We start from the raw sequence: 71,082 nt of genomic DNA, 5'->3' as shown, positions 1-71,082 counted from the left end.
CAACATAACCGTCCTCAAACTCGTCCTCTGGATCAGAAAGTTCTAACCCTTGCTCATTACAACTTGGTTCCTCCATGTTGTCATCCGGAATTGACCCAGTTGGCGTTCGCGAGGGGAACTTGCTTCTGAGATACTCCGTTATCGATTCCTCTTGATGGGCCTTTGGAGGAGTAACCACTGTCGCAGCCTCAACTACCTCTGGAACCACAAGTGTTGGTTCTTTGACTGTTGGAACCACTGGTGCTGGTTCTTTGGTCTTCAGCTTCCATTCAAACTATGGCTTGATTTTCTCTGGAACTGGCTCCTGATGGCCTGGCTTACTTACAGACCTTTTTGGCACCCACTTAGATTACGCAGGTTGTGCAACATTACTTCGATGTTGTTTCTGCTGAATAGAAACACCCTGTACGTGCTGTCTGTTTGTTGCTCTGGCGTCGGTAGATGCGTAAGACAACCTATCATGGATTGAAACTCTTCATTTAGGAGCAGTTTCCATTGGTCGTTCAATTCGATTATGAACGCTTTCCCTGGGATATGGCTCCTTTCTGTGATTATTATTCCGGCGAATGTGCACATATGGCTTTAGACTAAGTTTTTCAACTGTCTCTCGCAACATCCAAGGTGGTTGTTCTAGCTGGTCGCGAGAGATTTCTCCTCTGTTATACGCCTCTAACATTCGCTTAGCCCTTCCCCATCGTTTTTGTACATTCCTCTTTTGAGTTTTTGTAGCTTCCATAGCCCTTCCATGCTCCTGAACATACCAGACATTTGGTTTTAATGACCTCAGTGCAGGTGGTATGTATGGCCGTTGTAGTGCCTCACGCGAAGCTTGAGCTTCTGGCACATTCGCCCCAACTTGCTGCCCTCCAAGAACGTTCGCGACCCCGCCAAGACCTAAGTGTGGCCTTTTCAACACTTGAGCATAAGTGTCTATCTGAACTCTAGCTTTCTTGGGGTTCTCCCTCTCGGATAGATTTTTCGGCGAGCGAGGCCTCCGATGTCTTTGCGATTCCTCGTGTCTACCAGTTTATGGAACACTCTTTCTTGCATCGATTGCAAAGGACGTGAGTTTTCGCCTTTGCCACATTTTGTTCCTTGTTTTGGACAACGCTTCTTTGTTTACCCGGGTCAGATTGCTTGGCTCTCGCAACCTCCTTCGCCACGGGCATTCCCTTCGTTGTTGTCTTCATACCTGACTCGGGCCCTGAAGCAAGAGACAACACTCCCTCATCTAACCACTGTTGTACCTGGTCCTTGAGCTGTATACAAATACGAGTATCATGAGTCCAAACGTTATGAAACTTACAATACCGTTTACCTTTAACTTCTTCCACAGTCGGGAACTCAGTCCATGGTACAATGGTTTCACCCTCAGCAATAAGCTTGTCCAAGATCTCATGAGCCAGTGACGCATCATAAGTGTACTCAGCAAACTTGGAAGGGCGATGAGTCTTCAACGGTGTTGTCAATGGCGTAACCTCCACCATTGACACTGTAGGGAAGGAATCAATATCGACCCAAGCTGTAGCTCTTTCAGTGTCTACCCCAAGCATGCCTTTGTTAATCCAGGTCTGCAACAGATCCTTGAGCTTAACACAATCAGCTATGTGGTGATTGAACAAGTTGTGAAACTTGTAGTACTTATTCCCTTCAATCTGCGCTGCGGTAGGCATTACAGTGTCATGCTTCACTCTTCCACTCGTGAACAATTCATCCAGAATTTCTGGAGCCTTGTGAGCATTGTAGGTATCTCTACTGCAGCCACTTCTTCATACTCGGGCTTGGTGAATGCTGCTGTAGAAATCTTGACAGGGTCCCTGGACATCTTCAGAGCCTTAGACTTCAATGCTTGTCTTCCGGCTATCTCTACTGCAGCCACTTCATCATCTACCTCTTCGACCCACTGCTCTTCGTATGGATACGGTGTGTAGAAAGTATCTACATGCGAGTAGATAGTGGAAACCCTCTTAGTTCCGGATGGAACTGCATAACGTGGTTTCAAAGTCCCAGGGTGATAGGATACATGTGGACCTTTTGGAACTGAGGCACTGTATTCCATCTCTCTGAGGAACACTTGGTAGGAGCCTACCTTGTTCATTAAGTCCGCCATGCTAGAAAAGTAGGCATCATGATGTTTGGCCCGCTGACGGGTCTCCAAACCCTTTATAGCAATGCGAATGGCATCCTGGTCCGCGAGCGGTGTTCTGCATGGAGGTCAAAGATGACAAATCCACTTCAGGCTCAACACTGCCAAAAGTCGTTTTGAACATTGTCTCGAGCATGGACCAATCTAAAATTGACCTTGGCGCTAACTTGGAGAACCAAGATAGCGCCGGTCCTGACAGAGATGAACCGAAAGCCCTCATTTTGAAGACTAGTTCAGATACATATGGCCCGCAATCGCTGTGGAAACGCGAAATATGCTTAGCTGCATTCTCGGAACCCTCTCCTGAGAAAGTCTGGAACTTGATTGGTCGATAACCCGACGGCCAAGGACATGCTGTCACCCATTCCGGGAATGGACTTGTATAGGATATGTTCGCGGCAGCATGACCATGAATGGTCCTCACACTCTCTTTGATCATCTTCTAAACCTGCTCTTTGGTAAAGGTCTGACCCTCTTCTATTCTTGCTCAGGCTCTTCTCGATGCTCCTCCCGTCGCTCACGACGGAACTGGTGTTGACGCTCTTGTCTTCCGCCTGGTTGAAGAAGTGCCAATGCTTTTTGTAAAGCTTCAATCTCGGGTGTGTTCGACCGTCTGGAACTTCCAAACGTGAACTTTCCCTTTGTAGCCTTCGTCTTCTTCTTCCTTGTGAGTTTGACAAGCTCAACCTCTGATTTGTCAGCCTCATCACCTCTGGCCTCGTCCTCTTCACCGCCGTCGTCGTTACCGGCAGTATCTTTCTTGTTGGACCTAGCCTTTTTGGTGGCATTAGGCTTGTCATGGTTCTGGCTCTCGTAAAGCCCGGTGACAGTCCGTTGGTTTCCCAACGCCTCTTCGATTTGCTTGAATCGCTCATCCTGTCCCGCGAACTCTAAGCGAGCATTGTTCGCGTGCTCGTTAGCACCCAGAACCAGCTTCTTCAATCTGTCGTTGGTCTCAGCAGACGCTGACCCTGTGTCGACTGTAGTTGCGACACATTATCCAAGGTTCTCTCAACCACGGTCATTCGATTGCCGAATGACTCCTCCAATGACTTGACTACCTTTGTCAACTCCTTGAAAGCTAGTTGCATATCTTCCGGTGTCGCCATCACTCCAAACTTCAGTAATGCCTCAACCGCTGTTAAACCTCTGCAAGTTGCTGTCTTGTGAGGAATACAATGCGAATGCTCTGGTTTCGAGCAAGGGGAATATCCTCGCGAGTAAGGATTCCAGCTTGCTATCTTGACACGTGTCCCACTGGGTGTGCCAAATGTTCGAGCTGGGAAAAAAGATCTTCCTCAGAGAAAAATCAGCAAGCCTCGGTGTTGAACCCTAGACGGTTCTAACCTTCGTTCTCTATTGTTGCTGGCGTGCCAGTACCTTTGAGTTAGGTACAACTCTTGCCTGGTTTGATGATGATTGCGCTCACGTACTGTCTTCGTCTCAAACGATTGCTCCGCAGTTGCTAATAAACCGTTGAAGTTCGAATGACCTATACACAATCGGAGTTGCTAGGTACCTTTCACTCCACCTCAAGTAGATGGCCGATCTTACTTTAGACCGCTTGGGGAAAAGCAGAGCTTATAATGTGTCGTTGATAGCGGGACTCTCTCGCTGTAGGGAATTGCTGACTAGTGCAGGCTTTTGTGTTTGCTAGAAGCTAGGCTAGCGACTCGATGGACTTGACTCTAGATGCCGAGGTTAATCGGACTTGTTGGCTACATGCAGCGCGAGGCGTACATCTGGGTAGCTCCGCTCCGATGGGAGACTTGGTTGCCGAAGCGAATCGGACTTTTACTCCATGTGGAGATTTGACTATGCGGTTGCGCGATAGTTTGTTTAACGTTCTCTGTGCGTTATTCTGCACATTCGACCCCTTTATATAGTAAACACAAATTGTTCTTTCTTGTGGATCAAGTCTTGAAAACCTCCTTGTTGATTTAGATTCACCTTCCTTAATCAACTCAGATTCTATACAGCGATCGTCCCCTAAATCTATTCCAATACGGCAGCTAATCTTACTCTATGATAAATTTTCCCCAAATAACCGGTCCACGAGCCTAAATAGTCTAGATAATACCAGAGTATTATTTTAGGCTCAATCAAAAAGCTTGCATCATTAGTGGGTCCCACCACTGTGGATAAACCAATCTCGCGTTTAAGTATTTTACATTTTTCTTTTTGAGGGAATCTCTGGTTTTCTCCTAAACCAATCTTGGAAGTTCAGAACTTGAGCCATTGGAGGCCATTGGTTTCTATATTTCTTTGTTTATTCCATTTGGGACTGGGAAAATAGTACACTCCAGGAACATTGGCCAAAAAAATGGAAGAAGTTTTCGTGGGAAGATTCTAGAGTCTGATCTGATGAATCATAGTTTTGTTCAGGAACATGATGAGGGTGTCGATCATTGTGAATCTTTCAATGCTTATTTTGTTGATACTTCATATTTTCAATGTGAATTTTGTAGACTTGTTGTATAAATTTTCTAAAGAATGTAATGTGAAATTCAAAATAAAAAGATGCAATCTACACACACTGGGATTCTCTTTTAGTTCACACATCTTCTTTTCTCACAAATAAAAAATAACATAACATACTGACACTACTCCATTATTAGCATGAGTTTAGAGAGTTTTTAGTACGTTATTGAACACAATTTGACAATTGGTGACAACCTTGTTTTGTGTCATGCTCTGATGTTCTGCGAACGTGATATTGTTCTTCATAGGAAAAAATGGTTTCTATGGCTGCATTATTGTTGTAAGAGGGTGTTTATGTGGTGCAACTGGGCCCAAAATCGATCGAGGAAAGGATCTAAAAACGATTTTGTTGTGATTAGTTTGACAGTAACAACAGTGATTGGTTTGACTGTAACAACAACTATTTTCTATCCTTACAAGAGTAACAAAGCTTACAAAGGGGTGTGGTGAGGGAGCGAGATGCCAGTGAGTTTAGTAGAGAGAAAGGATTGCATGATGTTGGGTGGTGATTAAGGTGGTTTTGGTGATGGCTGGGTTTGAAGAGATGAAGCTTGATCTCCTCGTTGAAGTTTCTGGGTAGTTGTTGATTTTTACCAGCGGCAAGGTGATCGGCTTTTATAGCCGAGGTAAGGGAAGAAGATTACTGCTAAAGACCTTCATTTGAGGTAGATGATTGCTAAACTTTTAAGATTGATTTCCTCCATGCAACCAGATTGGTGAAAGGGCTATGGGTCTTTGTCTGAATTGATAGGTTGTATAACGACGGTGCACAGTCTAGGACGGTGGTTTTTGCTTGGATTCTTGCTGCTCTGCCTATGAAAGAATCTGATTCCTAAACATGCTCAAAGAAATTTATGAGTTGGAAATTGAAGAGATTTTGGAAGATGTGGGATGGGTTTAGCTTGCCTTCCTTTTCATGAATTCAAGGATGTTTACTGGATTTGGCCGAGCACCAATCCCAGCAGCAATTTGACCAAAACGTGCTATCTATTTTAAGGAATGAAATGGCTAGCTTGGTGGATTTTGGGCTATATATCAAATAGGTATTGAGCTTCGGAATACATTTAGTGGGCTTTGGGTCGATTTGGCTTGTTTCTCATTCGTCTTCTAACCCACGTAGAGACTTAGGGTTTCGTAAAGCATGAACTTTGGCTCCCAAGCCCAAAATTATTTAGGAACCTTGTCTAAACGATGAGCCTCATAGACTCTGTTACCTTCCACACCACAACCCTTCTTGTAAGCCCCAAAACGTAACTTGGGTCTACGAGAATTGCATGACGTGCTTAATATACGTTTGTCTTGATATTAAGCTTGGCGTGAATTTAGGACCATTGAATCGGATCTTTGTATGCAAGTGTTAGTTTTGGGCTTGTGGAAAGACATGTATCAACATTAGCCCCCTTGATTATGTAGGTCGTAAAAGCATGGAACGAGCTATATAATCAACATATACGGTATATGAATATTGATATGTGCATGTTATCGTATACATATGATACGTATTTGAATATAATTTGTTAGCTCGGCATGTTGCTTGATTGATGATATAAATATATATATATATATATATATATATATATATATATAGTCCTTATCCAGAGTGAAGGTTCACTCTGAAGTTTCAGAGTGAAGTTCTAATTTTGGCACACTTTTCGGTCAAATTTTTTCAGTATAAGCGATTCAATATTTAAGTATGCTATTCAAGATCATCTCTACAAAATTTCATCTAATTCGGACATCGCTAAGGTATTGAAATTAGATTAAATCAATGAATGAATTAAAACTGTTCAACGTGAACCGTTCGTGTAAATCTCAATTTTGAAAGCTCAAATCATTGTCAAATTGGATGAAACTTTATAGAGATGATATTGAATAGCATATCTAAATATTGAATCACTTATGGTGAAAAAATTTGACCGAAAAGTGTGCCAAAATTGGAACTTCACTATATATATATATATATATATATACAGTCTCTATCCAGAGTGAAGCTTCATTCTGAAATTACAGAGTGAAGTTTCAATTTTAGCACACTTTTCGGTCAAATTTTTTCACAATAAGCAATTCAATATTTAGGTATGCTATTCAAGATCATCTCTACAAAGTTTCATCCAATTTTACAATGGTTTGAGCTTTCAAAATTGAGATTTACACGAACGGTTCACGTTGAACAGTTTTAATTCATTCATTGATTTGATCTAATTTCAATACCTTAACGATGTCCGAATTAGATGAAATTTTGTAGAGATGATCTTGAATAGCATACCTAAATATTGAATCACTTATGGTGAAAATATTTGACCGAAAAGTGTGCCAAAATTGGAACTTCACTCTATAATTTCATAGTGAAGCTTCACTCTAGATAAAGACTATATATATATACATGGTACATATGTTATGTTATCACGGGGGAGTCTTGCTTGTTATGCTAGAAAAGAATATGTTGCTTGCTTGATTGATTGTAAAGTCTCCTTAAGTTTGACCAAAGAGAAGACATAGACTGAGAGTCCCGCTTCATGAATTCGCTTTCTTAACCGAGAACAAATTGGGAACAACTCTTTTGTGTGTTGACAGATAACAAATCCCTTCCAATATTTTTTATCATTAAGGAGGTACTTCTTGTTCGACTCGTATCCCTATTCGAGGCAAAGAAACTCATATTCCATGGAATTTCCCCGCAGCTCCTTCATCCTTCTGTAATGAAAACTTCTGGTAAAAATAATTTGAAGCCTTCATCAATGTACTCAACGGAGCAGATATCAATGGCTTTGCAGACCTGCTGGATGAATCTCCATACCTTTAGGTATTAAGATCTTTCTCCAATCTGTCGCCTTCTTCATGCATGTAATTGACAAGTTGTCATCATCCTTAATATGTTGCCGCTGTGTTTCAGCGAATTTGAATATAGTGCTGCCGCTACCGTTTATCTCTTTGAGGACATTGATTTGCCGCCGTGGTTGAATCCGGAAAACGTACAATATGTAAGTACATCTCTCATCTTTAAGCTTCTTAGCACTGGAAACCATAGTCTAGCTCAATTGGAAGCATACTAAAGTGTTTTGCTTGGCAAGGCTTCTGAATCTTGTAAACAACTACATTTCATCTTGTTCAAGTCTGGTTTTGCATGAGACTAGTGGGGTGGGAATTGATCAGAAGGCATGTAGGTGGCTTTGTTGAATCAGAAAGGATGGCAATGTGCTTGTTTGATAAGGATGTAATCAATCAAAGATGTTATTTGATTAAGTAAATGGGCTATTATATATACATGGCCCTTTTAGTGAGGGATTTTGTTTTTGGTTTAAAAAAGAGATAGGTCACTTGACCAACTTCTCGATTATATTTTCACATCTCCACTATTCAACTTCTAGAGTCTAATATATAGATCACGTCTGTAAAATTTCAGCCAAAATGGAGGTGTTTAAGGCATTCAAAACTGGAATTTAAACTTATAAATATGAACGGTTCCAGTTTGACAGATTTGATGCATTCATTGTTTTCACTAAGTTTGATACTTTAACGATCACCATTTTGGCTGAAATTTTACGGATGTGATCTACACATTAGACTCTAAAAGTTGAACGTTGGAAATGTGAAAATGTAATCAAAAAAATTGTGAATGAGATATCCCTTTAAAAGACCCAAAAAAAAGTATCCCTTAGTGGAAGGGCCCTAATTATATATATATATATATATATATATATATATATATATATATGAGATATGAATTGGAGTGATGAAGAGGGCAGCCTATGAGTTGTTGGTAGTTTCTATAGAAGGGTCTCAACAAAGTAATTAGTCAAACATAGGGATATTAGGAGTTTTAGACGACATCAACATAATTAGTTTTGTCAATTTCTTTGGATAAGCATGGTCTGCTACAATAATATAGGGTTTTGCTAGGGCTTTTGGTTGGCAAAGAGGTGGGATAATAGCTTGTGAAATCTATGAAGTGTCCAACCCATGCTGATCTTCTTAACATGTAAGAGCATCCGCCACCGGTGAGCAAATGTGCCGGCATGCTCGAGCAGGAGGAGGGACCAGCCGGAGGAGCTCGAGCAAGAGAAGGGGAGGCTCGCACCGGCGAACAGGAGGAGGCGAGCTGCTCGCCCAGTCAACCCAGCCGCGGTGCTCGTCCGATCGCTCGAGCAAATTTTGCTCCGGCGTTTGCTCGTTCGCCTGGCGGAGCCCACCGTCCGTGGGTGACGTCAGGCACGGGCGAATTTTTTTTATGATAGGCACGTGCAACGCACGCGCCAAAAAAAAACAGCGAGCCAATGAATGGCTGCCACGTGTCTCACTGATTGGCCAACGGTCCAATTGATCTAGGCCTTCCATTTTGAATCAGAAATTTCGATCCAACGGCCAGAATTAATTGACAACGGCTACTATTTGATCATAACGGAAATAAACCCAAAAAATTGTAAAAAAATCCCCAAAATTTTAAAATTCTCCCAAAAAATTGCCTATAAATACTACTTCAATTTGTTATGAACTCACACCAATTTGTGCACAACAAATTTCACATCTTCCTCCATCTCCTCTCTCTTTTCGTTTAGCATTTTTTTCCAAAACAATGGGCACCCATTGGCTTCCTTCCAAAGATTTACAAATGTGCATTTCTTTTGTCCGTCATAGCATTGATGAATATGACGGTAACAAACAAAAGAGGGAAAAATTGTGGGAGACAATTCATGGCGATTATATGCAAAATTGGGTGCTAGCACCGGGTGAGAAACCTCCGAAGGAGCCGAGGACCCGAATCGCGCTCGCTTCTCACTACAACAAGTTCAAGCTACTCTTGCAAAAATGGGGCGAATGTTTGGCGGCATCACGACAACGTATAGCTAGCGGCACTTCGCTAATGGACGAAGTAAGTACATTGTTTTATCATATATTATAATTTTTATTTGATTATATGAATTAAATTATGTAATTTATATCTAATTTGTTTAAATATGTAGCATTGTTTACATATTTAATTATTTTAATATATCTAATTTTGTTTACATTATTTGTTTTATTTAATTTGTTTAATTATGTAGCATTATTTACATTATTTGTTTTAATATATCTAATTTGTTACATTATTTGTTTTATCTAATTTATTTAAATTATGTAATTAAATAAGTACCTAATATAAGTTTTTTACATCAGGAACGACAAGCTCAATCATGTTACTATAATGCCAAGAAGAAAAAGTTTACACACTTTGAATGTTGGGAAGTGGTTAAAGATCACCCATCTTTCGTTGCGGTGCTATCTACTACTTCATCTGCATATGCAAGTAGTTACCACGGTACTCCTTCCGCAACTGAATCATCTCCAACCATCAATTTGGATGACGACCAATTGAATGAGACACCTCAAAGCAACACGGCAGCTCCATCGAGTCCACCTAGACCAATGGGAACCAAGGCGGCAAAGGAATCTAGGCGCCAAAAAAAACAGGGTAAGACTCCTATTGAGCAACGGGTGGAGGTTTTGCATACCATTGCAAGTGACCAAGCATCATGGCATACCAAGAGGCTAGCCCATAATGAAAGTGAGCTTAATTATTATGCGGAGTACATAGACATTCAAAAGCGGAAAGAAGCAAGGGCGGAAGAAGAGTTACGATTGAAGAAACAAGAGAATGACACAAGGATCATGACAATGGATTTGGAGGCTATGACCCCAATCTCGAAAATGTATTTTACCAAGAGGAAACTAGCAATCCTTAATGAAGGAGAAGCTAGTCAAGATCAACCTACCGATGAAACATATTCGGATTGTTATCACCCAAATCGCGTGCTTTTTCCATAGTAGTTATAGTATTGTACTAAGAATAAATCTGGGCTTGGCTCGTCATTTTATGTAATTTAAATTTTTCGAGAAATAAAATGCAATTCATTTATTAAGTTGAAATTGAAATACACATTAAATTAAAATACATACTGAAATTAAACACAAGCTTAATAATTAAACACAAACATCATGAAAACACACAATAAAACATATTTAAAGTATTTCACCGGTTTCCACTCTCTAAATGTGTTTCACCAAGTCTTTCTGGAGCTCTCGATGGATATAAGCGGATTCGAGATCGGCAACACGGTCGTGAAACCGTTGTATATTAGCTCCATCTCTACTGATTGGCTCAAAAAGAACTCGATTCCCTTGTGCATTCACCGGCCCATCATAAACCCGGAAAGCCCTCGATGGGTTTTGCAAGTCTCCTTCTTCTTCCTCATCATCATCCTCATCATCCACATACTCTTCCTCAACAATCATGTTATGCAATATAATGCAAGCTAACATGATGGTAGTCATTACCGATTTGTGGTGCAATGTACAACTATGACGTATAATTGCCCATCGAGATTGCAAGATGCCAAATGCCCTCTCCACATCTTTCCGGTATGCCTTTTGTTCTTTGCGAAGAGCTTATCTTGCGGCGTCTGGGGATTGGAAATTGTTTTGACAAATGTAGAGTACCTTGGATATATTCCGTCAGCCAGATAATAAGCTGTGGTGTACCTCTGTCCGTGGACTTCGTAGACGACAGTTGGGCCTCTTCCGGCAAGGATCTTTGAGAACACATTCGATAGGTGGAGCACATTAATGTCATTTTTAGCTCCAGGACAGCCAAAAAAACTGTGCCATATCCACGTATCATACGAGGCCACTGCCTCTAGGATAACCGTTGGGCGACCCTTTCGGCCCGAGTATGCCCCTTGATAGGCGGTTGGGCAGTTCTTCCACTCCCAATGCATGCAGTTGATGCTTCCAATCATACCTGGAAAATCTCGGCGTTCGGCTTTAGCTAGTAGTCGCGTGAGGTCTTCCGGTGTTGGACTGCGGAGGTATCTTGGACCATAGAGATGAACCACTTGGCTGCAAAACTCCTTTATACATTCCAGGGTAGTCGATTCCCCCATCCTTGTAATTTCAGTACACTGATCTGCGGCTGACCAGTACGCTAGCATTTGTAGAGCCCCGGTCATCTTTTGTTGGGGAAGTAGCCCTAGCAAACCAGTGGCGTCTTCTCTTTGATGCCAAGACATGTCGTGGTTGCAGAGGTCCGTCATGATAATGTTGAATCGGTCTCTGCTCATCCTGTACCTCCGACGAAAGTCTTGAGCGTCGAAAATTGGACGTTCGATGAAGTAATCTTCCATGAGATTGTGTCCCCTAGATAGCCTCTGACGTGGCTTATTCGGTTTTTTACCGCGATGTGAACCGCTTGATCGTGTTGATTCATCATCGTGTTGTGCTTCCGCCATGACTACCTGATTCACGAATGATTGCTCCATATCGTCATTCTCTTCTTGTTGACGTTGTCTCCGCCTGAAAAAATTGTGGAAACTGAAAGGATTCATCAGAGTGATGAACAAGGAAATGTTGCTAAGTGTTTAGATTGAAGGATGAGTTATAATGAGTGATATTAGACGTTTTTATAGCAAATTGGTCGAAAATCTTATCAGAAATTTCGTCCAATTATTTTGCCGACAGTGACACGTGTCAATTCTCTACTAGTCAAAAATCTTATCGGAAATCTGCTCCAATTATTTTAGCGACAATGACACGTGGCAGTGACACCTGTCAATTATCTATTAATCGAAAATCTTATCGGAAATTTTGGATAATGTCAAGTCGATAATGACACGTGGCACATTATTATTGGTTGTAAATATATCTGGTAAAAAAAATAATTATTTCACAACAAGACAAAATTGAATTGCTCAAGCAAATTGTAAATGTGTGTGTGAAAAAATCGATTTGCTTGAGCAAAATATGAAATCGATTTGCTTGAAGCAAAATTTGCTTCTGGCCCTACCATTTGCTTGAGTAAATACAATTTATGGGTGTGGATGCTCTAAATCATGTTTCTTTCTTGCTTGACATATTTATTTGCTCGGTTTCTGCTTGGAGTATGAGAATCATAGTCTGGAAAAGAGTGAAATTATTTGACTATCATTGGTTAATGACGGTCAGTTCTTATATCAGTTGCTTGCTTGGTTGTCAGCAACTTTCTTTATTATTGCGTCTAGTATTGCATCTAGCTTCTGCCACTGTGACTGTAGTGCATTGTGATAAGTGGCATCAGTTGGCTTGGCTTGTTGGATAGATCATTTCTTAGCTTAGCTCGGTCACATTCAGTTTTGCTTGGTTCTTTGTTTGGAGTATGAATGTGTATGTATAGCTTGGCATGTATGCTTGGTTTTATTTTCTTTGTTCAGCTTGCTTAGAGTTATATTAGCATGCAATGGCATTTCTTAGGCATGCACCTTTGGTGGCTTGAGCTTCTAGCCACCTCGAGTATTTTGAGATAGAGAGAGTCAGTGACTGTCACAATCCCGAAATTTTGAATGATAAAAATTCGCACTCGAAGCCATGAAAACTCTAAAATAATACCAAATATATTGAAATCATCTTATAGTAACAGTGTATCAAAACTGAGTTCACAGTATGACTCAGTAGACTTATATAATACATAAACAGAAGAAGGAAACCCTCAGTAATCCTCCGAGTAAGCTCTCCGAACCTGCTAATCCCCACCTGCAGGACTTATATAATACCCTACACCAACAATGTATTGAAATCATCTTATATAATACCATACACCATCGATTTGGTGCACCGGGTTTGTAAACACAAACCCGGTAAGCGTTTCAGCCCATATGAGTAAACCAACATTATAACATACGTCACATACAAAAGAAATGTAACAGATAATATTTTAAGACATGTGTACTTATGAGACATTGGGCAGCCCATCTGGTTACCCAATATCATTTCAAAACATGTGTACTCATGAGACACATGAAATCCATAGGTTACCCCTCATTCAGTACAACGGCAGACAGACTAAAGCTCTAACTGATCGTAACCAACACCCGGCCAAGGCTTGGTTCTGATTTAATGTCAATAACGTCCGAAGACCAGAAAACGTTTTAACAAGACTCAATATTAAAACCACGTACAATATAACAATTCACACATGTTTATGTAATACAACCAAGCGACTCTTGCACAACAATATATATAATGTCACTCCAACAATCCATTATACCGGAAGGTACATTATCTCCCTTTTGGTCTCATCTGCCACAATTAATTGCAAACAATCAAATTTCATAATTGAAATAAAAACCGTAACATTATATAATATAGCAACTCATGTATATGTATTGTATTTACCATTTTTGTACACATACACAACCCACTATATTATATCGATGTCACAGTTCACTCATTGAAGAAATTGTAAATATGAGTCACCGCCAAGGGTAGACTTGTCATAGTGAGATTTACTCACCTTATTTCTTGCGTGCAACTTTACGATACCAAGAGATATTCCCTCACTTGTTTCGTCGGTCACCTGGAGGCATAACAATGTGCTTAGAAATCGACCCGGAGAACAACAAGTGAATATTAATTACTGTTTTAAAAACACTGCTTAACCAACATTGTTCATTAAACACAATTCTAAAACGCTATTCACGCGCCATCCTAGACGACCGCGCGTGGGGTTCACGCGCCACCCTCTGGCAACCGTGCATGGTGCTCACACGCCACCACAGCCTGCCGCGCGTGGTGCTCACGCACCGCCCAAACAACCGCGCGTAAGCTTGCTTGTAGCCACCAATTCCACCCCTCTTCCCACCTATTTCATCCTATCGCCTAACGCCATCTCTCCGCCGCCCCACTTCCTCCCACGCGCTGCCCAAGGCGGTGGCACGCGCACCACCAACTCCTCCATCCAAACTTCGTTAAATAACAAAACAATCAACACCAAAAATGTAGATCACCAGGTGTAGAACATAACCGTACATGCGTTGAGGCTTCGATCACCGGGAAGTGGTCGGAATGGCGCTGGAAAGTTTTGGACGATCCAACCTTTTCTCCGTCGTTAAAACCTCTTATTTGAGTTCCAAATTCGTGATAAACCAAGCTAGGAGGTCGAAATCAAGAAGCTAAGGTTTGGAACTCACCGGCGACGGAGCTTGAATCGTCAATATGGCTTTTCGGCAATGATGGGGGATGGACCACCTCTACGGGTTGGAGCAGCCAACCGTGAGATCCTTGTGAGTCCGGCGGTGATGGCCACGGTGGCCAGAGGTGGGAGATCGGCGCAGCAAAGGATCAGGGTCGGGGTCAGGGTCACACGACTCCGGCTCGTTTCTATTTTCTGAATTTCCTAATTTATGTTTTCCAAAAAAATCCTTATATACCTTTCCAAAATCGGAAACCAACTTCTGTTGTTAACAACTTTCACATACGACATATGTCCATAAACTCGTATCGATGAGCTCTACGACTTTCGTGAAGGAAATGTTTTAAGATGAGTGACGGAATAAAAGTCGACTCTTGAGCCACTGAAAACGTAACGTTTTTCAACCTTAAATTTCCGAAACCACTTTTATTTCGTAAAGATATCGACAAGAAGGTGTAGAATGCAATTTTACTCGAATCACCAAGCATACTAATTGTAAGAAATTAAAAGAACGTAAACTCAAAAATTCGGATTATTACATTCTACGCCCCTTAAAGGAATTTCGTCCCGAAATTCAAGGACTCTGCTCAACAAACAACTGCAGATATCTTGTCCTCATATCCGACTCTAGGTCCCAAGAGGTATCACCCTCATCATGGTGACTCCATAAAACCTTAACCAACTCCACCTCTTTCCTACGAAACTTCTTTGTCGACCTATCCAAAATACGAACCGGCTCGATAACAAAGGTGGCATTCTTCCTCACCTTAATGGAGTTATGATCAATCACATGTGACTCATCTGGTACGTACTTTCTCAACATGAAAATGTGGAAGACGTTGTGAACACCAGACATGCTCGTAGGTAAAGCTAGCCGATAGGCTAAATCTCATACCTTCTCGAGAATCTCGAAAAGCCCAACATACCTCGGAGCTAACTTTCCCTTCTTGCCAAATCTCACCACACCCTTCATAGGGGAGACCTTTAGGAACACATGATCACCAATCTCAAACTCAACATGTGTCATGTTTAAGTCTGCGTAGCTCTTTTGTCTACTATGGGCTGTTCGGATCCTATCTCGAATAATTGAGATCTTCTCCGAAGTTTCCTGGACAACCTTAGGACCCATTAGTCCTTCATCACCCACTTCAGCCCAACAGATAAGCGATCTACATGGCCTACCGTAAAGAGCCTCATAAGGTGTCATGCCGTTACTGGAATGGTAACTATTGTTGTAGGCAAACTCAATCAACCTCAAGTGATCCTCCCAACTTCCTTTAAAATCAAGAACACAAGCTCTCAACATATCCTCCATCACCTGATTTACCATTTCTGTCTGCCCATCAGTCTATGAATACAAATTTAGTTCCATCTAGTAAATGAAAATTTTGCTAGTATCCATCTCTTTTTTGTTCCATCCCTATCCCCATGTTAATTATAAAATATTTTTGTCCCATGCGATAAATATTTGAGGATATCCAATTCTTTAGAGAAAAACTCTTTTTAGTTATGTATAATTTAAATCAGTAAATATTCATATAAGCTTGGCAATTTCGAAAGGAAAACATTATCAAAAGAACGCCAAAATCAGAAGTGGGGACTGAAGCTTTATATATTCAGTTGTGACCCTAAGTGAAGGAGTAAACACATAATATCATACAAGAATTGGACAGACGAGCAAAAGTAAATGATTAAGTTCATTGCAGCAAGTACAATATATCATCTCATCTTTCAAGCTCCTTATCAGAAATCTTTGTTGGCTCAGTCTCTTTTGGAGAATTTGTATTATGACATGAAAAGACCCATTTGGCTTTTTAAGTTGTTTTTATTTGGTTAGCCCCATAATTAGTTTAAGAAGGGATCGTGTCTCCCTAGGGTGAAAAGCCCAAAATTTTATTAGGATCCGCTTGTACGGGGTGTGCTCGGTAGCCTTAATGCGAGCAAAGGGCTCTAACCGGTGATATAAGGATTTTGTGGATTTCGCTGAGATTTTTCATTCGGAGGAATTTTGAACTGTTTATTTACAAAGAATGGAAGGGTTTTTCTAATATTTGAATTCAGTTCCTAAAGCAAAAAAACTTGAGGTCTTCTTGCTATTTTAGTTGGTTTCATGATGAGTATATTGTTTCAACGTTATTGACTATCTATAAGCGACTTTGGTTCCAGCTCATCTTTCCTTGTTGTTTAGTTCTTCGATGAATCACCTTTAGGATGAATTCTATATCTTATATGAGCTGAACTTGATGCTTATGACTAATTGTTCATGTCACTATTTATACTTCTTTTGGTTTCCAGTAGTTTCCTTTAAGGTTGAGTCTACTTGTTTCCTCCTTATATATGATAATGTTCCTTCATATTCCAAGTTAGAATCATTTACTTTTCTCTACTGAGCTTCTAAGGTAATCCCCTATATCTTTTTTGTTGTTTTCAGGTAAGCAGTCCATGAGTGGACGTTGTAGTGACATAACTGAGTTGTCTTGAGCATTACTTGGAGTTGTTTTGTTGTATAGTGTGTTACATTGAAATGCCTATGTTTGAAAGTTTTTGAGCTGCTAAATGGCTAGTTCCAGGAACATTGTTTTTTTTGCTACTGTACTGTAAAAAGAAAAAAAGTTTTGTAGAGGTGAAGTGTTAACCTGGAGCATTGGTGCTCTTTTTTGTGTGTTGTAAAATTGCCAATAAAGTGGCTCTTTTTGAGTTTGTAAAGTTTTTTTACATTTCAGTTGGTTCTCTCATTTTAGTTTCATTACAAGCTTCAGTTTTGCTTTTCTTTATTGACATAATTCCAAATCATTCACTATTATTAAAAAAATGCTCTGCTCTAATCTTCAATTTTCAATTTTAAAGTACCACTTTAATTAGAGATAGGGATGGAACAAAGAGATGGTTACTAGCAAAAATTTTATTTACTAGATGAAATACAATTGATTATACTCATAACAAATAAATAATAATAACAAAAATTAAAGAGCTTACTCAGCTCATACGTGCCCTTATTTCCTGGTGGCACAGGGCAGATGGAAAGATTTTTTTTTTTTTAGAACACCTACCTCTTGGTCAGATTTATCTCTAATATGAACATAGTCAGTTCGAAGAAAAAAGGGACACTTGATATACAGGGATTTGCGGAAAAGGGGGAGCCAACAATAGAATGAGTGGGGATCCGCTTGAAAGTTTATTTTCTACCAATTGGGGTGGCCAGGATGTCACTCTTTTCTGTCTCTCTCTCTCTGTCCTGTCTCCATTTGGACGACCCGGCAACTTCGTTGGCCACGAAAGGTCATCTCTTGACCACAGTAGTCGTATGTTCTAGGATTAAATCAAGAAGAGCCTTCAGGTGAAACTTTTATTAGCCAAGTTCAATTTTTAGTGATACGTTCAGAATCTTAATCTGTTCAATGAAATCAGTGAATTTAGCATTGGTTTATGAGTGATTTTCTGGGTTGGGTTGTTACATTATCAAACCCTCACATCTTTTAAACATGATCTATAAATCACAACTCAAACCTCATATCTGAAAAAAAAAAAAGGAAAAGATAGTAATTGAAGATTACCGAGAGAGCAATTGGTGTCAATTAATTGAGGATTAACGGTTGGCTTTCTGACTATCTTCTTTCATCACGCAAAATACCAAATCAAAAATTGAGTTTTATATGGGTAAACCAAACTTTCATATACAATTAGAGCCGAAAAGAGCCAGAGATACTAACCTTGTTGGATGGTTTCAATTGATCGGCGCAAAGCTCAAAAAACTCAGAGATGGAGAAGAATATAGCTTGATTCCAATGTAACCTAAAGAGAGCGGTTTGAGAAGCAGACAATGATCCCTCTTCAACCCCTCAACTCAACTGCAGAAAAATAGCACACAGCCTACGCTTTCTCACATGTTGTCAATTTTATTTTAATACTCGCAACTGCACAAATCAATTATAGAATAGAAGTGCAAGCACAAGGTCATTCCCCGGACTGATTAAACCAACTTAATTAAGACAAATGTGCTATACTTATATGATTCAAATTGATTTTTGAGTTGTTGTTTATGATAGAAAACTACAAAAAAAAACAGAAATTAAAGATAAGAGATGATGAAATTAAGAAATAAAAACAGATTATGTACATGCTAAAACATTGAATCCACCACCTAATACTCCTACCCTTCTCTCTAGATGATAACCACTGAATTTCATAAATAAAATGCTAACGATTTTGTTACATAAGCCTTATTGATCCAGACAAATGCCTATATTCTTCTAACATATGAATTTCAACTTATTGATCCAGTATAAAACTCAAGTAGTTAAGCTATGATTACTTCACATAATGATCAGACAAAAGTAAACATGTTCAACTCCATTAAACTCACAAGAACAGGGAAATCATGCAAACAAGAATATCGAATATGATCAAGCACTTGTATTCTTAATTCCCAACTCTGTAATCATAAGATAAAATATATGTTGGCACCTAAGAAAACATCTACTCATTGATCATGCATCATGTTTTCAAACCAAATAACTCATAAACAAAACCTAGGTCTTATTGATCCCAAACAAAGATTATGAATGAAAGTTCAATTGAAACAATGATTAAGAGTTTAGCATAAAATTCTGGAAATCCAATGATAAATCAACTAGAAAACGAGGTAGTCATACTAGGGCTTCATCTCAGCCCTAGCTTAAGAGTTTAGAAATCCATAACAATGGTTCCATAACTAGAATGAAAGAAATCATGAAACAGACAATGGAAGATGAGTAAAATTCTGGTTCACCGATGGTGAGAGCTCCTCTCTTCTTTCCTCTGCGTCAAAAGGCTGCCTTTGGTATTCCCTGTGAATTAGGTTTATTTTTATTTTTATTCCTCATGCAATTCCTCCTTGTTTGGGCCTGTTTTAAGTCTCCTTGTCCAACTTGGAATTATATTTCTTTATACTTAATAACTCAAGGTTATTGTAGTCAGCTGAAAGAGAAACTTACACTACGTTCAATCTAATCTCAAATGTGTTGAGAATAATGGACTTGGACTTCACAAGTTTGATTATTGAGAAGATATGCAAAATTCGTCAAAATTAGCCTTCCCCAACCTGTTCCACTCAAACCTTCATAACTTTCTCTAGGAGAATGTGAATTCACTTCTGTAAAGTTCTTAAAAAGCTGACATTTGTAGCTTTCCAATGATGTATGGCTTGCCTTATAATTCCTTATGAACATGTACAGTTTAATCCGTGAAGTCAGTGCACAGTAGAGACAACTTTCTAGAAATTCAGGATAGCAAGCACAGTAGCAATCTTTTGTTACTTTAAGCTCAAATTCCTTCTTTTCTCCCATTTAACCTATAAAATACAAAAACTAAGTAAATGACTCATAAATGACAAGAATGTAGCATATAATCATGTGTTTAAGGGTACAAATATATATGGAATTATGAACCTATCATCACACTATCGTTGGATTTGGCCACAACTCTATATTCAATTTTTGTTTTAAAAGAGACTTATGCCCTTTTTTTTTTGGAAATTTTACTTTTCTGAAGACATCAGAAAAATACTTAATACTATTTTGCTTGAAATACCATTTGTATAAGACACAATCATACAAAAGGATTACGCGTTAAAAAAACAATGTTTAAAAATGTATGCCTTGAGGCACGCTATAACTATAGCGCTCCTTGGGGTGAAATAACAATATGAGAAAAAACGTGGATCCATTGAAGGGTAAAAAATTGTAATTTATGTATTTCTTAATTTAAATGTAAGAATTTAATGTATTTTGAATAATTTATATGAATTAAGAACTATTTTATCCATATTTATTTATTTACTTATTTTATTATAATTTAAATATTTATAAAGCACAAAAGGCTTGCCTCGGCACCATCAGGCTTTCAAGGCTTGAGGCTTCAACAAAACGTCTTGTGTCAAATCCTTCACTCTTTTAAACATTGAAAAAAATCAAAACGGATAAGCCTTAAATAAAAAAAAATAGAACAGTTTATGAAAAATTAAGCCTGTTTTTTTTTCATCTTTACACAATAACCCGTGTGCTGAATGCACATGTACGAGTCTAATTTACACTAAAAACAAAAAGGTGATTAGTCAGATAGTTGTGTAACATTTGTATTTTGCTCTCTTGAATTTCCTCTTAACTCTAGAAGAGGCGGCGACCTGTGTTTGCAAGTGCCCGGTCCGACGACAGGCCTTTTCGACGGCGTTGTTGGACTGGCCATAGTGAACTTAGTGTCTAGTGTGTGGCGGCGCTGGAGAGGGTTTTGTTGAGATGCAAGAGGCGTCGAGTGGCTTCTGTCTATGCTATGCGGGGTTGCTGCAACGGAGAATGGAAGTGGGAGGTGGATCAGAGGCGGCCAGAATCAAATGGATATTTTGATTGGGGTTCGAACCTGAAGAAGATTCCAATGGGTCTGGTAGCCGAGTTGGTGATGTTGGCTTTGATCTTGTTTAGTGTGGTTGGATCCGATCCGAGCTTTCATTAATGAAGGTTTGAGGGCAGGACCAGTCCTTACCTAAAAAAAGGTGATTAGTCAGATCATGATTAAGTAAGTTTAAGAGATTTTTTTCATTTTTGCAGTGCTATCATAGCACCACGTGACAATGCCTAGTGGTCTACCATTCCAATCACAATTTAACATGTAAGATTTAATTAGACAAATTATATTTAAGTTATTTTGTCAAAGATTATTTTCGGTTTCTTTCTAAAACTCTAACCTCTAAACCTAAAACCCTATACCATAAATCCTAAACCCTAAAACCTTAAACCATAAACCATAAACCCCAAATCCCGAACCCCAAACCCTAAACTATAAACTCGAAATCCTAGTTCAAAATCATCAATACCCATGAATGTCATTTCATAAATAATAAAAATATGTTAAATTATAATTTTAGTGTATTAAATCTACGTGTCGAAATATAACAGATAAGGAAGACCACTAGGCATTGTCACGTGGTATTACAGTATCATATACAAAATTTCTTGGGTTAAACGAAGGTTAGAGAAGATTAACGGGTAAATTTATGAAGAAGTGGCTGTAATTATGCCACTAAGACAGGGTGAAGGGTACCCCCCACATACGGATATACCCAGTTCGCCCCCTTATCTGAACTCCATTTGTTCTCTCTCATGGCGAATGCCCTCCGAAGTTGGGCTCCGAGGGCACCATTGAAGGCTCGTACAGCTCTCTCGTCAAACTCCCTCAAACCCTTTTATGCGTCCTTCCCTAGTCACTTTCGATCATCAAGGTTCCCAATTCAGACCCACAAACCAGCTGCCTGGATTCACCCCAGAAACCATCGTGCGGTTCTGCTTGGCGGCATTAGGTGCATGGCAAAGCCGCGCAGAGTGGCAATGGTGGCAAAGCAGATACAGAGGGAGCTCTCTGACATGCTCTTAACTGATAAGGTGTTGCAATACGCTATTTTGCCTGAGGTTTCTTTGGGCGCTGACCGTTATCTCTCTTCTTTGACCACAATTAGTGATGTTGAGGTCTCTACCGACTTGCAGGTATTTTGCCTTTTAATTTGGTTTTGGGGTTTGAAATGTGGTAATTTGTTGTGGGTTTTGTGGGTTCCTGAGATGCTTAGGATTTTAGGTGTCATTGATGTCAACTGTGTAATGTTGTATACACTGTAATGGTTTTTGGGAACACGTGAGAAAGAGAGTATAGAATTTGTGTGCTTGTTTGCCTTTTCCATAGTTGCCCATTTACCGTCTTGCTGACTTTTGTTTTCATTATTGATAGTATGGAGGCCCTCATTTGCTTTCATTCTGTAGAACTCGGTAGACTAACTTATAAGCATTGGTTTTTCGAGAAAGATTTGATCTTTACATTGCTACGATTTTTTGGGGGATGGGTCGTGCATTGTTTACAGTATGAAGCATAAGAAACTTCGACACGAAATGAAAACATTTTTGATTATATAGTAATGAATTGTTATAGCTTGTGCCAATGGAGAAGCTAAGTGGGATCGTGGAGTTAGATTATGCTGAGCTGTTTACCTTTTTTTTTTTTTGAGACAGTAAGATAAATTTACATCTTTCAGCACTATTTCTTCTGGGAATGTGTAATCTGGGAATACATTGTATATTCAGCATTGCGTGATCTGATTTCAACTCCAATCAACGGTTATCTTAGTTATTTTCTCAGGTGCATTTTTTCCAATTTCTTTGACACTGATATGAATCACAATAACAGAATGTCCACAATTTTATCATTAGAACAATATTTCCAGTATCCCTTATTTTTTTTCTGGGAACAGTAGCAAGGGAATGTATGTGTTGCTTTCTAAATGATGCATTGGTTGGTGTACTCTTTTCAATTGCATAGATTCCAGTTTAAGCTCCTAAAACAATCAAGCTAACTACTGATTGATCACAATGATTAAGAGCCCTCAATTATTTATGCAGGAAACTATTTAACTGGTGGATCATAACCCTTGGGCACATTAAGCTGTAATAATATATTGTTGTGCATCACTTTTTGTGAAACATCTACCGCAAGTTTCTGAAAGAATCGTATAAAGCTCCTTTGGGTGCACATTAATAGCTGAAATCCTCATATCCTTGACCACTGTTATACCCGATAACTACTGACAGTAGCTAATAATTAGTGCCATCATGCTTTATGTGTGAATCATATTTTCCTCCAAATTATTCTTCATTAATACTCAAGCTAGACCAACCATAAAATTTCAAATTTACTGATGTGTTAAAGCGTGCATTTGATTGTACGAGTGTTCTTCAAGTGAGTAAGCTGTTGTTTTCTTGTATGCCTTTCACTGATAGCTGATTATATTCTTGTGCCTTTCCAAAGAACATAAAATTAAGCATAAAATGAAATACTTGCTCTAGTATGTAAAACACTTCCAAGGAAAAGTGATAAGATACTCATTAAATCACACTTCAAACACAAAAAATTGTCCTGCCTGCTGCTTCCTTCAATTTTTGGGAAAGAAATTACATTTTTAGTTAGTAATATTTTTTTTCTTTTACTACAGGTGGTAAAGGTATTTGTATCCGTCTTTGGTGATGAAAGAGGGAAGGAGGTTGCCCTTGCTGGGCTAAAGTCAAAAGCAAAGTATGTCCGTGGTGAATTGGGACGGCGTATGAAACTGCGTTTGACTCCTGAGATACGCTTCATTGAAGATGAATCGTTAGAGAGAGGAAGCAGGGTAAATTTAATCATATATGATTTCGAGTATCATTAGATGTACATCCTCACAATTAGAGATATCCCTGGTGTAATTTTTCCTAGAACCGAATATTTAGTTCTTATATGGTAATTGTACATTTATTAGGTTGTCCTTATAAGTTAGTCAAAACATAAGTCAAGTCTTTACATAAAGGGTCAGAACATTGCTTAGTTATGCAATTCTACTCAACTAGGGTAATTGACCGTAATTCTTCAACTGAAATTGTTGTGTGGATCATGTCCTGTCAAACTACAAAACCTAAATAATAAATATAACTTTTGCGAGTTGGGATTTATGATATGGTTAATACATGATAAGGTTATGATCATATATTATTATACAAGTATCGTGTATCATGAATTTCCACTCTTTTTGGTAAACTGTTTCTCCCTTTGAGTGTGTGAATTTTATCCAAAATACCCTTGAGGAAAGTCGGGAGAGTTCAGTTCCATCCAATTCTTTTGTTTCAGAAATAATCAACTGTGACGGTTTCCTTTATTACTTAATGGTAGTGTTCCCCTTGACTTCCAGCCTAGCAAATTGTAGAATAGACTTTCCCTATCTATGTTATTGTTTAATATTTCTGGACATGGGTCTAAAATTTAATTTACTATTATTTTTTTAGTATAATGTGGAAAAGACTTTCCATATCGAGTTTCCATATGGGTTATGAGGTTTGTTAATTTTTAATGAATAAATTTTCGGTTTTTATGTATCTCTTGGCTATCTAAATTATGTGGTGCTTATAGAATTACTTCTGAAGTCTGTGTCTTCCGATTCTGATTTGTAAAAGCATAAATATTGTAGGTGATTGCAATATTAGATCGGATAAAGAATGATAAGAAAGATGGACAAATGCAAGATGAGGAGCAATTGGAATCATCTGACAGTCTTCAGGATGATAAAGATTGGGAGGATGATGATCCTGATGAAGACATTATATACATAAAGTAGTTTGTCTGCTACTTGCATTAGGCTTCTTCAAATTTAGACATCGATTTGCTTATCCTCCAGGTTCGTTTTATCTCCACAAATTTCCATTTAGTGATAGCCATCCATATTAATTCAATCACTGTTGTGTTTCCTACATGTTTTAATGGTTCCTTGCCAGTTCTTCACTAAAATTTAGATAATAGTTCAGAAGGATTTAGCTACCTGAAATTTGGTTGATTGTGGTGGTGGATCTGGATGTGATGTTGGGATTGTTGTAATAAATGGAATTGAGACCTTTTTTTTCAATGTATGCTAGGCTAGAATGTAAATGTTAGCATGGTTCATTTGGTTGTTTCAAGAAGTCGCAGATTTCTGAGCATCACGCTTGTCTTATGTGGTTAATGTTGGTATTTGGGATTGCCTACGAACATGGTCATTGTTTCATGATTTTTATTACAGATAGTAGAACTAAATAACATATTATTTACCTCATCTGATGCAGGCTACTACCAAGATAGCCACTGCGAATCTGGACAGAAGCAACTCTTCCCAATTGTACCCATCATCTGAATTAAAAGCTTCAAGCCTTCAACCACGTCGCACCTTACTTCAAATATTTGTGCTTTTCTTCCAGTGGCTTTTTTTTTTTTTTTGGTTTGTCTATGTAGGTTTATGTGACTCAACTGTGTTAGATAGTCGAGGAGTTTACTCAAGATGCATTTCGTAGGCCTTGAGATTTTCTTCTGTTTTCTGTTGCACTATATACAAGTACTGGTAATGATCAATGAGGCAATCCACTCATTCAATGACTAAACCTCATTGCTGGAGTGAAACTGAAAACTTGGTGTAGGAGCATTTTACCTAAGCCTTCACAGAACACTGATATTAGTATACCCATTATTTGGGTTTTGAAGGTTAGCAAGGATGATTTGAATAATTGATTTGATATATTCCCCGTTAGCTTTAAGGTAGTTGAAATTAGAGGCCCATACGTGTAATGTAAGAAATATATACAGCAATCAAATGCCATTGATCCCTTTGAATGTGGTGTAAACTTCTGCCCAAGAATCGCATTGCTGCTTCTGTGAAACTGAAGCATACTAGAGGATGATAATGCAGAGTGGATAGCAGCAACGCTTGGCTTGTTGACTGCTACTTTGAAGGACATGACCAAAAGTGTCCACAGAATTCATGAAATTCATGTTTGGGTGTAGTCGTCCCTTAACTTTAAGTTTGAATTCCACTAATAAAGGGAAGTAGTGCTCTTTTGCTGAGCTGAAAAGCAAACATAAAGACTTGTATATATGTACAAATACTCTTGTTCAAAATTTGATGAAGCAGTTCAGAGTTCAGACAATGTTTTGAAAAATATGGAAAATCATTTTTCACATTATGCGTCTAGACTATACCCAATTATAAAACCGTTGTTTTAAGCTGCATCCTGAACTATGTGTTTAGTGGCAGGATATAAGTCATTGTGTTACATGACATTTGACAATGATTTATAAAAAGTATTGTCCGAACTACAATTTTCGGACAATGGTTATTTTGAAACTATTGTCTAATTATCTTAATCGGGCATTGTTTATCAATTATTGTATTTTTGACTCTTTTTGGCAGTGGGTGTAGGTTTAGGAGGCCGACATGGGGTGGGCATGTATAGGTGGTTGGCAATTTTGCTTTCATACATCAAAGTTAATGATTGATATGACAATGCAAAGAGTACAAGATTTCCTACTTTTACAAGAGGGATTTAATGGTTTTCTCATTCCACGTCAATAAAGGAGGTCTATCTCCAGAGCACATTGTAGACGCCTAAGGAGTACAGACCATCCATACACTCGTCCTTCCTTTTCTATTCTTTAATATTTTTGTTATTCTTTCCTTCGCTAGATTTTGTTAAACCCAGGTTATGATGATGTCATCATAATTGTTTCTGTAGTTTGATGTTTTATTGATAGAGATATAGTTATTTTATGAAAAATTCTTAGTCACTAGCTATTTGAATTGATGCTTTAAGTTAAAGTTCTTGGATCGATCACTTTAGGGCTGCATCTGATTAAAATAAGCTTATAGTGGTTAAGAGTTGTGAATTACGTTAATGTCGTATATGAAGTAATGATTTGCATGATTATTTTGTTTTCTATTATGTAATGAGTCATTCTTCATAAATTGATGTCGTACTTGGATAAACTGCATGTTAGGGTATACGACTTTTGCCGTACCTGAAGAGTATCATATACTTAAAGAAAACTGTTGTCCAAGTGCCGTATCTATGTTTAGATACGAGGATTGTCATCTAGAGAAACGAAGGAATCTATTAGTTGCATTGAGACATAAATAGAATTGTTTTATGGTTAATTGTGATACCCTAGGTTTCATCTTATTTGTTTATTTCTTTATTTCTTATGTCATTTGTTATTTGGAAACTTAAAATTAGGGCTGGGCAGAAATCGAACAGTTAGCCGAAACCGGCTAGACTGAACTGAAAAAATAAGATTCAATGACTGAATTGAACAAAAATAGTGTGAAAATAAGATTTGGTTTCATATGCTAAGAACATTATTTATCATGATCTTGGTCTCATAACTTTTGAAACTCCTTCCATTCATGCTGCTTAAGCCTTCCTTGATGACATTGAGCTTATCCTAGTGCTTGTTCTTAGTCTTTTTGCTCTTATGTTTGTAACCAAAAATAAATAAAAAATGAAAAAACAAAGTTCCCGATACCCATGGACGGGAGCCCTTCTAATGATGATCCATATCTTGAGGACTAGTTAAAGACTTTTTGGTTTATCCCACTTTTTGATCTTATATTTTCATAACCGTTTCATTTACATATATGTATGAGTAGATCATTTATACAAATTTTCAACGAAATTGAGAATTATGAAGGCATTCATAAGTGTGATTTACTAATAATGAATTTGAACGGTTAATGTTTGACAGATTTGGTTCGTCCATTAGTTTGGTCTAAGGTGATACCTTAATAATGATCAATTTGGCTGAAATTGTTTAGGTGTAATCTACTCATTTACACCTGATGAAATGTTAAAATATGATAGAAAAATAAATATTTAAACCATAAATCGAAAAGTCGTCGATTAGTCTTCATTACGGTGATCCTCATTAGAAGTGCTGTACCCATGAACCATGGTTATTGTTACCATCGGTGGAATGCAGCTGAACCCGTCAAAAAAGTGCACGTCGGTTGCCGGCCCGTAATTATTGTAGGGAGGCGTAGGATGAGAGTAAAGTCATCCGACGGTTGTAGTGAACTCTCAGCGTTTTAGAGCTTTTGATTAGCCCCCGAGGGTGTGAATCTGGTAGCACACACCTACATACCCAGTTCCAGTCTCTTCTCGCCTCCCCCTTATCTCAACTCTCTCTCTCTCTCTCTCTCTCTCTCTCTCTCTCTCTCTCTCTCTCTCTCTCTCATGGCGAATGTCCTCCGAAGTTCAGCGTTGAGGGCACCATTCGCGCCTCTTCCTCGTACATCTCTCTCGTCAAACTCCCCCAAACCCTTTTACGTTTCGTTCAGACGACAGAGGCAGCCCATTGGCACCACTCTCCGCTTCTCTCACCTTCCCTCCCTCCGCTTCGTGCCTTTTGCTTCCCAACAACAGCAGCAGCAGGGTGAAACTGATACCACTGACACCCTCAATGCCCAAGACCTTGAGGAAGAGGTGGAGGTAATAATATTATGTTTTATCTTTGAGATTGTTTATTGTATATGATTTTGATTTCTCTCCGCAAGGTTTAGTAAGTATTCTAAAATTCTGGTATGATATTCATTCAGTTTCTACTACACTAATTGGTCACAAATGAATTAACATATATACAGCTATCAACAATCATTGGGTAGTTCACTTGATGTTCAGATGTGTTTTATGTCTGTCAGGCTAGGCGTACACTAGTGTATGAGATTTGAAATAGTACAAAAGGAGATGCACCTCAGAGCAGCCCAATATTTCCTGCCCAGAAATAGCTAGTGTCATAATGACTGTGTTCCAGTTCTTTCATCTATAAACCTCGCCCAAAACTAATTTGTAATCCTCTTTGGTTTTGGCTGTTTTGGATGGAAAGAAGTAGAAGACATTTTAGAGATTACAGAGGGTTGGAGGAACTTAATAGAATTTTTGTATATACTAGGAAGTTTCATGGGCTGCCATGGATGGAAAGAATTGTTAAAGACCGCAGATCTCTAGGGTTGGAGGAACCTTGACGCAGAGTGAAATACCTTGCAGTTTTATTGGCTTCTGGTTCCGCAGAATTTAGACATTATTTATTTATGATTGACTGGTGGGCTGCTTTAGAGTAGGCTAAATTTTGTTTCTGAGTTTTGTTTGCTTTATTTATGAGCTTGCACTGCTGCTCTTTCTAGCCTTTTTATTTTGTTCCTTATTTTTTCAAATGTGTTTGTTTGGCTTGTGTGACTGAAACGCAGAATAAGCTTATTGGGCGCGGGCATACTCCTATTAAGAAATAAGCCTTTCAGAGGAAGGCTTGGTGTTCTTCTCTTGCCTTGCCACCCTGTATATAAACACTGGGTTTGGCTTATTGTAACAGCAGATTGAGAGTTTTGATTCATAGTGCATTATGTTCACCTAGTTACACAAAATGCTGAAAAGAGGATGGTGATGCCAATATTATTTGAAATTTTTGTAAAACTCATTGCACCAAGAAGTGTCTAGGAACTATAATGAGTTCCGAGACATCTGTCAAAATCACTGCCCCTTTGCATTTTTAGTTACTCTTTTTACTTGCACGATTGAATTTCTGTGTATAGAGCTGGATGATGCGTCAGAAGATTGTTCTTGAGTTTAATGCACGTGTCATGGTTTTGTTTTACATAACGTTTTGGTCAATTTTCATATCACATGACAAGAATGTACATCACAGTCAAATTCCCTAACTGGAAATTCAAAAAGGTAATATTGCCTTTTTGTCATTGATTTTCACATATCTCAGTTGGCATCAGAGCATGTCATTCTACATGATGCAGTATTTGGCTAATGTGACATTTTGTGTCCAAATCTCTGTGTAAGAGGATTGCAGTGATTCGGTTTGCATCTTTTAATGATTTTTGTTTCACAGTGGAAAAAAATTAAAATATGAAGATATTATTTTTATTATTATGATTATCCCTTTTTTCCAAGTACTAACTCTAATAGATCTATGTAACAGGTTTCTTTAGACGAGGCAGTTAGTGTGGATGATAGTACAAGCGACGGTGAAGAAAGTGGTACAAGTGATGATGGGGAAGATGATGACAAAAAACCTGCTTCAGCCGTCATAGCGTCACTGCAATCATACCGAGAAGCTTTAGCCACTAACGATGAATCAAAAGTAGCCGAGATTGAATCTTTTCTAAAATCTATTGAAGATGAAAAAATAGGCCTTGAAAGGAAAGTGGCTTCATTATCTGAAGAACTATCAGCAGAGAAGGTTCGCATTCTGAGGATTAGTGCAGACTTTGATAATTTTCGGAAAAGGACAGATAGAGAACGGGTTTCACTGGTATCTAATGCTCAGGGGGAAGTTGTGGAGAGCTTGTTGGGTGTATTGGATAATTTCGAGAGGGCTAAATCCCAGCTTAAGATAGAGACAGAGGGAGAGGAGAAGATCAACAATAGCTATCAGAGTATTTATAAACAATTTGGAGAAATATTAAGTTCACTTGGCGTTCTCCCGGTGGAGACAGTGGGGAAGTCCTTTGATCCATCGGTAAGTCATTCAGACTACTGTCATGTATAGGTGAAAGATTTGTTTGAAGCTTAATAGAAATGCTGCATTGACATATTGTGAGGAAATTTGTATTTCTTGTGCACTCAATTTTGAAAATTTGAGTTTGTTTACAAGTAGATAAATAGCTGGCTTTCTTGACATGATTAACCGTAATCAATATCACAGGATTGATAGGAGGAATGCACCATTTTCAATAATTTGTGTTCAAACATCAGAACTTAATTGGAAGAATTTCGCCATTCTGATAGTTGACAACTTGACAGAATGACTATTCTATCTTATATTGGGTTAATGCAGGTTAGATACCAAGTTGGCTCGAAATTTAATCAATTACTTGATGAGTTTAATCAAGCAGTTAGTAAATTTTGTTCAGGTTTGATGAAGACCTGGATACGGTTTTAAGTCAGACCAACTGATGATTGAATCGAGCCAATTTGGTGAGTTAAAGAGTGAAAACTAAAGTCGAAATATCCTGTGGTTGCCATTTGTTCCTTGGGTATTTTGTAGCCTATATAGAGGATCACGTACACCTGACTATATAAATTATGTCTTTCTTTTGAATGCATTCTTTGAATTATTAGACAGGTTTTATTCAAATTCTTATTTCTGATATTTATTTTATTATTGAATATTTTGTTTCTTCTTTATTGTAGTTCCACGAAGCAATTATGCGCGAGGACTCTTCTGAATTTGAAGAAGGTATAATACTTGATGAATATCGTAAGGGGTTTAAGCTTGGTGACAGGCTTCTTCGTCCAGCAATGGTAAAGGTATCAGCTGGTCCAGGGCCTGCCGTGCCAGAGCAGCAAGTAGCTCCATCTGAGGAACATGACGCAAGTGAAACGACCAAGGAAGACAGCACAAAAACCGAGTCAGCATGAAGAACACATTTTTCCCATTGAAAAAAAACATAGACCACATTCCCTATCTTCTTTCATTTTTGTAAAATGAGTAACTTTGTAGTGTTCAATCAGTAGGATAGTAATTTTTTATGGGCCTGATCTTTTATGGAGGAATTTTACAGTTGATTATCTATTCAATGTGAGACATGGAAACCACTTTTGACGGAAGTCTAGTTTTTTGTTTGTATAATTGTGAGCAACTATCTCAATTTGTACTAGAGAGAGTCATAGCCTCCGTGCTCTGCTGGTATCTTGGTGAGCCTTCCGGACGGGAAAGCTTCAAGATGCCGGTTAGGAACTTCTGACTGTTCTGAGGGTAGCAATGAGGGAGGAGAATCTTCGGATGGCGAAATCGATCTTCTAATAGGGTTTTCTTCGGAGATGGTATAAGGGGGTGATTCTATGTTCAATTTCTATGCAACATCTTCAAGTTTTCGATTTGCAGTAAAAGGTCTGTCGGCAATGATGCCAATATGTGCTTCGTCAAGACCACCGTAGACCTTAATGGCAGATTTAGTGATTATTGGGATGTGGATAGCGGCGTCGGGATCTGTGTGTTGGAAGATTTGGGCTTGTTTTTTATACGCTTGGTTGCTGCAGTTTCGGGCTTGATGTCTTTGGCCCAAATAAAGAGGGTGTGGTTTTAGACTTTTAGCCCTAATAATTGGTTTTATAATAATCATTAAGAACCCCTTAAGCGCTTTTCAACCCCAAGTTCTTTTAGAGCAAATGCACCATTTTGGGTAGTCCAACTAATCCTCAGCCGGGATTAATTCATTATTCACCCAAATCAGTCATCGGTCGAAGACCAATTACTATTCACAAACTCACGTTCAACCTTGTTCTTCAAATCCGTATCATGAGCATCTCCTCACGTCTCTAACAACCCAAAACAAAATGAAAGATTGCACAAGTAGGAATGCAAGGGAACAAAAATAGAAATAGAGGAGAAGATCAAGAGACTGAGAAGAGGGGCAATGACGATAGTTTCAGTCTGGTCAAATTGCGCAGAGATTGCCTTTTGCTTTCTCCTCTGTACTAGGATTTAGGATTGCTGAATGAGACAAAAAAAAACAAAAAAAATCAATCAATCAATCATGGATGGGGAATATAATATCGGTGCTTGCGTATTCAATTTGCAGTGTTTTTTTTTTAAAAGGACCTCCTTAATGATACTCAGCAAAGAACCCGTATGAGTATTTTGTCCGAGGAACCGAAAGAAAACACTACTACTTAGAGCTAGAAAAATCTAATAGTACGTTTCGGACATACTAAAACATACCAATAAAATTAAAAAAATCCTAATATAACCACCCTCCAAGACATTTAAATTTTTTGAATAAATATAAGATATCGTGGATAATATATTGTAGTGACCGCATCCTTATATTTGTTGACGTACTCCTTTCTCAAATTAAACTATGTGATCTAGTTTGAGGCTAATTTCATAATATTTGAATAAAAAAATTACCTCTAGTAATTCTACAATATGCATCTAGTAAACAACCTTGATAATCACAATAAGTAATGGATACAAAATCCGAATGCGAAATTTTCATGCACATGTTCGATTCTTGCCGACGACATCGATTAAAGTTAATCTCAATATTTTTGGTTATCATGAGGAGAACAAGTGTTCTGAGCTTAGATTGCTTTTGACATATATAGATAGGCCTCATCATGGGCCGAGTCGGGCCAAGTCCTACCCTAAATTTTAGGACTTAGAGTAGGGTCGGGCCGGGCTTTGATTAAGTCAACAAATAATAGGGCCGGGCCGGGCAGGGTTAGGGCTCCGATTTTCAAACCCTTACCCGCCCTAAAGGCCCATTTTTTAGGACTAAGAGGGCGGGTTGGGCCGACTCTCCAAATAGAGCTTAATAGGACCGAAACGGACAGAATATGGCCTTTTTTATTTAACAAAAATAAAAATATTATGTTTAATCTTTTTTCTCAAAACTTATTTATGTGATTGCAAGTATAAAACAAGTCTCTTTTTACAAGTATATGATCATATTATAAATACATATATGCCTTAGATTTAACTTAAAACATCTATAACTTTAAATCTAAGTGATTATATATTAATATCTTATATCAAATTACTCAAAATCATTGTTATTTTTCACAACAAATAGAAATATAAGACATAAAGTTTACAAAATCAATTGCAAAAAATGGTGATGTGTATTGTATATAAAATATTTAAAAATATATTTAAAAATAAAAAAAAAGTAAATTATTATTATGACCTAAACGGGCTAAATAGGGCGGGCTTCTAGGACTTGGCCCTAAAGGGCTTAATAGGGCCGGGTTTGGTTTGCTCAACTCTTGCCCTACCCTATTCGGAAAAGGCTATGGCCGGTCCGCCCTAATGAACGGCTGAGCCGGGCTTCGACCCTATCGGGTAGGGCATGCTTTCGGGCTGGCTCGAACTCATGTGTCAAATGATGACCTCTATAATATAGACTTTTGACATAAAAAAAAAGCAGTAAAAAACGAAACGCTCTACGGGTCCTCAGAAAACAACGTTTTATAGAGTATTACGTAGTGTCGGAAAAAAATAATTGGTTGTTAAGAGCCGTATAGGTAGGTAGTGGTTCTTGGCCTCTTGGCCTCTATTTACAGTTTTTGTAGTAGGCTGGACTTTTGTTAATAAACTGCATACGACGTGGTTAAGTGGGATGTGTTGATCAATGCCACGTTTACTTCCGAATATATGCAGACATCTCCTGACTAAAACCCTTCATTTGGTCCACTCTCTTCTCTCTGTCTCTCTCTATCTCTCTCTCTCTCTCTCTCTCTGTAAGTCATTAGTTCATATCAGAGCTTCATGATTTGTAAGAATAATCTGCTTCAACCGTATTGTTTTTCTTTATTATTTCCGGTGATACATGATACTACTGAGTTTTGCCAGGTAAAAGCTAGAGAATAAACATGGGGGAGGAAGACATAAAGAAGAAGCTGCTGATAAAGGAAGAAGATGAACGTGAACAAGATTTGAGTTTGCAAAGAAGAGTGTGGAATGAAAGCAAGAAGATGTGGGTAGTAGCTGGACCTGCAATCTTCACCAGGTTCTCTACTTTTGGAACAAACGTGGTCAGTCAAGCTTTCATTGGTCAGATTGGCTCTACTGAGTTAGCTGCATATTCACTTGTCTTCACTGTACTCATCAGGTTCGCTAATGGCATCCTGGTATGTGCCCTTTTTTGTACTCCACTTCACAAATAGTACATGTTGAAGTTAGTAGTACGTTCTCTCATGGAAGAACTGATTAGTAGGCATATAACTTGTTCGTTTACTGTACGTTCTCTCATAAATCTTTGCACAACTACAAGATTTACAACATGTCAAAGAAACTTGATTACTACGTAACAAGATGTTTCTCTACTACCCAAATTTCTGTTCAGCTCTAGTATTCAATTTCTTTTCTTCTATTTGCCTATCGAATTCAGCAAATTAAGAACAGTATTGATCAAGTTAATTCTGATTTTTCATATCACTATTCAAATTCATGGGAAGTCAATAGCAGTCAATCCCAAAATTGTGGGTGCAGAGTCACTTTTTTGTGGTAACAATACGCAATCAGTTAATAATTTGAATTATAAATGCAGCTGGGAATGGCAAGTGCGCTTGAAACTCTTTGTGGTCAATCATTTGGTGCAAAACAGTATGACATGCTTGGGGTACATCTTCAAAGATCATGGATAGTGTTGTTTCATAGGAGTACTTTATGCGACGTTATTAACATGTTTTTACCTCAATTTGTAGTTTACTTAGCCCTTATTATTGTACTATTGAGTCATTGAATCGTAGTAAGAGTGTTGTGCGGTATATTGGATGCATTTTTGTGCTTACATAAGTTTGAAATGCATAATTGGTCTAGAGTCCTAGTTTGAGTAGAAATCCTTGTAGGACTAGGAAACCTAGTTGGATTAAAAGTTTTCATCTTTCTACGTTTTGGTCGCATTTGCGATATTTTGAGAGTCCTTCTTACACTAGGAATCCTTGTTAGGTTTCAAAACTAATTATCTCTTACTTATGATTTTATTTTCTTATTTTCAGATTGGATTGAAGAGATAATTAAAGAAAAAGATTGAGCCAAGTCATGCAATAATTAAATAGAAGATGATCATTAAAGGCATAAAACATTACATGATTTATGGAATAAAACATGACATGATTTAAGGAATAAAACATGATATGATTTAGGAAATAAAGCATAGTATGAGTTAGGGAGATAAAGCGTGGCATTATTATAGGAAGAAAGAGGCAAGTTCAAACCATCACTCTTTCCTCTATATATACATGGCTTCACCTCTCAAATAATATCACTTCTCCTTTGCATTCAAGAGCCAAACCTTTGCCAAAATACTACCTCATTTGAGCCAAACCTGTTTGGGACCACTTAATTGAACCCAATTTGAGTCTACATTGAGCATTTTCTTCATCATCTATGTTATCTCCATGCTTAGTATAGTTATCTCTACCTTGTCTAATAGACTTGGCAGAATTCTTGTTGAGATGATGTTGTGATGATGCATGAAATACGTGTGGGTGGAAGACATTTGAAAAAAAAAAGAATCAACAAGCTTTTAAGCAAGCAATGCCGAGAAAAACAAGAAAAAAAAAAGATCCATAAACTCGGCAAGAAAAGAAAAAGAAAAGAAAAAAAAAAGTTATGTTGTCTTCCATTTTTGATTTGGAGTTGAGTTGTAATTGAAGGTCTAAATTTTTTTACTTGACCTTTATCCATGTTTACTTTGTGGTTAGAATGATGATTGTGCCCAACTTGTTATATTCGGCCCTTGATGGTGTGTGGTGTCATAAGGATGATGATTACTCTGTTAAGTCTATCAGATTACCTTGTGATTCCTTGATATTCCATGCTTTTAGCTTAGCCTAAACATTTACCTTATCTAATGATCTTAATGATTCTTAAAATGAGCAAATCTTGGTTTGTGGAGATGATCACAAGAGTTGAGCATATGGTTTTGGTCCATTTGTGCACTTAGTTGTTAAATGAGGTTTTCCTCTGTTATTCACAAAGTGCTTTCATTTGTTAAAATATGCAAGTTATTTGATGCCTTAATATCATTTCTCTTGCATATACTTGTGTGTGAATGATAACCATGAATCTGAGTGAAAAGAATAGAATATGCCTTGTGAGGAGGATTTGATTGACTAAACATGTTTAAATGGTTATTATCTCGTATCTGACTTATTCATTCTATGAAGCATGATTATGAAACTTGTAATTTATGTACTTACATTCAAATGCTTAAACTTGAAAGCCATGTGTTTTGAGATTCTGAGGCAATCATTTAGGGACAATAGTGTCTTGTTTTGTTTTGCTAAGGGACTAGCAAAAGCTAAGTGTGGGGTAGTTGATAAGAGCACTTTGTGCGACGTTCTTAACATGTTTTTACCTCAATTTGTAGTTTGCTTAGCCCTTATTGTTGTACTATTGAGTCATTGTGTCGTAGTAAGAGTCTTGGGGGGTATTGGATGCATTTTTGTGCTTACATCAGTTAAAAACGCATAATTGGTCTAGAGTTCTAATTTGAGTATGAATCCTTGTAAGACTAGGAAACCTAGTTGGATTAGGCGTATTCATGTTTCTACGTTTTGGTCGCATTGGCGATATTTTGGGAGTCCTTCTTGCACTAGGAATCCTTGTTAGGTTTCAAAACTAATTATCTCTTACTTATGATTTTATTTTCTTATTTTCAGATTTGATTAAAGAGATAGTTTAAGAAAAAGAGATTGAGCCAAGTCATGCAACAATTAAATAGAAGATGATCATTAAAAGCATAAAACATGACATGATTCAGGAAATAAAATATGGCATGATTTAAGGAGATAAAGCATGACATTATTATATGAAGAAAGAGGCAAGTTCAAACCCTCCCTCTTTCCTCTATATATACATGGCTTCATCTCTCAAATAATATCACTTCTTCTTTGCATTCAAGAGCCAAACTTTTGCCAAATACTACCTCAAACATCCTTCACAAAAACAGCAAGCCTTTCTCCCCCATATACCAATTTTATCTCCACCGAAATCACCATTGAAGACACACCTCCAAGGTTTCTACAACGTGTGATTTTCGCAACTCATCTCCATGGCTTCGTCTATTTGTGTTAATCTACAATTCTTTGTCTATGAACATTGTAAGTTGTTGTTTATGTGGAAATATTGGTTTTGTATTTGTTTTAGAATTTTCAGATTGTATTTGATGTGTTTTTGAGACTTTACTGAATTGATGGTTTCCTATAATTAATGAGTTTGTATTTTCTATTGTTGTGTTCTAATCATCTTCTCATGCTTTTAGATAATTTTCAGATATGTGCATATGAATTTAGTGTTTGGATGCAGTCCCTAAGATTGTGTTTGAGTACTAGATTCATCAACCATATTGACACAAATCGAATCATGCCCTAAGTAGGTTCGGTTTGTGTTGATTAAAAGTGGTAAAAATTCTGGAAATTTACATGTGAAACCATGGTGGGTGACGCCACACATGAAACATGTCTCCAACAAAGATTTGGTGCTTAAATGTAATCTTGTTTGATTCTACTCTAAGTGTTATTAAATTCGATTGCATGCAAATTTAGATTAGACCCTAAGTCAATCTAAATGTTAATTGAAATCTTGCATGATTAGATAATCCCCTAAGGCTCTAATTGTATTGGTGTCTAAAAAGTATGTAATTGGTCGAATTAGAATGCATGATAGGTTCAAACTTGTAATTATGTGGTGTAATGGTAAATTTAGTTTAAGTTTGTTAAAGAGAAGTCGACCATGTAAATAGTAATTTAGATTTTATTTCAGTAATTAATAATCAATTTCAAACACCCTTATTATTTGTTAATACTAAAAGTTTAGAGTTCCATTCAATTCCCTGGACTGAACGATCCCTGCTTATTCTATACTAACGATGACATTTTACAGGGTTTATTATAGACGTTTTAATTAACGCTCTATCATTGTTCGTCAATGCATTATGCCTTGTTCCGATTTGTATCTTCACTACTCCAATCTTAGAGGCCTTAGGACAGGAAGAGAATATTGCACAAGTGGCCGGATATATTTCTCTCTGGACGATTCCAATCATTTTCGCCTTTGTTTTATCTTTTACCTGTCAAATGTTCTTGCAAGCACGGAGCAAGAATATGATCATTGCTTACTTGTTTGCATTTTCCATTGCAATCCACATCCTTCTTTCTTGGCTTTTGACTGTGAAATATCAGCTTGGGATTCCTGGTGCAATGGTGTCCACAATTTTAGCATTTTGGATACCCAACATCGGCCAACTTTTTTTTCTTACATGTGGGGGATGCCCACAACATGGAAAGGGTTCTCGACGTTAGCTTTCAAAGATCTCTGGGACGTCATCAAGCTTTCTCTGTCTTCTGGTGTTATGCCTTGGTGATATATTTTTCTTCTTTTTACTTTAACTTTATTTAATACCTTCAATTAATCCATTTAGTTCTCAGTCGAATTGTGCATTGCTTATTTAATTGATACATTTGGATCATTGAACTGATATGATTGGGTATTTGAAGAAACATAGGCAATTGAGAATGCAACATAGGCTAAAGCTTGCATTTGAAGAAACATATACATATATGTCTCAGAGATATCTATACTACAGATATATTTTCATTTTTTTTACTTTCATTGTGCACAAGGTTTTGAGGGTTGTTGCTACATATACGTTCAGCTAAACTGTGGCATGATACAAATTTCTGAGTAAGGAAAGGAATGTCGTTATGTACTTCTTATTATGCACAGCTGGAGTTTTCTGAGTGTAACTTCAATTGTTCTTAACCAGTCTGGAGCTTTGGTACAATACAGTCTTAGTTCTGCTAACAGGAAATATGGAAAATGCTGAGGTTTCTATTGATGCTCTAGCTATTTGGTAATCTTCTCAACTTCTGTTTCTATCATTAAATTCTCTTCCCTTTCCCCTCAATACTGATCTAAACTATTTCATCTTGATCTGCGTTCTTTTTACAAATTGTTGCAGTCTGAACATCAATGGGTGAGAAATGATGATATCCCTTGGCTTCTTGGCTGCAGCAAGGTACTTATATATCGTTCTCATTATATTTCATCAGACATTTATCAACATAAGATTGAAGTAGTAGTTACTGATAGATCATTGTTGTTCTGATGTTTGACTTTAATCTTCCAGTGTACGAGTGTCAAATGAGCTTGGACGAGGTAGCTCAAAAGGAGCGAAGTTCTCAATCGTGGTTATAGTGTTCACATCATTTTCCATCGGCCTTGTGCTGTTCTTCCTTTTCCTATTCTTGAGGGAACGTCTTGCCTACATCTTTACCAACAATGAAGAGGTTGCCAAAGCAGTTGCCGACTTGTCACCTTTATTGGCCTTCTCCATATTGTTGAACAGTGTTCAGCCTGTGCTCTCTGGTATTGTTGACATCAGGGGCGGATACACTCAGTGGGCTCTATGGGCTTGAGCCTAGACGAAAACTGTCAGCATATATTACTCATTATATGCGCTCACTAACATAATGTCTGAGGCAGTCCAATTGGTTATGTCTCTTCTCTTGGAAACTTGAGGTCCCAAGTTCGATCATGGTCTTCATTTTTTAGTGCCATTTCTTTTTCTCTCTCTCTGATTCCTTCACATTTCTTCTTCCTCTGTCTTTTTTTTGTTTGAAGGGCTTCTCTCTAAATAGTCAAAAGAGGTTTGTGATCAACCATGGCCAGAAGCTGCTCGTATCAGGGAGAAGTATCCTGACAGAATTCTAGTTATTGTGGAGAAAGCTGAAAGAAGTGACATACCAGACATCAACAAGAAGAAGTATCTGGTTCCTGCTGATCTAACTGTTGGGCAGTTTGTTTATGTGGTTCGGAAGAGGATAAAGCTTAGTGCTGAGAAGGCCATATTTACATTTATCAAGAACATTTTGCCACCTACTGCTGCAATGATGTCGGCAATCTATGAGGAAAACAAAGATGAGGATGGTTTCCTCTATATGACTTACAGTGGAGAAAATACATTCGGATCCCTTTAAGTGCAGCAAAGCTGAGTATCTGCAAATATAACCTTAATAAGTACGGAATATGTATATTCTTTCGACTTCTGCTACTACAACCCAAATTTGAGGTTGTTTTTCTTATAATGCCTATTGAAGTTAAAAAAAATGGTCTTCATTTTTTAGACCATTATATTTTTCTTTCTCCCCTCTGTTTTTTCTCCTTTGTTTAATTTCCTTTTTTTTTCATTTCTTAAAGTTTTTTTGTCCTATTTTGTTAGTATTTCTTGCTTTCTTTCATATATTTTCTTCCTTTTGTTTTCTCCATTTAAGGTATAGTGATGATTACCGTATATATTCATAATTCTGGATTTTAATTTTATCATCTTAATAAAAAAATCCTATAAATGTTATTGAAAAAATAAACTCTCAATTAGCCTAGACAAGACTTATTTCCTGGATCCGCCACTGGTTGACATATGTTGAACTCTCAAACCATATTCATTTAGTATTACCATTAGTTGCCAGACTGAAACAAATTAGTAGAACCAGTGTCAGCATATATTGACACAGAAGGAAAAGAGGAAAAAACAGAAACAAGAAAACTGATTTGCTTTACAAATCAATCTGATCATTTTCCATTGTTATCAGGAGTTGCTCTGGGAGCCGGATGGCAGAGTACTGTAGCATATGTAAATATAGCATGCTATTACCTTGTAGGCATTCCTGTTGGAGTTGTGCTTGGTTATGTTGTCAACCAACATGTCAAAGTTAGCATTCATTTTCACTCATTTAATTCCGACATATATGATCAATTAGCGGTAACATACATGTGCTAATTGTTTTCTAAATTGTAGGGTGTTTGGATTGGAATGTTGTTCGGAACATTTGTGCAAACCATTGTGCTACTGATTCTCACCAGGTATGTTTTCATTTCTACAATTCTACTTACCTTTATTAAAGAAAATATTACTTAGTCTTATAATTGCCAATTAAACACGAACCTTTAACAAGTAAATTGTTTCAAAAGTGAATGTAACGTACTGGTCACTGGTGTGCAGGTAACAATAGCTCGTAATTGTGTTAGAAAGTGGGCCGTTAACGATATTGGGGACTCTAATAATGCCGTATCATAAGTTGCCTCGTCCATTTTTCCCCATTCGGACCTTTTCATGCAGTCTCCATAAATGTTTTTTTATTGTTTTGAAAGGGGTTTAGAACCCAGCGTAATTGAGAGGTTTATCTCCGCACCCGGTTCTATTTATTATAAAATTAGGTAATTTTACAATGGGGTGTCATATAACCTGAATCCCGTGCTATATTAATGCAATGCAAGTGATCCTCGTAAATAACATCATGAATGATAGCAGTCTCCATAATTTCTTGTTATCTATAGGAGGCAAAACCCATTTTTGATTTATTTTCTATTATGGATGTCCCGCCAATATTATATATATATATATATATATATATATTTCATGCATGTAATAATGTCTTAATGTTAAAGTTGAAACAAATGACGTGAAGAACTATTTGAATAGATAAATTATCCATGTTACAGGTTAGTTATTTAGTTAAGTAACTTAATTAATAACGTTCAAGTCATTAGTTCGAATCACACTCATGTATGTAACTTTGTGAGTTATTTAATAATTTTAAAAAAAATAAAAAAACATGCATGTTACATAGGGTAGGCCCCGAAACAAATACTTGATTAGAAAAAGAAAAGCACAAAACATGTAACATAAAAGAAATCAGTATCCTAAATTTTAACCAGTGTTGGATCAGTCATAAATCGAATGAAGTAGCTAATCTTGTTGCTTGTTTGGCTTCAAAGTAAGAGTGCCCTCTTGATTGGATCCAAAATCTTCCGACTTGTTTATTACATGTGTTTTGTTCGGAATTTCGGATGCTGGGCTTTGTTCATGGCTCTGTTTGTTTTGTTTGTTCTAATTGTCAAAAAAAAAAAACAAATCCAAGAAATATATTTTGCCTTTTGCATTTTAGATGTGAAGGAATTATTCCAACATACATTATGAAGTATTCTGATAATGTCTTTATCTTTACACATGGGTCGACTGGGTATAAGTAAAGTAATATCTAGGGATCTCCGGTTCTCCACTTATCAATTCCAACATCTAATCTTTTCCACCAAACATGTAAAATTAAAATAAATCCATCTTAATTTCTCTCTCAACTATGGGTGCCGGCATCTTTTGGGCACAACCCCTTTCAAAAACATGGGTTTCTACTATGGTGGCAACCAGGACGATTATGGTGCAAGGATGATTGCGATGGAGGCGATTGAAGCTTTTGTTGTGGCAGCCATGGCTTGTTTTCTATTGATTTATGATTGGTTCGATTATTCGACATTAATATTAACCCTGTAAGCATCATTAGTAGTATAAAGCAAGAGAGTATCGTTCACAAACCAGAGATCCAACCAGCACATAGAATCACAAACATTTAATAACGAATTCATAAGAGTTTAAAAGTTTGATATACGATCGGTATCAAAACAGAAAATAAAACATAAACTAATATATACATGTGATCAACCAACCAACACATAATACACCACCAAAACAAATCATATAAGGCTAACGAAAATCAGATTCTAGTCCTCATTTAAGAGTCATGCCGAGACACTATCATGAATAACTAAGGTTGGATCATGCACTTAAGGTCATAAGCAGTAACCTAAACACATAGACACTTAACACATTCAACTCTTGCCAAGCGGCATTCATTGAAATTTAACATACTCATCCTACCATGCAACTCTAAAGCCACGCATATTGAATTCATTAAGCATGTCACCTACTTAACCAACAATCATGCAATTTCAAAAATCACATAAAAAAGATAAACATGTTCATAGCACAAGTCTTTAATCCAACAACCTAAATATCATGCTACGTACAAACGTATGCATAACATATAGATATCTAAATCATGCAAGAGTAGTACATGACATAAACCGAAAATCACAAAACCAAAACTTGAAATCGCAACTTTATATAAATCAAATCAAGTTTACAAAGCACAAATCGCATACACAACCAAGAACAAAAAAAAGCCAAAAACCGAGATAAATATAGAGAGAATCGTGGACTTCTTGTGGTTTCTAAGCGAATGGACTTCTTCACGAGCGTATTTCGAAGCTAAGGGGTGATGAAGAGTGAAATCGGATTTAGGGTTCTTGGAAGGAAGGTATGTGTTTGGGTAGAGCCTTGGCTAGTAATTGCACAAGGTTGATGATGATAAACAATGATGTTGTGCCTCTATATATTGGAGTCAAAATTAGGGGTGGCACTCGGTTCATTCAGTTCGGTTTTAGACCAAAACTGAAAACTGAACTGAATTTAAACTTCGGTTCAGTTCAATTCAGTTCGCGGTTTCCTATGGCTAAAACTGAACTGAACTGATCAGTTGCAGTTCAGTTTTTTTTTCGGGTTTTTTTTCCGGTTTTTATTATATATTTATGTTATAATAAATTATAAGCATAACAATTACAGATAAGGATTATAGAGCTTCTAAATTGGAAGTTAAATTACATTTCAAGTTAAAATGGTAGCACAATCATGAGTACTAGTAGAGGATGATTTCCTCTTCAATTCCTTCATTATGAAAGGTCGCTTTCCTCTTCAAAATAGTGTCGGAATACTATGCTACAACGCTTAAAATCTTATCCTGCAAAAGTCACAATAACATTTAAATTACTCAATGAATAGCATTTTGATCATAGTAGCAAAAACCAATTCAACGAACCAACTACTAATGTATATATGCATGTTCAGCACATTAGTATTTTAATTATGGTGGCATTACTAGAACAACAAATTTGAATTAATACAAGAAAGTAAACTGGGGTATAACATATATAAAATAAGTGCTACACAAATAAACACAGCAATCATGGAACTTATTAGCCAAGAATGTGGATTATACCTCAGTAGGGTCTGAGTGACAGAAAGTAACAATAGAGATGAAACCTTCAAAATATTATCTCAGCAATTTGGCTACTCAAAGTAACAGAAATCCAATTCTATGTTAGTACACTAGTCCAGATAATACAAGCAAACATTAAACCTAACAATTCATACCTATAACAAAGCCACAGACTTTATCCTAATTAATCCTACAAGTACTCTATAACCAATGTAAATCAACATTAAATATAAAACCAAACAGACTCCAAATAATCAGTAGACAAATCCCAAAATCAGTATAATCAAACTGACAAACATATCTCTCATTCAATGGATATTATGGACTTGCTCGATCATTATCATCCATCTATTGGACCAATATTTAATAGAACAAAATGGTGATGTTTTTGTACAAGAAGAGAATACAAAATTACGAAACAAAGAGGACTAAACTAGAATACATTGAAAACTTCATACCTCCCCTTTCCATGAGATACTGTAAGTGATCCATCATAATGTTGAAGTAGCAAATGTTTGCAATAGCTTACAATATTGCTCCTGAGAAAAAAAGAAGTAATCAATTGCAAACAATAGTTGCGAAACATAATCAGCCTAAACATGATCAGCAAATAGTCACAAGTTCAACCTATCCCAACGTTCTTCACTCTACCTAACTCATTCACTACAAAACCAACCTCAACATGCTCCACTCGCAAATCTCTGCACCTAGAATTCACATCGTTCACCTAATTCAGTTAAGTATTCACTACTCTATTATATCTTCATTTTACTGTATAAGCTGCAAGTAAACACACACCATCATAGAAAAATATGTGCAGCATATAAATTCAAACATAACCACATCAGAAACTAACATTCACACAAACCAAAATTGCCCAATTCCAAAAAACCCTAATCTTGAGCAACCGCTACTTCTCAAAACCGAAATTTTTCAACCGCGAATTACCCAAATTGAGACAAAATCAAATCCAAAGTAAGTAAAAGGGGTCAGGAAATCAAAGAACTCCGCCAGAAAAAAAAATTCAGAGAAATACCTATTGAAATTAGATTCAAGAACAAACTAAACAACAAAACGAGAGAGAGAGAGAGAGAGAGAGAGGCAACCATACCTGATATTGACTCGATCTGGAACCAAGTGTGAAAGACGATGACTTTGCCATATAGATCTTCAAGTCTCTTTCTAAGATCACCAAATCAGATTTGGATAAGAAAGAGAAAAGACGATTGGGGCTCACCGAGAGAGAATCGCGACCGGACGGCGTGGCGTCAAGTCGTCGACCATCGGCAGACTGAGCGAAAGGGTTCGGCTTGAGACCTTGAGGCGCCTCAGACTCTCAGAGGCTGCGAAGGGTTTTTTCACTCATCATATATACTATGAACAAACGACGCCGTTTTACTTCGTTTTGATATGTTCGGTTCAGTTCAGTCGATTCGGTTTGGTTTGGACCTAGAACTGAAACTAAATCGGATTTATTTCGGTTTTTTCAGTTTTTTTCTTTTGGTTCGGTTTTTTCTTTTGGGTTCGGCTCAGTTTGCGGTTTTTCGGTTGGGAATACCACCCTCAGTCAAAATAGCCTTCATGTCGTCCCAATTAGGAGATAGAATCGGATTGGGAAGCTGAAATCTTCTTTGATATGGACTTTGATTCTTTTACTTCAAATCCAACTTGATGTAGGAAACCAAATCTAATTGAGAAAAACACATAGGGGTTGCACGACATCTCTCCTTCTTCAACTAGGAAATAGCTAGGCCGGCCTCTCCTCTCCTTATCCAACTCGGACATGACTTCCTTGTCTCACTAGGAATGCATTACGACATCACTACTCCTTGTCCAAATAGGATTTGTCTTTCCTGAAAATAAATCAACGATTAAAAAATAGGAAAGAATGAAAATAGGAAAGTATAGTCCTAGTCGTGTAAGGAATCCTAACTCAGTAAGGATTTCTAACACTTAGCACAATTTCATCATCAAAACATCCAAATTCAGCATAGCTCTACTTAGACACAAATAACAAATATGAACCTAAAACAACTAAATAAGAAGTAACAAAACATAAGAATATGATATACATACATTAAGAACGTCACACTTTGTGCTCCTATCAATTTGCCATCAAATAGAAAAAATCTATCTAAATCTGATATTATCCAGTTACGTATCTTTGAACCATTCCTATCATGATTGCCAAGCATATCGAAGTGCCTTGAGCATTCTGGAACACTTATGGTCATACTCTTTCTGCTCTGCTAGAGCGTTTGCTTTATGAAAACACATGTTTTTGAGGGGAGTATACGTTTACCTAGACATATCTAATGTAAAACCCAACTACAGTGTGTTAACAAGAAAAAAGAAGGAAAAAAAGGAATTTAATGGAGAGACACTGCACATGTTCAGAGGCTACCATATACAGGTTAAAATAAGTATTCTTAATTCACCACTAGTTATATTTCTCAACCAGATTTCTTGTACAATATTACATATGGACAGCAATGTTATAAGAGACTTGAATAGATCATTTTGCCAATAGATTGTATGCCGGTAGATCTTTAACGCTGGATACATCTTCGAGGGCAAGCTCACGCTCTAGCTGAGTTCTAGTAGACTTCATTACATCCTGAAAATAACATGACATATGAAATCAAAACTTAAGGGTAACTAAGATTGGGATTGAACACAAAAAAGAAAAGAAAAAGGAAGTGTATTGATTACATTGAATTCCATATACGAAGCACGCTTTGCAAGCCACTGAGCATCCATCATTTGGAAAGTTACACAAAACAGGTTGTCAAATGCCATTTCATCTTCTTCGAGTAGTTGTACGAATCGGATTCCTGCCATTGAAGTTGGCTTTGCTGCAAGATAAATGCAACGAATTTAATATTATGCATCCTTATAACCGAAGAAAATAGTAATCTTTGAAACTTTTATCACCATAAAGTTAACAAAACAAAATATTTTTCATAGATACTTCAATATCAGCAAAACATAAATGAAACATGCCTATGAAAATAAAATGAAGTTGATTAATATAATTCTTTTTCCAAATCATAACACCAAAATGTTTATTCAGGTGCCATAATGACACAACAAGAACGGAAGGACTGACACTAGAACTGCCCATAAAATCATGATGCCAGGGCTGGAGTTCACATAGAAAAAGGGCAAGTATACCAAACCCTACTCCAAGCCATGCCAAAAAGGAGACACCACATTAATAACTTCCTATGGTATGGCACTATGGCAGTAATAAAACTAGGGGGCAGGTTATCCGAGTAATAACGTTTTAGCAAAAATGAGAAAAGAATGAACCATCACAATTGCCAAAAGTAGCAACACAACAAGATATAGGTATAACAGCAGGAGTCCAGCCTTGCCAGGATTAACACTAGGAAGAAAGTCAGCAACAAAAGGAAGACTATGCGCACTGAGAAAAGACTAAATGGGGAAACCAGCAAAACACCGACGAGGCCACTCAGTTTGCCAATCGTGCTGCTGGTGTTCACACAACCGAAATCGTATCACTGATATTTAGACTGCCACCTTCAAAGGGAGACCCTCATCCCATCAACTTTGACTGGAGATGAAAGAAGTGGAAACCACAATCGAGGAGAACAATCAGCACCATACAGCAACTAAACTAATACGACCTGTGAAGGAGCATACCCATGTCTGGAATTCACTTAGCTAATACACCCTAAACTGATTGATATATAGTCTTAAAAAAGACAAAGCCACCTAATTAAAATTAAGAATTGAAGCAACAACTTTCCACACATCAGAATACAATGGAACATAGCAAACTTGCTAAACATCAGATTTCACTAAAATATAGCAAGCCAGCGATCCTGCTCTGAGATGCAAACCTCCCCTGCCAAAGCCACCTTATCAAAGCTAAGAGTTGAACAAACAACTGAACAATAACTTGCACAGAGAGAGAGAGAGAGAGAGAGAGAGAGAGCTTCAGTTGGCCGATAGCCCCAAACAGGAGGAAGGAACCATGAAACACAGCAAAAGGTTGACAGGGCCAAGTCCCAATGTGCAACAGGGACCCCAACATCAAGCATAGGAAAACACAAAACAGAAGAACTGAGTGAGAGGCGACCATTATCGCAGGAACCTTAACAAGGTCCTCGCCTGTGCTTCCAGGACAAGAGAGATAGAGATCTTCAGTTCTAATTTGGTGTTTTACTTTCTGAACTACTTTTAGCTTTAAAGTCTAAATACAAGGTCAAAATAAAGCATTAAAATTTCTATAATATTTGTCCACTCTTAGAAACATCATCAAAATCACAGAACATCAACCATATCACCACCAAACAGATCCTTGGATGAAAAACATAACAGCTCAAATTGCAAAAAGAACAAAAAAAGAAAAAAAAAACTAAATTTTTTTACATAATGGACACTGTAAATTTTACATATAGGTATAAAACTCTGACACTACAATGTAAAGTGCCTTTAAGATAAGTAATCTAACAGAAGATAATCTGTAAATAGTAAGTTCAACTGAGAAAGTTAGCCTGCTACGATGTAAAAAATTTCCTTAGACACACTTATCTTATCTGAAACATTTACAACCTTCAGATAAGCATTTATATATTACCTGATTGAAGATCCAACATTTGTGCAAGGACAAATGAAACATTAATGCCAGCTACAGCAAAAGGATATTCCCACTCAGCTCGGCTACCATCTTGCTTGTGCAACAATCTATGGAATAATTCCTGTAGAATGATAAATTTCGGATATTAGTAACCCTTCATGGCTTGAGGGTAACACAATCTAAACCAAATATTTAATTGGATATCAGACTGCCACTATAGTCTTTCAAGCCTTTTTCCAAGAAAGTGCATGTGTGCATTCTCATGATGCATGTATGGATACGGGGTGCATGATACGGTACATGATACTTGGATTTAAAAAAAACATACGGAATATATTTTGGATTTTTAAAGTATTAAAATAATATATAGTATAATAAACATTAAATAATATTAATATTAGTAAAATAGAAAATGCACCACCAAAAGCATCTGTCTTTGTCATTGGCATTAGCCATGAATATAGTGTGGGACTCCCAGATTATATTGGTGGCGATGCAACAAACATAGAACAATATCTGCCTAAATGGCAAACACCCAAAACAACAGGTAGGTTGACTTGAAGATATGATTAAAACAACAGCTGACACAGAGCAACCATAATAGAATTCTTTTGGAAGCTTAGCAAGCACTCTGCGCAATTAGAAAGAGGCCCCAAGTATTCAAGTTATAGATTGCAGACCAGCACCAATCAATGGCACTGTATATTTATAATTTGTCAAAAAATTTAGTCAGTAAGCCAACATGTGATATGTTACCTCAACTCTGGTGTACCTACCAATATGATACCTCAACTCTGGTGTACCTACCAATATGATACCTCAACTCTTAATCGTACCAATGTGATACCCAGACTTTAGTATTGCTATCATTGAAGTACTTCCGTCAATTTTTTTCAACTTCTCCGTCATCTTGGTGACGTGGCAAGTACTTGAGGCCCACAAAAAGAGTTAAAAGACAAAATTAACCCCATCTGAGAGGAGCAATGTTTTTCCCGCCCTTTACCTTGAGAAAGACACCCAACAATTCCAATTTTGGTGCAAATTTTCCCTCTCTACTCCTTAATTTATGTCTCTTATCTAAACTAAAGAACTACCGCCAACCAGTCGACCACAATCTGATAAAACCTAGATCAATCTCATTTTCTATTTTTACCCTAGCACTTTTTAAACTAACAGAATAAATATAGAAATTTATATGGAACATCTCATTTCCACAATCTCATAAGAATATAGAAACGCATAACTTAACGAAATTCAAATACATTTTTAAGTACCATTAGTTCTTACAAGCAAAAATCATGGCAGATCAACATAAAAGGTGGCAACTAATGGTACTTAAACATGTATTTGAATTTCGTTAAGTTATGCGTTTCTATATTCTTATGAGATTGTGGAAATGAGATGTTCTATATAAATTTCTATATTTATTCTGTTAGTTTAACAAGTGCTAGGGTACAAATAGAAAATGAGATTGATCTAGGTTTTATCAGATTGTGGTCGACTAGTTGGCGGTAGTTATTTAGTTTAGATAAGAGACACAAATTAAGGAGTAGAGAGAAAATTGGCGCTAAAATTGGAATTGTTGGGTGTCTTTCTCAAGGTAAAGGGCGGGAAAAACATTGCTCCTCTCAGATGGGGTTAATTTTGTCTTTTAACCCTCTTTGTAGGCCTCACGTACTTGCCACGTCACCAAGATGACGGAGAAGTTGAAAAAAACTGATGGAAGTACTTCAATGATAGCAATACTAGAGTCTGGGTATCACATTGGTACGATTAAGAGTTGAGGTATCACATTGGTAGGTACACCAGAGTTGAGGGACTGTTGGTGAAAAAAACTCTATGAATAAAAACAACAGATGGACACAAAGTGAGGCATGTAGAATTTTTTTGGAAGAGTGGAAATCGAAGGAGGCCCTTTAGAACACAGACTTGCACCAAATCACTCAACAATTACAGTATTTTATAAAAAAATAAAAAATAAATAGTTTTTCCTATTTTCCAGTACATGGATTAGGAATAAGTCCCTGATATTATCATTCCAGTTGAACTCCTTTTTAGGCAATCAATGTTTGTTCTCATAGCAATGATAGCATCCTATACAGGCACCCTATTCCAAAGTAAATCTTCACAACTATATCATATGTTGTGGCTTATTCCAAGTCACCATACCTCCTCAACACACACACACACACACACACACACACCAGACTTCTCGCATCTATCTTCACATTTTCCTATTGTCTAGGTACAGTATCCTTCTAATTACAGAATCCGCCTACCCCTCCTCGACAGTTTCTAATTTTACTCATCAGACTTAGTACCATTTGGGCCAATGTTGGAATCTGAAAGAGGGAAAAATAATATAACAGCTTAACATAAAATGATTCAAAGATGGCCTCATATCAAAACAAAATTTTGTAATAAACTATACCCTCCCTCTAAGCACATGTCCTAGGAGAAAATACTGATGGACGGGACTGTAGTTTATAAAAAACGGAGTTCCAATTCCAGCCTCCCAGTTAAAATAATACACTGATATTATATCATATATATATATATAATACATACATATATATATATAAATAATAATAATTACCAAGTGAAGAGTTATATAGAATACTCAACCCAGAAATTTTTGTAGCACAAAACTAAGAAGAAAAGTAAAAATATTGTTAAGACTTGTCACCAAAACAGAAACTGAGAAGGCAGAGGGTTAGCTTTGGTAATTTAAAAGACAATCTTGTTAATAAATTTAAACCCAACAACCCAGCCAATCTCAGCGAACAAAGAAAATACATAATCCCTTTAACTTAATGTTGTGGCGCGACTCTGCAAACTGACCCTTTAGGTAAGGACCAACAAAATTTTACAAAACATGCTCAAACAATTTTGCTCATCATAGAGAAAAGATATGGTATCATCTACAGATTTTATATGACAGAATCTCCACTTCACTACCCACTAAACTGGAACCTGGGTCAACTCATAAACACAAAAAAGCTCAAGTTTTTTTATATGCAGTAAATAAATGTCACATGCAAGTCATAAGACCAATTTTGGACTAGGAGTCTAGGACACGTGCTTGCAGATTAGTACCTCACAAGACTAATGAAAGGGTCATCAAACATAATGCATTTAAGATGAGGATAAATCTCGTTTGAAAAGAAAAAAAACCATGGTCCAATTACAAACATTGAAACTTAGGTTGCAAGCTTCATTAAACTTATAAATCGCCTTTCATAGACAAAGACATCAAGTTTAAAGGAGAACAAACCGGATATTGTTCGGCAAAAAAGATAAGGTTCTCCAGTGATATAAACCCTCCACCTCTACAAATAAGGTTGGTATTTCTTATTATCAATTGATTCACAGTAGAAATCCAAACAAGAAGTAACGAATATATGCAAATCAGTCAATGTTACTTCCATTGTTTGTCATTGACGTACCTAAAATCTGTCGAAGGGTCTGCTCCTTGCCAACCCATCTCTTTCCAAAGCTCAGATTTAAGAGGCGGGAGCTCCCTATCTGGATAAGCCAACCTCCATAATTGTTTTAGTGCATCCTGCAACCCACATACTATCTTAAAAAGTGGAATTAAATATAAGAGTAAATATTCCAGACAATTAAAACAAAGGATAAAAAAAACAGCATCAGCTGCTTAACCTATGAGAGAAAGGAACAGCTCCAAGATTAAGGATAAAGCAACTTAGACAAGTCACTTTCATCATAAAGTAAACTCAAACAGATCACTAAGGGCAACTGAATTTAAACCCCAACATGCAGACAGTCTCACAACGCTACCCTCTTATGACACGACCTGCTGCTTCCAATAATCTTCCATACCTTTCAACCAAAATGACCCAAAACAGGTTGCACTCAATGAAACCACCAACCACGTTTGAATACGAAATTTATTTTACTGGGAACAGTTTTACATAAAAATTTGATTACGAGATTTGGGAACATTCATTTATTTTTTTAAAATCCAATTTAATGAAATTAATATGCAAAAAGTATACCATGCGCTTGTCTCATTATGCCGAGATCTTAGTGCAAGGTGGATTATTTCAAAGCTTCGTAAATATAATAAAACATATGGTATGAGAATTACTCTTTCATGGCCAAAGGGGTTGATGATTAATTGGTCTTGATGTATACCTCAGCAGAGAAAAGATTACTACTTTATACCGACAAGACAGTGATATGCTATATTGCGGAAAAATTCAGGTCATGACATGTTTTCAACATGAAAATATAATCTATAAATCATTTTTAAAGAAAAAAAATAGTTTGGTCCAGTTGGGACATGGGGTGACTTGCATACCAGCAACAAATTGAATATTAATACTAACTTAGCATACCAAAACCCTAGTATCTCTTTTACTGGTCCAGCTGTCTGGGTTTGATATCTTGAAGGTAGAGTTTTTAAATCGTGATTATAGCCTTACAAATTTTAAAACTAAACCCTGATTTGTGTTGTAAAAAGTAAAGTTAGCACAGAATGTGTTAGACAGTCCATATGTCGACAATCATGTCATATGAGGTGTCAAAAAGTGAGTCAGCTGACAAGTATCAGGACCGTGCAGAAAGTGTCAGTGCTACAGAAGGAATTGTATAAAGAAAAGATCTGTAGCAATAGAGTTTTAGAAAAAATAAAGCAATAGAGAGCGAACGGAGCAGAAAATAGAGATAGGCTAGGAGAAAAAAAACAAGGCACCAAATGTTCCTTAGAATTTTGTTCATTTCCAATCTGTCTTTGCTTAGAATGGGTAGACAAATTTAAACACTTTGGAATCGTACACGAACAGACGACTCATTAATTCATTAGACCTCAATTAGTAACATAAGACCCTTGGAGTGTGAAGACAAGATACATATCTCATGATTAAAATAGATTCTTATAGAGAACTGAAATTTGCACTCCAAATTTTACAATTCACACTTCATATTTTCTATTTTAGTGAGTTAAGCGTTTTGTCTTTAGTGACTTGAACTCTGTCTCTTTGTATAAGAATCTACTCAAAAAGGAAAGGAGGAGTGCGAATGGTAAAAGTGAGAGTGCGAATTTCAGTTCCCTTCTACATCTCACTATGTTCATTGATTTACTTACCTATTATCTATTAAGATTTAGACTCGTAGACATGAAAGGGTTAACGACTCCTAGTCTTCCCAATAAAAGGTATATCTTTTCTGACGGAATAGTGCACTACTTCTCACTCCATTCTTAGGTCCTCTGCATCTTGCAATGACTCACTGATTTACATTTTTACTATTTAATACAGGGTATCTATTTTATAATGGATTACTGGCTACAGATTGAAGACATCTTAGTAAATCCCCACTGTCTTCAACTTAAGAAACCTTTTCTGTTGGCAACTGCATCTATACCTGGTGAATGAGCAAACAAATGCACGAGAATAACTGTGGTACTGCCACGACACACAGAATATGAAGCAAGAACACACTTCCTTGCATTATACATAAAATTAAAGGGTAGAAAAAAGTATATGAGAAATAATAATAGCAGAGACAGCCAAATCTTACTTGACTTAAAACATCTAGTTTTATCTTTCACAACAGTGAATGTCAATGGCATCTAGATGTCCACACAGACACACACACAGATAAAAATATCAATTATCAACACTGTCAGAATGTTAATAAATATTCTTTCGCACTTTTTTATGATATCTGAAAATTATATTGAGAATATAACAGTACGAGGATTGGAAAACATAACCAGCTTAGACCTAAGTCTTTATTTTTCAACGCAATAATGTAACATAAAGGATGGAAATTGAAAAGAAAACCTACTTGATGCTCCACACGAGAACCATCGAAAGGAACTTGAAGCCTTTGTTGTAGATTTTTGAGTCTTACTTCCTAGATATTCATAATTTGCAATACGCACAAGTCAATTACGCAAGAATAATAATGTTTTCAAGTACATCATACAGGGAGCCTAACACACACATATCTTCTTTCTCTCTGATTCATCTAAAGAAATTATAAGCTTCGAGCAATTTAAAAATTAGATCGCCGACATACTTGCAAGGGAGTACGGGTTGGTGCAAGCAGCCTACTTTTTGGTCCATTTTTTGTAGCTGAGGTCAAAAGCCGTCCAATAAGTGATCCAGATCCCAGGACAATATTTGCTGCAGAGACTCAATTAAAAAAAAAGGTTAAATGAAAACCAGTGTAAAACGGCATAAGAAGCTTCTTATTAGTTTTTACAACGGTGAACTTCCTTTTAGGTAGCTAAAGACCAAGTCTGGTTCCTTGTTTCATTTAATAAATAGTTCAACACTAAGTAAATAACAGATAAATCTGACTGGTGTAGTAAAAAGAATCTTATTAGCCATCATTATTTCTTCTTATTTAACTGGTCTCATTATTAAGTCGGCGCTTTGTGAGCAGATTGTATCACTGGGTCACAAGAAGGAACAGTGGAGATTTCTATCATATCAATGTCTCATGTTGTATGATATGCCTATCTTGATGATAAAAGAAATGTGTATACCTAACCACCGAGCCCACTGCGCAATCAACTGAGAAAACAGTAAAGCCCAGTGGAGTTGCTGCAATCTCTGCTCATCATTCCAGATCTCGGCAAGTGCGGATTCCTATAACACAAGCAGAACAAATTTATCAACACGCAAACGGCCAAATATCAGGGTTTCCGAGTAGAGGCTCATTAAGATCATCCAAACCTGACGCCTCCTCCAGATGCTCGTGCCTTTTTCCATCAACATCTGCATGATGAAGCCTTCTCCTCAGAGTCTTCGACGTCATCGCCTCCTCCTTTCGCACACCTGCATCGTTCAATCAAATCACTCCATGAGCAAGAAGCACTGTGTGTTCTAAGCATTCAGATTTCCATCAAAATTACTACATAAAGTTTTACATCATCGAATCAGCTCTAATTGCATATGAACAAGGTTTTGGGGAATTAAAAGAAAAGAAGGAACAACTCTTACCGGAGCTTCGGCGAATCGAGTCTCTAGAAGACTTGGGATAACTTAATCTGAAAGCAAAATTTGAGATCACTTCAGACCAAAAAAGAAAAAGAAAAAGAAAATTGCTTGTTTGTTTTTTTTGGTCAAGAACACAACGGTCCCTTTTATCGATTCTGGGCTTTAAGCGGAACGAAACCGAGGTTGCGTGTAGCCGGTGTAGGGAAAAACAAAACAAAAGAGCAAATTATATTATATAATTATATATTTAAAAAGTTACTATTTTCTAAAATTGTTTAAAGTTCATTGAGTATTTTTAATTAGATGAGATGACTTTTTTATAATTGAGAAATAAGTAGTATTTTTCTTTTAATTTATGATGAAAAATGGTACAATTTTATAATTTGACCTAAAGTCTTTGTCAAGTTCAATACGAAACTTAAAAAATTGATGTATATAAATGCCACGATATACATTTAAAAAAAAAAACAATGCCACGATTTAAATTAACCATAATAATTCATCAAAGTTCCTTTTGTTTCGAAACTTGCAACACTAATTTCTGCTCAAGCTGAAGAGGTGTACTAATAAGTATTAGAGGTACACAGCTATATTTTAGGTGTAATAAGAAATAGAGGTGCATTTAGTCATTTTGGAGGTGCAAATAGTACCCCTCATAATTATACTGTAAAGAAGAAGAAAAAAACCTCCAAAAACACGCGGGCCAAATAAGGTGATTCATATTAATTACTAGATAACTGACTGTTTGCATCTATTGCATCTAAATAGCTAGCTAGTTAGTGCTGAAGACTAACTGGGAATCAAAACCCCAAATTCTGATTTCTTGCGCAAAGCAATAAATTCTCAAGTTAAAACTACTTAAGTATGGGAGTCTGGGCTATCTGTTGAAGTTGATGAACAACATGAGACATTCTGGGGCGCATTGATGGCACATGCTGTGTACAGGCATAGACAAGGTCGACCACCTTCTGAATCACACTGGCCTCTGGAATATCTGATGAAAAATAACTTATGTGTGGATCCAGGAGATCTGGGTACCGGTGAGCTTGCACAAGAGGCGTCGCCCACTCAAAAATACTCTGCCAACCGACCGAATCAACAGCCTGTGCAGGCACAGGCCTACGTCCGCTTACAATTTCAAGCAGCAGCACTCCAAAACTATAAACATCACTTTTCGTAGTAAGCTCATTTCTGTACAAAAACTCTGGAGCCAGGTACCCATATGTGCCACCAGCCATTACTGTCCTCTCATGCATCACTTCATATGGTACAAACTTTGAAAGACCAACCCCCATCAGATGGGCTCCAAAATCTTCATCAAGAAGCACATTACTAGCACGGATATCACGATGCACAACGTGGGGCTTAACCTTATCATGTAGGAACCTGTTGTAAAACAAAATACGTGGGAACAACAGTTAAACAAAAATCAGCCTGCATCTTATTATCCCAGCCAGACAGTCTCATAGGCTGAAGCTTCATAAGATTTACAACAGAATAACCTTTAAGGACAAGCAGTAATGATCAAACCTTTGCTACAATCTTAATAATAGTGTAAAACAAGAGAAACTGCAGTACCAGTTCACTCATAAATTTTCCAAATTTGGCATGTTTCTCAATATATCGATTGTTTTGCTTGCATAATGCCTCTATTGTAAAAACTTCAACAACAATATATGTTTTTTTACCCAATTCAGGCCAACAGAAAAAAAGTTTTTGCTCTGTAAGAACACTAAGTTTAAGCTCCCTTTTGCATATTTACCAATGGAGGATGCTAGATATACCTACTGACAACAGAACAGCCTAAAGAATATAGAAAGTATGCACTCTAGTGCATAGCATCCTTGTACATTGAAATGATGGTCACGTGATGATGAAAATATATTTCATGAAACTGAAATTCTTTAATATAAAAGGAGATAAGTAAAACACTCTCATCTCAAATATATTCTAGAAAAAGAACAAAAGAGATTGCTCATGAAGCAAGAAGATACTACATGTCAATGATGTCAGAGTATGATGGATGACAAATCAGAAACTAAATACAATTTCCAGACAACTGTAGCAAATTAGCAGTCGTATGCTAGAAAATGGTGTAATTTATAGTAGGGATTCCAGCGTTCATGTGAACAATGACAAGACCACCTTGGCAGAATTAACTAATCATAAGAATGCCTTAAACGTTCGATCTAAAGCCATTAAACCAATAAAAGATGACACTGGATGAATGCATTCCGATATTTAATGTCAACGTTAGAAAAGAGAAAAAGTAAAATGGAACTTACGCAATTCCTTGAGCAAGAGTCGTCGCAATTTTCATCCGCATCACCCAATCTAAGCTTCGACCACCCCGTGGTATGTGGTGTAGCCATCTATCTAAGGGACCATTAACTATAAACTCATAAACTATATAACGGTCACCGTGATCATAACAGCAGCCTTTAACTGACACCAAATTTGGATGATGAAGCTTTGCAAGCCTTCCAATTTCAGTATAAAATTCCTTCTTCCTTTGAAAACTAGACTTCTTTAATCTCTTCACCGCTACCCTTGAACCATCAGGTAGAAGCCCACCATATGTACCTCCTGTCTTGGCATCTCCCAAAAGACGGTTTCCTTCACTGAAATTCTTGGTAATAGACCGAAGTTCTTCTTTCATGAACACTTTCCATGATGGAGGGACTAATGCAGTAGCTGCTGGATTAGATAGTTTGCGAGAACGTCGGCGCTTCTTACTACGCTTGTATGCAAGAAGCCAAATCACTACAGCTAATGTCGTGAAAAGGATCAGCCCACTAACAACTCCAAGGATGATAAGATATTCTCTGTGGCAATGCATGTGATAACATCTGTTCCCTGAAAAAAACAAAAAACAAAAAAGGACCAAAATTATAATTAGCTTACTAGGAATTGTAAGATGAAAGCATAACATAATTTGGCTGTGGCTTTTACCTAAATCAGCCATGCATATAAATGCATGAGACGTGTGGCAAGTCTCAACCAAGAGTGATTTAGATCCATTAGCCACCAAAACACAAACATCGACAGAAGTATTGCTGTGACAAGACAAATTACTGCATACGGATTGAAGGGGTTTTCCAGGAAAGAGAGACATGTTCCAGTATGAACTGTTATCAGACCAACTCCAACCAAGACCAGTGGTGGTATTGACACCTCTGCCTCCAATCCAACAGCCAGTGATGGTTTCAACACATAGGTTCTGAGCAAAGGTCAGTTCTTGAGATGTAGCTGGTGCTGCTAATTGTCCACTAGAATTTTCACAATGGGTCTCTGACTCATTCCACGATTTGGGGTTTCTAATATAAGCGAAGCATTTCCGCTTACCAGGGCCAAGAATCCAACCCTTGGGGCATGGTTCTGTTGAGAGAGAATAACAATTAGTAGCTTGACACAAAATGTTTGACACAACTTGAAATTATCAGCGGCGTATCAAAATGGGTGTAAACTAGTGCAAATATTGACGAAACATGCCTACATTACAATAATTTCACAACTTTAATTAAAAATATACACTATGACTTGGCAACTGTTCTAGATACGTTCATTAAAACTCGATTTCTCTTGATTCCATTGTTTGCAGATGTTTGAGGAAACAACAACACTGATGGTATGTTTCATCATCTTATGAAATCAAATCACAGGTCTTCGGCCTAAAAAAATCATTTTTGTTTAGAAGTCTTGCCTGAAAATGCAAGTCGAAATAAAACAAACTCTGAAACTAAAAATATGAATTAGAGAGTTAGTCAGACCTTTACTTGCTTCAGTTCCAGAATCCACTGAATCAGTGTGAACCTAAACAAACACCAGTAGAACAGTGTGGCTTCAGTAACAAGATCCCCAAATCTGACTTGGAGGAAAATGAAACATATGAACTGTACCTTATCTGAAACACACGAACCGCAGAAAAGCAGAAGCAAAACCAATTGCAGCTTTCCATCCATGGGAACCCTAATGTTTCTTAGCACGACCAGGGCAGACCCAGCAGACCCAGAGGAGAGAAAGCAAGAAATGAAATGGTTGGGGAGGCATAAGGGTTTGCTGTGAGCTCTAACTATGTGGGTCAGCCCATTCATTCATTTTGAGGGGTCCCAACATTAACGACTGGTTCTCTCTTATTTTGCTTTTACAGTTGCTCTCCCTCCTCCTCGCTCACCAACCAAACAGACCCTCTATTTAAGTCTCCTTGTTCTCTTCGGGTGATTGGCACGGCCCAAACCCGATCAAATATGCAGACCAAACCTTGACCAAAAAAAATAGGCAGACCAAACAACAAAATTTCCCAACTGTTAACGGTCGGTGGAGGTTGAAGTTCGGGTATTTGCAAAAACGCCATTGGGTCGGGTGGGGTGTTGTTTGGTGTGGTCTAGGTCGGGTTTGGGTGTTTTCCGAAAGGGGGAGCTCTCAATTCTCATCGACGCCAATCATTCTTCAAACTACCGAAGTTCTTCCTCAAAAAGCTTTTAAAGCTGACATCATCCAGAAAATGCGATTGAGGAAGTATCTTCAGTTCGAGCTTTTTGTCTATGTTCAATTGGGCTTATCAAACTTATCAACAAAGCATCAAAATTTTGACTGCTGGTAGTGTTTTTAAAATGGGTTTCGTATTTAGGTAGAACACAACCCAGAACAAACAAAGACAGATAGAGAAAAGAAAACTATGTTAGGGGTGGGTTTTGGATTCGAATTGGATTTCGTTAGTATATTAAAGAAAATTTAGACGATTGAATTTCCCTTTTTTGGGTTTGTTCAATCTTGGGTTTCATTGATGCTCCATAAATCTCATGTTTTGGAACTGGGATTTTGGTTCTGTTACGTTATTATGTTTCAAGAATCTGATGTGATCGAATATCATTTTGTTTTTCGATTTCGGATTAGGATTTGGGTTCGGTTACATCGTTTTGTTTTTTTATTAAGGATTTGAGTTGTGTTGTTTGCAGCTATTACCTTGTGGAGAAGAGGAAACCCATTCGATAATGGAGATGTTGATCAATAGAAGATTCCGTCGTACCTGGAGATTTTGATCTTGGATTTCTTTTGGTTTTGGTTTTGGATGATGTCAGGTATGTCAGTGCTCTTCGTCTCTACTTTCTTCTTTCTTTTCTCTGTGTTTTGTATTTCACTATGAGTTGGGGTTTGATTGAGTTTTTTCATTGACCACTGAATTCGGTGGGAGAAAGAAAATGACCATAATCAATCCGAGCATTAGGGTTAGGATTTACCATGAAATGATCAATATATATATATATATATTGTGGACTGTTTGTTATTATATATATCACTGTTTGTTATTAGACATACTACCCATTATATGAGGTCGAAGACTCTTTGTTATTAGACATATAATTTTCAAACTATTTCTGAAATGAAAGTTGGCTAACCCAATCTACCTTCGGGTTGGGATATATTAACAAAACATTTTGTTGCTTGAGCTAATATGATTTTCAATTTGTTTTCAGATTCTGCAAAAGGTTGAAAGGTAGAACATGTTGGGGATTCAAAGTATAAGGATCTGGTACCAAACTTGCAGGTTGGATTTTCAATGTTTTTAAATTATTGTATATAAAATCTTGCTGAATGAAAAAAAAACTCGCGTGCAAGGGCAACCTGAAATGAACTCAAGCATATTAGGTAATCCATTGGATTCATGGTCTAAAATAAATCTTGTGTCATACCATTGCTTTCTAATTATAGACACAATGGTGAACTATTAATAGTAAAGTTGTCCAAAAGTTTTACATATACAGTGGAGTAACTACTGCAACGAGATCAAATTTATGTGGTGTGACATACTATTGTGGGGTAAGATATGAATCGATAGAATTGATGCATGCGAGGTAATAGAAGAGACAAGGAAGAATTTATATCTGCTTAACACGTAGGGAAGGACTTTGTTTATGTTTGTATCTGTTTGTCAATTGTTCTCCTCCTTTGTTTGTTGTTATCAAATTGGTCCATGAGGTTCGTTGAATCTGATAAAAAACTAATTGCAAAGACATCAGTAGAGAAAAGTACCAATTCAGAATTTTCCAACATTGATCCTTAAATTTCAAACACATAGTCGATGAATGTTATTACATATTTTCTAGTATCAGTGCCTTCATGGTATTATATCTTCCTGTTTCTTTTTTTTAGGTTTGTAGTTTGTAATCTTCCATTACAGAAGGTTAGAAACTTAGAATACATAGGATATTGAAAGTTGCTAATATGCCTATATTGGCAGGTTTTGTGTGGCTGTTTTGAAATCTACCCTCCACTAAAGAAGGTTAAAATGCATAGATTGGTGAAGCTATATTCTTAACCAAATTTTGAATTAGTGCTTTTCTCAATTGTATGGTTGATTAATGTTGTTTGCTCATCACTGCCTATGTTTTTTGCTTTAATTATTTGTATCAGATTCAAAAGGCCTCATAGTTTTGATGATGAGGAAGGATAGTTTTTGTATTTTATTGTTTGTTATCTTTTGTTTTGATTGATCTTCATTCTAATTATATTTTTGTCAATGATAGTTAGTGCCTTGGGCAGGAGTAACTCTTATATGATGCTAACCACGGTACCGAACTCAAACAATTTGCTACTGGATATATATGATGCTTATGGATTCTTTATGCAGAGTCTTTAGTCATTCTATATTTGTGATTATTTTGTTTTTATATATCTATTGAATATGTTCTTCTGTCTTTCTTTTGTTAGAAATTTTTGATTGGCAAAAGAATAAAAGAATTGGATTTAGGTGGCTTGATCGATAATTGGATTTCCTGTGTTTATCATTCTAGCCGTTCACCTACGTATGTAAGCTCATGGTTGTGGTGGGTCTGGATTTGAGATGAGGTCGTATGGATTTGATTTTGTTACTACAATGTATGTTAGTCCATTTTTTGCATGCTTATCAATAATACTTTGATAAAGTATCAAATTATCGATTTCTTTGTATTGCCAAATAGATGCTCATCAGTTTTGTTTTAGTTGTATAAATTTAAGAGCTAGATTTCTATAAAACAGGGGTTTTAGGTTTAAAAAAAATCAGGGAATGTAAATTGCCCTGTATTTAAATATTAATAAGCAACCATCTAGAGATTTAAGTATGTCATTCAGGGCATTCATCTCCAAGATTTGTTATACTAATCAGCATCTGAAGATGATGATTTACTGTTGTTGAGTACAAGGGTCATGTCTAAAGTAGAAAGTGTTGTTATAAGCGCCTTTAGATCTTAATAGTTATTCGCGATATAAGCAAAGAAGAGTAAACAGAAACACACCAAAGTTATAGTGGTTCAGCTGAAGCCTACCTCCACTGTGATCTCTCTTGAGAGATTTATTAGTACTGAAGAATTTAGGTACAAATACTTATTGCAAACCTTAACCCCTCCCTATCTAGCTCCTATCTCTCTATTACCCTTAGCTCTCTTTTTAGGATTTCTGTCTCTCTGTCTAAAAACCCCCTGCAGCCCTATTTATATCAATAGGGGGCTGCTGATACAATATGGACTAGGATTACTAAATCTAACACAAATCCTAATAGAATATTGGAAGATATACTCTCCTAAAACACATAGAAAAGCTGTGTTAACTTCTTTCCTTTCTAAACCTGGATTTGATTACTGAATCCTAACTCTCCAACATGCATCAACGAGCCAAAAACACAACAATCTCCACCTTGGTGAGTTGATACCAAATGATTGCTGCAGCCTTCAGGATGTCTTGTATCTCTTGAAGTAACACTGAACAAACCTCCAAGATCATTCACCTTGGCAATACTCCTCTTGTCTCATCGCACCTCAAGTGAGGAGGTGCTCCACCACAACTCAGCATGTTGTGACACTAAGCAAGTTCAAGCAGTGCTTGAACTTCTCCACAGAAACTGGCTTTGTTAGACAATCTGCTGCATTGTCATTTGTGTGAACTTTCTCCACAATAATATATCAAGCTTCTATCCAATCTCTTATCCAGTGATAGCGAACATCAATGTGCTTTGTCCTTGCATGAAACACTTGATTATTCGCCAAATGTATGGCACTTTGGCTGTCACACTTCACTACCACACCTTCCTGGTGAATACCAAACTGTCCTGCCAGTCCATTCAACTAAATAGCTTCCTTAGAAGCTTCTGTCAACGCCATATACTCTGCATCAGTAGTAGATAGAGCTGTAACCGCTTGAATATTTGCTTTCCAGCTCACAGGCCCTCCACCACAAGTGAAAACATAACATGTTGTAGACCTTCTTCTATCTAAGTCTCCTGCAAAATCAGAGTCAACAAAACCAGCCACACAAGCTTCTTCTTGTTTTCTTTCAAACTTGATTCTAAACTGGCTAGTTCTCTTTAAGTACCTCAAAATCTACTTCACTGCTTCCTAATGACGCTTTCCCGGATTTGACATGTACTTAGAGACAACACTCAATGCTTGAGCTAAATCTGGTCTTGTGCATATCATTGCATACATGAGACACCCTACTGCATTAGCATATGGAACATTCTTCATCGCATCAATCTCCTTTTGATTTGATGGCTTATGCTCTGCACTCAGCGGAAAGTGTGCAGCTAATGGGGTAGAAACAACCTTAGCTTCATCCATGTTGAACCGTACAAGTACCTTCATAATGCACTTCTCTTGTGACAGCCATATTTCACTTGTGTTTCTATCCCTTCTTATTTCAATTCCAAGGATCTTCTGTGCAGCTCCTAGAGCCTTCATGTCGAATTCAGCCCCAACTTTTCCTTAAGTTTCTGAATTTTCAACATATCCTTGCATGCAATCAACATGTCATCTACATACAGAAGTAGTAGAATTACCTCCCCATCTTTGAATACATGGTAGTAAACGCAGTAGTCATATTGACACCTTGTGTAGCCTATCTTCAGCATGTATGTGTCGAAACGCTTGTACCATTGCCTTGGCGATTGCTTGAGTCCATATAGAGACTTCTTTAATCGACAAACCAGATTCTCTTTCCCTGTTTCGACAAAACCCTCCGGTTGCGACATGTAAATGTCTTCTTCGAGGTCCCCATGAAGAAACACAGTTTTAACATCCATCTGCTCAATCTCCATATCATACTGAGCTGCTATAGACAACAACAACCGTATTGAAGTGTGTTTGACCACCTGAGAGAAAATCTCGTCATAGTCCACTCCCTCTTTCTGCGAATACCCTTTTGCCACCAGACGTGTTTTGTACTTTATGGCATCATCATCATGTATTCATTCTTTCTTCCTAAACACCCACTTACAGCCAACAAGTTTTCTTTTTTTGGGTTTAGGAACCAGCTTCCACACGGAATTCTTATGCAGAGATTCCATCTCTTCTGCCATAGCACCAATCCAACGTTCCCTTTCTTCGCTTTCTATAGCTTCTTGATAAGTAGTTGGATCACCTTGACTAATGGTCAGAGCATGACTCACATCTTTTTCGGTTTCAAATCCGTACCGTTGTACCTTCTTTAAATTCCTCTTTGGTTTGTCAAGTGCTATGACTCGCCTCAATGGCTCAGGTTCTTGTGGGATGGGAGGATTTTGACCCCTACGTGGGGACTGCTCCACCTGAGTCCTAATTGGTGACTTTTGTTGCTGCTCTGGTTCCTCAATAGCTACTTGATCATTCCCTACTTGCTCCACCTGAGCTTGAGAATCTTCAACTGATTGTTTAGCTAATGATATCTCGATTGCTTCTTCATCTTTTTCAGCAACAATCATCTTATCCTCCTTACTATTAGCTTCTATATTTAACGGCATAGTCTTCTCATCAAAAACAACGTCCCTGCTGAGCACTCTTTTCTCGTTGATTATATCCCACAACTTATAACCTTTTACTCCTCTTTGAAAACCAATAAACACACATTCAAGTGACTTTGGTTCCAGCTTGTTTCTTTCATCCCTGGGAATATGCGCGTAGGCGCTGCATCCAAACACTCTTAAGTTGGAATAATCAACTGGTTTTCCAGACCATACCTCCTCTGCACACTTGAAGTTAATAGCCTTTGAAGGTGATCGATTAATCAAGTAACAAGCATGATTAAGCGATTCTGCCCAAAACTCTTCAGGCAACCCTGCATGAAGCCTCATGCTTCTTTCTCTCTCCAAGAGAGTTCTGTTCATCCTTTCTGCAACACCGTTTTGCTGGGGAGTTTTCTTAACAGTAAAGTGTCTTGTAATGCCTTCATCCTTGCAGAATTGTAAGAAATGATTACTTCTATATTCACCTCCATTGTCGCTTCTCAACACTTTGATTTTCCTACCCGTTTGGTTCTCGATTTCAACCTTCCACTCCTTGAACTTTGGAAAGACATCATCTTTTGTCCTTATAAAGTAAACCCAAACCTTCATTGAAAAATCATCTATGAAAGAGACAAAGTATTTGGCCTTACCCAACGATTTTGTTGATGCAGGCCCCCAAACATCTGTGTGAATATAGTCTAATACTCCTTTGAATTTGTTCTCACTGCTGCTCACTTTGAATGATACCTTGGTCTGCTTACCGAGTGTGCAATACTTGCAGAAGTCAAGGCTGCAACTCGTTATGCCTTCTAGCTTATCTTGCTTATGTAATTCTTGCAGCCCCCTTTGACTCATGTGTCCTAGTCGTCTATGCCAGAGCTCAGTCTTGTCTTCTTCCGTACAAACTGATGCTCCACCTACTATTGTAAAACCTGTGAGTTTATATATATTATCAGGCTGCAACACACTTTTCATGTAGACCAACTGACCCTTTCCAACTTTGAGCACTCCATTGTTACCTTTATGCCACAATCCTTCCCTATCCAATAGACTTAGAGAAATCAGATTTCTGCTCAAATGTGGAATGTGTCTGACATTTCCCAATGTTCTGACAATGCCATCATACATTGAGATCTTTACTGAGCTGATTCCCATGATTCGACTTGGTGAATCATTCCCCATCAAAACTGATCTGGTGTCCCTCTCTTCATATGTGTCAAACCAATCTCTGTGTACACACGTGAAATGTGCAGGCTGTGTCCAAGGTCCAATGTCTAGGCGCGCCGGAGCTGGCTGAGATTGCAAGGAGTTCTCCATCATCGCTATCATTCCCAATAACGACATTGGCTGACTAGGAGCTTCCTCTAAGCACCTGCGCCTTCTTCTCCTTCCATTGTTTGCAATTTCTTTTCCAGTGGTCGGGTGAACCACATATGAAGCAACCATCCTTCTTCTTTTCTTTGCTTTTTCCCTTGGATTTAGACCTGCCCTTGTCTTCAAATCCACCACCTTTACTCTTAGACCTTCCTCTCTCCTTCCCTCTAACACTCAGTCCTCGTGCTTGGGAATTATCTTTTTCCCTCTACATCCTGACATATTGTTCCAGGTTCTCACACACTCCTGCAAGTGTGATGGTCTCTTTGTTGAATATCATGGTGGTCTTGAAGTGTTTGAATGATGATGGCAAAGACTGTAGTAACATCATAGCCGAGTCCTCATCTCCCATCTTTGCCCCAACCTTCTCCAAGTTAATTATGCAGTTCTGAAACTTGGATATATGATCAGTAAGATCATCCCCTTCCTCCATCTTGAGGCCAAAGAGTTGGTTCCTTCAAGAGTAGCTTGTTGGTGATGGTTGTACCCATATAAACGCTTTGCAGCTTGTCCCATGCATGCTTTGCAGTCAGCTCCTCTCTGATCTGAAGCACAACATTATCAGCAAGATGCAACTCAATGGAACTCTTTGCTATCTTACACTTTTCTGCCCAATCTGCATCAGACATTGATCTAGGCTTTGATGCTTCAAGAGCTACATCAACCTTATGCTGGATCAGAACGTTCCTCATCTTCCTCTGCCAAAGCGTGAAGTTGTCCTTGCCATTGAATAGCTTTATGGACGCTCTCACCTCTCCTGCCTCAGCCATTCCTTTGCCAATCGACATCGCAAAATAAACCAGCTCTTGATACCACGTGTTGTTATAAGCGCCTTTAGATCTTAATAGTTATTCGCGATATAAGCAAAGAAGAGTAAATAGAAACACACCAAAGTTTTAGTGGTTCAGCTGAAGCCTACCTCCACTGTGATCTCTCTTGAGAGATTTACTAGTACTGAAGAATTTAGGTACAAATACTTATTGCAAACCTTAACCCCACCCTATCTAGCTCCTATCTCTCTATCACCCTTAGCTCTCTCTTTAGGATTTCTGTCTCTCTGTCTAAAAACCCCCTGCAACCCTATTTATATCAATAGGGGCTGCTGATACAATATGGACTAGGATTACTAAACCTAACACAAATCCTAATAGAATATTGGAAGATATACTCTCCTAAAACACATAGAAAAGCTGTGCTAACTTCTTTCCCTTCTAAACCTGGATTTGATTACAGAATCCTAACTCTCCAACATGAATCAACGAGCCAAAAACACAACAGGGAGCCAAGGTAAAACCTCATATGGTAACCCTATGCTAATTCACAAGCTTTCTATCTATTTCATACAATTGTTGTCTTTCCAAATTTTATAACTTTTTCTTAAAATGAGTATCATGATTTGTTAATTGATGGGTCGACCATAGATGATACTAAATGAAAATTAAATGAGCTATCAACATTGTCGGAATTCCTTAGAGTAAGTGTTATATATGATCATTGCTTTGTAAATGATATCTAATCAGTAATAGTTGAGTGGGTTGCATAATGAAATTTATACTAATAACCATCGCTTCTGATTTAATTTGATGAAGAGATGCAAACAGGTAGGGCAAGGAAGAAATAGTAGTCTGATTACCAGGAAGAAATTCTACCTTTGTTCATGTTTTCTTATTGTTTGCCTTTTGTTTGTGCACCTTTTGTGATTGGTGGGTTGTGCCTTTTGAAGTTGCTGGTATCTGATGATAGAAAAAGTGATGCTTCTTCTTGTTGTGTGTTTGTTTCTATAATATTTCATTTTTGTATCAAATGTGGCTACTTGCTGTTTTTTTCCTTCACTTTTCTATTATATTGGTTGATTTATCCATTAAGCATTTGTTTGAATTAGAATAGACATCAATTTCAAAAGGCATTGAACATAAAAGAGAAAATAGTGAGCAAGCTTATCCATAAGATCTGTGAACAATAGGCAAATAATGACAGTACCAAAAAAATGTATAAGTTGAAAATTTAGTGTATAGTGTGATGATTAGAACTACAGAAAAATAATATATATAAAGATGGTTATAAGAATGATTCCAGATTTAATTCAGAGATTAGTATGACTTGGCCAGAACTGATATATACATATATATATGGCAAAAATGCCGATTTGCACCCCAAACTTGGTCTTAATTGGTAATTTGCACCTCGAACTTGCATTTGAGTCAATTTACCTCCTAAACTTTGTAAAAATTGCCGATTTACACCCCGAACTTACATTTGAGTCAATTTACCTTCTAAACATGGTAAAAATTGCCAATTTGCACCTTATCCGTTAAATTTAATGTTTTCAATCCAATTTTAAGTCGCATGTCGTGCATTTAAGGGACAGTATTGTCATTATATATTTATTCATATTTAATAATAAAATAAATTAATAAAATTACTTAAGAGGAACATTTGCTACAATGTTTGTTTTTTCGGAACATGTTATTGATTTATATATTTATTATTTTATGTGATATAGTATGTTAAAAGATATTAGAAAAATATAAATAAATAAATACATTGAAAATTAAAAATAAATGTGTGTCCCGAAAGAATTACTATTCTACAATTATGTGTGTCTTAGCCTTATTAGGTTTCATGTTAGAGATATTCACATCTCTATAATAGATTAGGACTCCAAATCCTACGGGATTGTGGTTATGTAATGCCTATATATTGGCCTCATTATCAATCAATAAGCGGTTACGTTATGTGCTATTACGTCGTTATTATTCTCGTTTTGTTCATTCTCCAACAATGTGTACATATAAAAATATATTTATACACAACACACTATTTTTGAATAGGCGAGTATGTTGAATATATAATTCAAAGTAGGTTAAGTATGTAGAAAAAAGATGTAAATAAATAATTTGATTAACAAAATAATCCTCATTTTAAAGAATATTTTTATTTGTTTTTAAGAAAATTATAAATAGAAAATGACAACATTACCCCTCATGTGCATGACATGTGACGCAAAATTGGATAGAAACAGTTAAATTTAACGGATGGGGTGCAAATCGGCAACTTTTACCAAGTTTAAGAGGTAAATTGACTCAAATACAAGTTCGGGGTGCAAATTGACAATTTCAGCCAAGTTTGAAGTGTATTTTGCCAATTTTGCCTATATATATTTATATAATGATATTAAATTAAGTGCAGTAAATAATCCAAAATTAAAAATCTAAACCTAAATTTTATTAATCGTAGCTTAAAATGTGTCCAACCAGTGTCAGACTAAGATATAAGAATGAAACCTATGCACTTGCTCTAAGCTTTGCTTTCCTTTAGTTATAATGAATTTGGAGATAAGCGCGGATTTAATTTTTGCTGATGTATTGGTTGATTTGATTTTAAATGGTACTGTATGGTTTATTGAATAGTACTAACAGTTTTTTTATCCATGCGTAGGTATCGAAAGTTGTCCGTGATATCGTTGTGATTTGGTTCTGTCATCTTGGAATAGTTTTCAGCAGTTGTTCAGGTAATATATTAATCCAATAATAAAACTAATAAAGAAAATAAGCATATAACACAGTAGGAGTAAGCATGTAATTTATTTTAAATAAGGGCAAATCAAGCACACTACCATTGCTAACTAAAACAAAGTAGGAGTAAGCACTGCTACTCTTCCTTAATCAAATTTAGCTTTCACCATTATGTTTATGTTCCTAAATAGAGGAAAGAAGTAGTGCTCTACATTTGGTTAGAGCTAACTTTTGATGAGGTTGGGATTTGAATTCAGATTTAGATTAAATCTGTAAAGAAGTGTTGTTGGTGTGTTTTGAGGGGCAAGTTGGTTTGTTTAGTATAGAGGGGCCGATGGGGTAATTTTTATTATTTGGGATGGAGGGAGTGTGTTTTATTAAGTTCATTTGTTTAATATAGTTCAGTATTACAATGTCATACTTAATGATGATATCGTCTTATGGTGTCTTATGTTGTTCTTGGTTCTTACTATGTAGGAGTTCTAAAAGTTGAGAATACCCTCTTTTCTGGGAAAGTTGTGTGATTATAGGCA

General features: G+C 37.2%; 6 protein-coding genes and 1 long non-coding RNA gene across 11 annotated transcripts; 4 read left to right on the top strand and 3 right to left on the bottom strand.

The window, feature by feature from the left end:
- The first annotated feature begins 21,698 nt into the window (after window positions 1-21,698).
- Window positions 21,699-25,619, top strand: LOC126788868 (probable ribosome-binding factor A, chloroplastic). Of its 2 annotated transcripts, XR_007671443.1 has the most exons (4): window positions 21,699-22,117; window positions 23,611-23,784; window positions 24,613-24,819; window positions 25,241-25,619. XR_007671443.1 is itself a non-coding variant. In XM_050514882.1 (3 exons), exons 1-3 carry the CDS (start codon window positions 21,737-21,739, stop codon window positions 24,757-24,759), a joined length of 702 nt encoding a protein of 233 aa, XP_050370839.1. In that variant the 5' UTR covers window positions 21,699-21,736; the 3' UTR covers window positions 24,760-25,044. The 2 variants fall into 2 exon arrangements, 1 of the variants encoding a protein (XP_050370839.1); XM_050514882.1 differs by lacking the exon at window positions 25,241-25,619 and having other exon boundaries at window positions 24,613-25,044.
- Window positions 25,620-28,124: 2,505 nt separating this feature from the next.
- Window positions 28,125-31,555, top strand: LOC126788676 (uncharacterized). 2 transcript variants are annotated; one of them, XM_050514697.1, is made up of 4 exons: window positions 28,125-28,429; window positions 29,925-30,464; window positions 30,783-30,922; window positions 31,139-31,278. In XM_050514697.1, exons 1-3 carry the CDS (start codon window positions 28,175-28,177, stop codon window positions 30,885-30,887), a joined length of 900 nt encoding a protein of 299 aa, XP_050370654.1. In that variant the 5' UTR covers window positions 28,125-28,174; the 3' UTR covers window positions 30,888-30,922; window positions 31,139-31,278. The 2 variants fall into 2 exon arrangements, with proteins under 2 accessions (XP_050370654.1, XP_050370647.1); XM_050514690.1 differs by lacking the exon at window positions 30,783-30,922 and having other exon boundaries at window positions 31,139-31,555.
- A 2,617-nt stretch (window positions 31,556-34,172) lies between these two features.
- LOC126804156 (protein DETOXIFICATION 21-like) lies at window positions 34,173-41,461 on the top strand. Its single transcript, XM_050531936.1, is given in 11 exon segments — window positions 34,173-34,224; window positions 34,302-34,579; window positions 34,999-35,118; window positions 38,396-38,729; window positions 38,732-38,816; window positions 39,223-39,309; window positions 39,418-39,474; window positions 39,586-39,824; window positions 41,048-41,166; window positions 41,254-41,318; window positions 41,458-41,461. Coding segments are annotated over 10 exon segments (1,368 nt in total). The 5' UTR covers window positions 34,173-34,224; window positions 34,302-34,321.
- Window positions 39,929-40,495, top strand: LOC126792204 (autophagy-related protein 8C-like). Its single transcript, XM_050518672.1, has 2 exons — window positions 39,929-39,949; window positions 40,097-40,495. The coding sequence occupies exons 1-2, from the start codon at window positions 39,929-39,931 to the stop codon at window positions 40,433-40,435; spliced, it is 360 nt and encodes a 119-aa protein (XP_050374629.1). The 3' UTR covers window positions 40,436-40,495.
- A 2,454-nt stretch (window positions 41,462-43,915) lies between the features above and the next one.
- LOC126789077 (uncharacterized) lies at window positions 43,916-45,687 on the bottom strand. Its single transcript, XR_007671477.1, has 3 exons — window positions 45,459-45,687; window positions 44,806-44,886; window positions 43,916-44,089 (listed from the first exon to the last, which is right to left on the bottom strand). It is a non-coding gene; the product is annotated as an uncharacterized LOC126789077 (long non-coding RNA).
- An 833-nt stretch (window positions 45,688-46,520) lies between these two features.
- LOC126788782 (uncharacterized) lies at window positions 46,521-56,048 on the bottom strand. Of its 3 annotated transcripts, none has more exons than XM_050514807.1 (10): window positions 55,931-56,021; window positions 55,611-55,765; window positions 55,474-55,576; window positions 55,002-55,108; window positions 54,768-54,836; window positions 52,400-52,515; window positions 52,228-52,282; window positions 48,954-49,074; window positions 47,060-47,202; window positions 46,521-46,964 (listed from the first exon to the last, which is right to left on the bottom strand). In XM_050514807.1, exons 2-10 carry the CDS (start codon window positions 55,743-55,745, stop codon window positions 46,863-46,865), a joined length of 951 nt encoding a protein of 316 aa, XP_050370764.1. In that variant the 5' UTR covers window positions 55,746-55,765; window positions 55,931-56,021; the 3' UTR covers window positions 46,521-46,862. The 3 variants fall into 3 exon arrangements, with proteins under 3 accessions (XP_050370764.1, XP_050370753.1, XP_050370757.1); XM_050514796.1 differs by having other exon boundaries at window positions 46,543-46,964; window positions 55,664-55,765; window positions 55,931-56,048; XM_050514800.1 differs by having other exon boundaries at window positions 46,544-46,964; window positions 55,474-55,558; window positions 55,664-55,765; window positions 55,931-56,048.
- A 586-nt stretch (window positions 56,049-56,634) lies between these two features.
- LOC126788490 (C-type lectin receptor-like tyrosine-protein kinase At1g52310) lies at window positions 56,635-59,950 on the bottom strand. The gene is made up of 5 exons (XM_050514487.1): window positions 59,827-59,950; window positions 59,698-59,740; window positions 58,880-59,305; window positions 58,213-58,783; window positions 56,635-57,313 (listed from the first exon to the last, which is right to left on the bottom strand). Exons 1-5 carry the CDS (start codon window positions 59,887-59,889, stop codon window positions 56,782-56,784), a joined length of 1,635 nt encoding a protein of 544 aa, XP_050370444.1. The 5' UTR covers window positions 59,890-59,950; the 3' UTR covers window positions 56,635-56,781.
- Between the last annotated feature and the right edge of the window lie 11,132 nt (window positions 59,951-71,082).

The sequence above is a fragment of the Argentina anserina genome, chromosome 1 (genome assembly GCF_933775445.1).
Source record: "Argentina anserina chromosome 1, drPotAnse1.1, whole genome shotgun sequence".
Classification (NCBI taxonomy): domain Eukaryota; kingdom Viridiplantae; phylum Streptophyta; class Magnoliopsida; order Rosales; family Rosaceae; genus Argentina; species Argentina anserina.
The sequence above is the reverse complement of the archived record's forward strand: the minus strand, read 5'-3'. Positions and strand labels throughout refer to the sequence as shown.

Excerpts from the sequence above, each read along its gene's own strand:
- LOC126788782 (XM_050514807.1), bottom strand. The coding sequence starts at position 55,745 with ATGACGTCGAAGACTCTGAGGAGAAGGCTTCATCATGCAGATGTTGAT. Across the intron at positions 55,577-55,610 it reads ACCCTGATATTTGGCCGTTT|GAATCCGCACTTGCCGAGAT; the intron begins GCGTGTTGATAA and ends CTTGTGTTATAG. Across the intron at positions 54,837-55,001 it reads CAACCCGTACTCCCTTGCAA|GAAGTAAGACTCAAAAATCT; the intron begins GTATGTCGGCGA and ends ATGAATATCTAG.
- LOC126792204 (XM_050518672.1), top strand. The coding sequence starts at position 39,929 with ATGTCTGAGGCAGTCCAATTG. Across the intron at positions 39,950-40,096 it reads TGTCTGAGGCAGTCCAATTG|TCAAAAGAGGTTTGTGATCA; the intron begins GTTATGTCTCTT and ends CTCTCTAAATAG.
- LOC126788868 (XM_050514882.1), top strand. The coding sequence starts at position 21,737 with ATGGCGAATGCCCTCCGAAGTTGGGCTCCGAGGGCACCATTGAAGGCT. Across the intron at positions 22,118-23,610 it reads AGGTCTCTACCGACTTGCAG|GTGGTAAAGGTATTTGTATC; the intron begins GTATTTTGCCTT and ends CTTTTACTACAG. Across the intron at positions 23,785-24,612 it reads CGTTAGAGAGAGGAAGCAGG|GTGATTGCAATATTAGATCG; the intron begins GTAAATTTAATC and ends TAAATATTGTAG.
- LOC126788676 (XM_050514690.1), top strand. The coding sequence starts at position 28,175 with ATGGCGAATGTCCTCCGAAGTTCAGCGTTGAGGGCACCATTCGCGCCT. Across the intron at positions 28,430-29,924 it reads ACCTTGAGGAAGAGGTGGAG|GTTTCTTTAGACGAGGCAGT; the intron begins GTAATAATATTA and ends TCTATGTAACAG. Across the intron at positions 30,465-31,138 it reads GGAAGTCCTTTGATCCATCG|TTCCACGAAGCAATTATGCG; the intron begins GTAAGTCATTCA and ends TCTTTATTGTAG.
- LOC126788490 (XM_050514487.1), bottom strand. The coding sequence starts at position 59,889 with ATGGATGGAAAGCTGCAATTGGTTTTGCTTCTGCTTTTCTGCGGTTCG. Across the intron at positions 58,784-58,879 it reads TATATGCATGGCTGATTTAG|GGAACAGATGTTATCACATG; the intron begins GTAAAAGCCACA and ends TGTTTTTTTCAG. Across the intron at positions 57,314-58,212 it reads ACTCTTGCTCAAGGAATTGC|GTTCCTACATGATAAGGTTA; the intron begins GTAAGTTCCATT and ends GTTTTACAACAG.